This window comes from Pongo pygmaeus, chromosome 3 (genome assembly GCF_028885625.2).
Source record: "Pongo pygmaeus isolate AG05252 chromosome 3, NHGRI_mPonPyg2-v2.0_pri, whole genome shotgun sequence".
In the NCBI taxonomy this organism is placed as follows: Eukaryota; Metazoa; Chordata; class Mammalia; order Primates; family Hominidae; genus Pongo; species Pongo pygmaeus.
This window is the reverse complement of record NC_072376.2, coordinates 6,150,769-6,220,139: the sequence shown is the minus strand read 5'-3', so window position 1 is coordinate 6,220,139 and position 69,371 is coordinate 6,150,769. Positions and strand designations below refer to the sequence as shown.

Here is a 69,371-nt window from a genome sequence, read left to right as displayed (position 1 = left end):
AGTTTGCAGTGAATGACGGGACTCCAATGGGGTGAAAAGAGATTGGAGGATGACAGAGGTGAGAAGAGGGAGAGGGCAGTCAGATGACCAGGGAGTGCTCCCAAGGAGCACCATTTTGGACAAGAGGGAGGGGAAGTAGAGTGTGGACGTGGCCTGGGAGAACACTGCCCCCAAATTCTGATTGACACACGAGGGACATATAGAAATGAGTGGCTTTTCCCTCACAGGCCTGAGGATGAAATAGCACTATTCTCAGGGGTAAGGTGGGGGGAGGGTGGAGCTCCTCCAAGAAGTCAGGCACATGCTGGAGGCCCAGGAACAGGTTTGGGGGTGAAGAGGAGTGGAGAACATCACTGGAAACTTGTCCTAGGCTGAGTTCTCCTTGGTTCATCAATGGGAGAAACAGCAGTGACAGGCTAGTAAGTTTAGTCCTGAATTTAGTCTCTTTGAGGGAGGACAGGCATGGCCTTGGTGTGATCGCTATGGAGGCAAAGATGTGGCAGTTGGAGATTGTCACTCAACTGTGCTTCCTGCAGTAGCTTCTGTGAATGAGCTTGGAGAGGCACCACTGCTGGTCATTTGGGGCCTCACAGGCAAGGGGTTCTGCATCCCAAACCCAAAGAGCTATGGGAGATGGCTCCAAAAGAAGCCATCTTACAGGGAAATGAGACTGAGGCCCCAAACCTTTCTCAAGCATCTTCAGTAAAGGTCCTTCCTCAGAGAGTTAGTGCCAGTCACGTGGGCAAACACCAGATGATGACTGTCACCTTCCTGTCAAGGCCACTGGCTCCACAGGGACACCACTGGGAAAGTAGGGGAAGGACAGAGCGCAGTAAGGAAAATGCCGGCATCTTCACAAGATTTGGGCTGTGGCTACCTGCACATTGGGGCTGGCTGACAGCAAACAGGCAGGAAGCATCTGAGGGGGTCTTGTTTGTGGTGTTTTTTTTTTGTTTTGTTTTGTTTTGTTTTTTTGAGATGGAGTCTTGCTCTGTCGCCCAGGCTGGAGTGCAGTGGCATGATCTCGGCTCACTGCAAGCTCTGCCTCCCGGGTTCACGCCATTCTCCTGCCTCAGCCTCCCGAGTAGCTGGGACTACAGGCAGCCGCCACCACGCCCGGCTAATTTTTTGTATTTTTAGTAGAGAAGGGGTTTCACCATGTTAGCCAAGATGGTCTTGATCTCCTGACCTCATGATCCGTGTGCCTCGGCCTCCCAAAGTGCTGGGATTACAGGCATGAACCACCGCGCCCGGCCCCCTTGTTTGTGTTTTTATTTCTTGTTTTGCTCTTTTGTTTTTTTGGGACATGGGGTCTTGCTTTGCCCAGGCTGGGGTGCAGTGGTGTGATCACAGCTCACTGCAGCCTCAACCTCCCAGGCTCAAGCGATCCTCCTGCCTCAGCCTCTCCAGTAGCTGGGACCACAGGCATGTACCACCTCACCTGGCTAATTTTTTTTTTTTATTTTTTACAGAGATACGGTTTCCCTACGTTGCCCAGGCTGGTCTCAGACTCCTGGGCTCAAGCAATCCTCCTGCCTCAGTCTCCCAAAGTCATCCGAAGGTTTTGAAGAAAATATATGGCCAAAGAAATTCCAAGGTGAGTCTGCTAAAACTTGGGGTTGTTCAGCCCCTGAAGGAAGTGCTGAGCCCCAGCACCTGCACCAGCAGGAAGAAGGCTTCAGAAACCGCAAAGCCCCTGGAGGGGGCACCCTCTGAGGCACATTTCATACAAGGCCTGAGAAGATAATAGATAATAAAGAGTCTCCCTGAGGCAAAAGCCAGGGACCTAGAGGGAAGGAGGCAAAGTAGTTTCTTCTAGAGAGCAAGACCTTTGATGATCCCCAAAGGCCATAGGCACCATGTATTTCCCATTCCTCCCTTTTCCTCCCTATTCTGTGTGTTAGAAGCAAGCCAGCCCATACTCCAGGAGAGAAGAATTATGCTCCACCTACTGAAGAGATGAGTAGCAAGGAGATGGTGGACATATTTTTTTAATCTTTTCAAATTCCTTTTTATCATGTGGACATACTTTTAAAACCACCACAACTATTGTCGTTATGAGGTAGGGGGCGGGACTCGACTCTGGAGGCGGGGTTTAGACTCCAGACCAGACTAAGACTAGCTGAAACAAGGAAGAGTTGGAAGCACCTCTCCATGAGACTTGCCCACCAGTGCCATCAGTTTACCATTGCCATGGCAACCCCCAGAAGTTACAGCCCCTTTCCATGGCAATGACCCAATGACACAGAATTTACCACCCCTTTTCTAGAACTTTCTGCATAATCTACCCCTTAATTTTTTATTTTATTTAATTAATTTATTTATTTTTTCTTTTTATTGAGACAGTCTTGCACTGTCGCCCAGGCTAGAGTGCAGTGGCGCGATCTCAGCTCACTGCAACCTCCGCCAACCAGGTTCGAGCAATTCTCCTGCCTCAGCCTCCTGAGTAGCTAGGATTATAGGTGCCTGCCACCATGCCCAGCTAATTTTATTGTATTTTTAGTAGAAACGGGGTTTCACTACGTTGACCAGGCTGGTCTCGAACTCCTGACCTCATGATCTGCCCACCTCAGCCTCCCAAAGTGCTGGGATTTCAGGAGTGAGCTGCCACACCCAGCCTTTTTATTTATTTTTTAAGACAGAGTCTCCCTCTGTCACCCAAGCTGGAGTGCAGTGGCATGATCTCAGCTCACTGCAACCTCCACTTCCTGGGTTCAAGCAATTCTCCTGCCTCAGCCTCCCTAGTAGCTGGGATTATAGGCATGAGCCACCTCACACCCAGCTAATTTTTGTATTTCAGTAGAGACAGGGTTTCACCATGTTGGCCAGGATGGTCTCAAACTCCTGATCTCAAGCAATCCACCCACCTCAGCCTCCCAAAATGCAGAGATTACAGGCATGAGCCACTGCACCTGGCATCTACCCCTTAATTTGCATGTAATTAAAAGTGGGCATAAATATGACTGCAGAACTGCCCTCAGCAGCTCTTCTGGGCTCACTGCCTATGAGCACACCACCTGTGCTGCTACTGTGCACTGCTGCATCAATAACTCTTGCTGTCTACCACCACTGTCTCACCCTTGAATTCCTTCCTGGATAAAGCCAAGAACCCTCCCAGGCTAAGCCCCAATTTGTCCTGCATCAGTTGTATTCCAATGATATGATGTCTCTGAGATATCATAGATTCAAAAGAATCTAAATTGCCAACATTAATAATAGTTTCTAGAGTTTCAAGGTTTCTAGACACAAAAATCAATAAAAATCAGTAGTGTTTCTCTTTACCAGGAACAAAGAGGAAATATATTTTCTGAAAAGTACCACTGATAATAGAACCCAAAAACTTTTTTTTAATGGTGTGTTTCCTAGGGATACCATAACAAACTGCCACAAATTAAGTGGCTTAAAACAGAAATTTGTTTTTTCATAGTTCTGGAGTCTAAAATTAAGGTGTTGGCAGGGCCATGTGCTCTCTGAACCATCTGGGCAAGAATCTTTCCTCGCCTCTCCCTGGCTTCTGGTAATTGTCAGCAATTCTTGGCATTCCTTGGCTTGTGGCTGCGTCAGTTCAGTCTGCCTCCATTATCCCATGGCCTTCTTCCCTTTGTCTTCACGTAAGGACACCAGTCATTGCATTTAGAGCCCACTCTCATCCAGTCTAACCTCATCTTAACTAGGTCTGCAAAGAACCTATTTGCAATAAAGTCACATTCTAAGGTTCTGGGCAGAAAAATTTTGCAGGGACATTATTCAACCCAGTACAGATGGTAACTAGGAAAATATATATTAGTATATATTAAATTTTTAATATGTGAAAAACCATTATGCATAAAATTATGTTGAAATACATTAAATAATGACAAAATAGATTAAGAAAATTAGTATCATAATTATTCTCCAAACTGCTCCCATGGATCAAGGCAGTCCCAATAAAAATCTCTTCAGATGGGTCTGTTTTGATTGTTTGGGTTGAATTTACAAAAAAATTAATTTGAGGGCTGAGTACAGTGGCTCATGCCTGTAATCCCAGCATGTTGGGAGGCCAAGGCAGGAAGATCGCCTGAGGCCAAAAGTTCAAACCCAGCCTAGGCTACATAGTGAGACCCCATCTCTACCAAAAAAAAAAAAAAAAAAAAATAAGCTGGGTGTGGTGGTGCATGCCTGTAGTCCCAACTACTCAGGAGGCTGAGGCAGGAAGATTGCTTGAGCCTGGGAGTTCAAGGCTGGAGTGAGCTATGATTGCACTACTGCACTCCAGCCTGGGCAACAGAGCAAGGCCCTGTCTCTAAAACTAAAATAAAAATAAAAACCAGGAATTTGGCTGGGCATAATGGCTCACACTTGTAATCCCAGCACTTTGGGAGGCGGAGGCAGGCATATCACTTGAGCCCAGGAGTTCAAGATCAGCCTGGGCAACATGGCAAAACCTAGTCTCTACAAAAAATTTAAAAATTACCTGGATGTGGTGGCAAATACCTATAATTCCAGCTACTCTGGAGGCTGAGGCAGGAGATCTCTTGAGTCTGGTGGGTGTGGGGAGGAGCGCAGGGAACTCACAAATTTGAAATTTAGATGGACAAGCAGAAAGCCAGGACATTCCTGCAGTAGCACCAGATGGGAGGACGTGCTATACTTTACCAAATATTAATATTTATTATAAAGCTAACAGTAATTAAGTCAATGGAGTAATGGCCCAGAGATAGGTAAAGACCAGTGGAACAGAGTATACAGCCCAGATACAGATATGAGCAAATATGGACATATGATACCTGACACACGTTACACAGCAACCCAGAAAGAATAAAACAGTCAGCATGGGCCCACCACGGTAGCTCATGCCTGTAATCCCAGCACTTTGGGAGGCCGAGGCAGGCGGATCACGAGGTCAGGAGATCAAGACCATCCTGGCCAACGTTGTGAAACCCCGTCTCTACTAAAATACGAAAAATTAGCCGGGCATGGTGGCACACGCCTGTAGTCCCAGCTACTCAGGAGGCTGAGGCAGGGGAATCGCTTGAACCCGGGAGATGGAAATTGCAGTGAGCCAAGATCTCACCAGCCTGGTGACACAGCAAGACTCAAAAAAAAAAAAAAAAAAAAAAAAACCACCACCACCAACAAAAACAGTCAGCATGTAGGGCTAGGACAAATGGCTATACATGTGGGGGAAACTGCAATTAGATCCCTGCCACAAACATCACAAAAAAATTATTTTCAGATGGAGTAACCCACAGATATAAAAAACTAATTATCTAACTAAATATTTTAGAGAACATAAAGGAAAATTTGTATGGCTTCAGAGCATGAAAGGCCTTCTTAACAAGACAAAAAGCAAAAAGCAGAAAAGACTGATATTTTGTCTTCACCAAAACTAAAATCTTAACTTATACATGAATGCTGATGGCAGCACATACTAGTCAAAAGGCAGAAACAACCCAAATGGCCACCAACGGAATCAACTGATGAATGAATAAACATTCATTCATAAACTGCGGAATAGCCATACAAAGAAATATTATTCAGCCATAAAAATAAAGTGTAGCCAGGCACAGTGGCTCACGCCTGTAATCCCAGCACTTTGGGAGGCTGAGGCAGCAGATCATCTGAGGTCAGGAGTTCGAGACCATCCTGGCCAACATGGTGAAACCCCGTCTCTACTTAAAATACAAAAATCAGCTGGTGTGGTGGAGCATGCCTGTAGTCCCAGATACTCAGGAGGCTGAGACACGAGAATCGCTTGAACCTGGGAGGCGGAGGTTGCAGTGAGCCAAGATCATACCACTGCACTCCAACCTGGGTGACAGAGTGAGACTTTGTCTAAAAAAAAAAAAAAGAAAGAAAAAGAAAAGGCCATCTTCAAGCCAGGGAGAGAGGCCTCAGGAGAAGCCAACCCTGCTGGCACCATGATGTTGAACTTTCAGGCTCCAGAATCATGAGAAAGTAGATTTTTGTTGTTTTAAACACCCAGTCTGTGGTATTCTGTTACGGCAGCCCTAGCAGACTAACACATATGGTATGTACAGACAGGTAAATCCAGAGACAGAAAGGAGATGAGTGTTGGCCATTGGGTAAGGGGAGGCAGGATGTGGAGTGATTATTATATGAGTACTGGGTTTGGTTTGGTTTTGTTTTTTTGAGACGGAGTCTTACTCTGTCGCCCAGGCTGGAGTGCAATGGTGCAATCTTGGCTCCCTGCAACCTCCGCCTCCCAGGTTCAAGCGATTCTCCTGCCTCAGCCTCCCAAGTAGCTGGGATTATAGGTGCCCGCCACCACGCCTGGCTGATTTTTGTATTTTAAGTAGAGACAGGGTTTCACCTTGTTGGCCAGGCTGGTCCTGAACTGCTGACCTTGTGATCGGCCCACCTCGGCCTCCAAAAGTGCTGGGATTACAGGCGTGAGCCACCGCACCTGGCCTTGAGTACTGGGTATTTTTATAGAACGATGAGAAAGTTTTGAAACTAGAGAGAGCTAGTGGTTACACAACATTGTGAATACACTAAATACCACTTAATTGTACACTTTAAAGTGGGTAATTGTATGTTACATTAATTTCACCTCAATTTTTAAAGAAGCCAGAACAGTCCAATTCATGGGACAGAAAGTAGAATGGTGGATGCCAGGGGCTGGGGGAGGGAGGATTGGGGAATTAATGTTTAATGGGGACAAAGTTTCAGTTTGGGAGGATGAAAAAGTTCTTGAGGCAGATGGTGATGGTTGCACAATTTGAATGGACTTACTGCCACTGAACTGTACCCTTAAATGGTTAAATGGTAAATCTACTATGCATATTTTACTACAATAAATTTATTTTACTTTTTTGCAATTTTTAAGCTAAAATATGGTGCTAATCAAAGGAACCATCATCAAAGTGAAAAGTTGAGCTGCATTCTGTGCTATCTTCTCGATTTTTCTATAAACCTAAAACTGTTCTAAAAAATAAAGTCCATTTAAAAGAAAATAGTCAAGCTTCAATTGGGAGAAGATATTTGCAACACACACTCTGGAGGAAATATTAAGGAGAATCCAAAATGTATAAAAAGATAGGGTTAGAAAAGAGAGCCTGCATTGCCAAGTCAATCCTAAGCCAAAAGAACAAAGCTGGAGGCATTGTGCCACCTGACTTCAAACTATACTACAAAGCTACAGTAACCAAAACAGCATGGTACTGGTACCAAAACAGAGATACAGACCAATGGAACAGAACAGAGGCCTCAGAAATAACACCACACATCTACAACCATCTGATCTCTGACAAACCTGACAAAAACAAGAAATGGGGAAAGGATTCCCTATTTAATAAATGGTGCTGGGAAAACTGGCTAGCCATATGTAGAAAGCTGAAACTGGATCCCTCCCTTACACCTTATCCAAAATTAATTCAAGGTGGATTAAAGACTTAAATGTTAGACCTAAAACCATAAAAACCCTAGAAGAAAACCTAGGCAATACCATTCAGGACATACGCATGGGCAAGGACTTCATGTCTAAAACACCAAAAGAAATGGCAACAAAAGCCAAAATTGACAAATGGGATCTAATTAAACTAAAGAGCTTCTGCACAGCAAAAGAAACTACCATCAGAGTGAACAGGCAACCTACAGAATGGGAAAAAATTTTTGCAATCTACTCATCTGACAAAGAGCTAATATCCAGAATCTACAAAGAACTCAAACAAATTTACAAGAAAAAAACAAACAACCCCATCAAAAAATGGGAGAAGGATATGAACAGATACTTCTCAAAAGAAGACATTTATGCGGCCAAAAGACACATGAAAAAATGCTCATCAGCACTGGCCATCAGAGAAATGCAAATCAAAACCACAATGAGGTACCATCTCACATCAGTTAGAATGGCAATCATTAAAAAGTCAGGAAACAACAGGTGCTGGAGAGGATGTGGAGAAATAGGAACACTTTTACACAGTTGGTGGGACTGTAAACTAGTTCAACCATTGTGGAAGACAGTGTGGCGATTCCTCAGGGATCTAGAACTAGAAATGCCATTTGACCCAGCAATCCCATTACTGGGTATATACCCAAAGGATTATAAATCATGCTGCTATAAAGACACATGCACACGTATGTTTATTGCGGCACTATTCACAATAGCAGACTTGGAACCAACCCAAATGTCCATCAATGATAGACTAGATTAAGAAAATGTGGCACATATACACCATGGAATACTATGCAGCCATAAAAAATGATGAGTTCATGTCCTTTGCAGGGACATGGATGAAACTGGAAACCATCATTCTCAACAAACTATCACAAGAACAAAAAACCAAACACCACATGTTCTCACCCATAGGTGGGAATTGAACAATGAGAACACTTGGACACAGGAAGGGGAACATCACACACTGGGGCCTGTTGTGGGGTTGGCGGGGAGAGGGGAGGGATAGCATTAGGAGATATACCTAATGTTAAATGACGAGTTAATGGGTGCAGCACACCAACATCGCACATGTATACACATGTAACAAACCTGCAAGTTGTGAACACCTACCCTAGAACTTAAAGTATGAAAAAAAAAAAAATAGGGTTAGAATTAGGGTTAGGAGAACCCAGAGGAGAATAATAAGGTGGGGGCAAGGCTTTGAGGGTCTTCATTCATTTTTACCCATCCTTAGACTTTCTGCAGACTAAGCTTCAAGTTTTCAACTGCTGCTACAACAAATCATCACAAATTAACAGCTCAAAATTACACACATTTGTCATCATAGTCCTGAAGGTCAGAAGTCACGAATGGCTTAGAAGGTTTCTCTGCTCTAGGTCTCACAAGGCCAAAATCAAGGTGTCGGCTGGCTGGGCTCCTATGAGGAGGCTCCAGGGAGAAACCGCTTCTAAGTGCATTCAGGTTGCTGGCAGAATCCAGTTCCTTGTGGTTGCAGGCTGGGCTTCAGCTGGGGGCCACCTTTAGCTCCTAGAGGCCTCTCTCCTATCCTTTCATGTGGCAACCTGTGTCTCAAAACCAGCAGTGGTTTGTCAAATCCTCCTCATTGTCCAACCCCCCGCCCCGCCCCAGCCACAAAGCTGTGAAGCTAGGGTCCAAACCCCCTACATCTCAGAGTCAGCACAGGCAGGACCAGTCATCTCCTGCTTGGAATAGCATGGATTTCTTCTGCCAAATCTCTCTTCTGCCTTTGTTTTCTATCTCTGACTCCAGCCCAGGAGTGTTTTTCACTTTAAGGACTCAGGATTAGGCTGGGCCTACCTGGATAATCCAGGCTATTCATTCTCTTTAAGACCCTTAACTTTAACTACATGAGCAAAATCCATTTTGACATGTAAGATGATATATTCATAATTACAAAATACATCATATAATTTATAACACAATCACAGGTTCCAGGGATTAGGATGTGGACTTCTATGGGGGCCACTGTGCCTACCACACCTCCCTAGAGGTGATGGTACCCAACTCCACTAAGTTCAGGTGGTGGCACAGGCCAAGAGAGCTACCTTAGGCTGATTGGCCCTCAGTCCCCCAGCCAGCAGTTTGTGAAGCCAGGGTCCAAATATTGGATGTAGTTCCCACACTACTCTCAATGCACTGTGTAGTCAATGACTGTCATAGTAGCGATACCACCTGCCTCTGCCTGGTGCTTTGGCAACTGTACAATGCACTGTCATGCCTTTTTTTTCTCACTTCTCTAACAGTCACAGGGGCCTACCAGCTCCATTTCACCTTTAGAGAACTGAGTTTCCAATCTGGGGCACTTGTGCAAGCAGGGTCTCCCCAATCTTTACCATTAGCCCGTTTGTGGGCCACAGACCAGGAATATGAACGTATCTTTTTTTTTTTTTTTTTTTTTTAGACAAAGTCTCAGGCTAGTCACCCAGGCTGGAGTGCAATGGCTCGATCTCGGCTCACTGCAACCTCCGCCTCCCGGGTACAAGCGATTCTCTTGCCTCAGCCTCCCGAGTAGCTGGGACTACAGGCATGCGCCACCACGCCCGGCTAATTTTTGTATGTTTAGTAGAGACGGGGTTTCACCATGTTGGCCAGGCTAGTCTCGAACTCCTGACTTCAGGTGATCCGCCCACCTTGGCGTCCGAAAGTGCTGGGATTACAGGCCTGAGCCACCGCGCATGGCCTTAACATACCTTCTAACCCCCTCCAGACAGCATTCGTTAGGGTAAACAAAATGTACCGAGCCCCTGCTGGGCAGCCAACCCTGGCGGAGACGTGCGGACAGATTTTACCCTCAAAGAGCTATCCTGGGAAATGCCACTGTTTGGTAACAATTTTGTTTCCAAAAACCTCGCCTGGCCTGTGTCGGGCCGGCGGAGCCAACCCCGGCGGTTCCCTGGCGAGGCGGGGACGGTTTGAGGTGCAGCCGTGGGTTTCGTGGCCCTGGGTCACGGTATTCGGTGCAACCTTCCGTTTCTGGTGCAAAAATCACTCGCAACTGAGTGTTAAAACCCCAACCCTGGAATCCCTCTCAAACTCCACCCCAGAGCCCGGGCAGGCGAGGGCGCGTGGGGGAAGGGAGACGGGAGCACGCAATGGCGCCTGCACTATACAGGACCCCGCCCGAGACCCCCCTGGGGCTGCTGTGAAAGGAGCTTCGAGGAGGCCCCGCGGCGGCTGGCAGCGGGAAGGCCATTTGGGTGTGGCCTTCTCTGTTTTAGGGCTGAACGTTTTAGAGTAAAACTTTATTAAAACTAAAAAGGAGCTTCAAGACCTCTTGTCGCAGGTGACAGCGAGGCGTCCGCGCACGGCTGGTGGGTGCCTGGCTGGCCCGGGGCGGGAAGGGGTTGCGGCGCTGGGGCCCTGTGTTACTGGGAGGAGGGCCTTGAGTGGGTTGTCCAGGTCCTTGGCCTTTTGAACAAAGCATTGAACAAAACGCACAAGCAAAGTAACAAAGGAATGAAACGCAGGAACAGAAGCAGCGAAAGCAGGAATTTCTTAAAGCGAGAAAGCACCCACAGGGTGGGAGTGGGCCCGAGCAAGCAACTCAAGGGCCAGCTAGAAAGTTTTCTGGGCTTTAAGTACTTTATTTGAGGTTCTTATCAGCCACCTCTTATCTGGATGAAGGTTTTGGTTTGTGGCTAAAGGCTGGGGTGAACTGGCGCCCTATGCGCATGAAGGGACGGTCCCTGCATGGCTCTTGGCCATTCCAAGGCACTCTCCCTTTCCATCTGGAAAGAGGCTTGTAGGGAGAGTAGCCTTTGATGCTTTACTACTCGCAATGGGGAGATGGTGCTTTTCCTTTTGGTTTGGGAAGTTTGCGTTAATCCATCTCAGATTCTCTGCCCCAGACCTTGGTGTTTTCCCTTGATTCAGCTTTAGGAAGTTCCCTACCTCCAGACCCTATTCTCCTGCCTCACGTGGTCGCGGACCAGGCGGGAGCCCCGCAAAGACCCAGGTGGCCCCGCGCCCCGCGTGGGCGGCGAGGATCTGGCCTCCCGGGAGTGCGAGCACGCCCGGGCGCACTGGCGGACCCGCAGGGAGCTGCTGGAGATCCAGAGCCTGCTCGACGCCATCAAGAGCGAGATGGAGGCGGAGGAGGTGCCTGGGCCCCAGCACCCAGCCCCGCGCGCGGAGGCAGAGGATCTGGTGGCCAGGTTGTGCGCCGAGGCGGAGAGGAAGGCCGCGGAGGCGGCGCGGATGGGCAGGCGGATCGCGGAGCTGCACCAGCGGATCGCCGGCTGCGAGTGCTGCTGAGCCGGCGGGGCAGCGCGGGGTGGAGCCGAGACCGGCGGGGAGTGCCCCGCGTGGAAGGCGCTGGGCAGGCAGGGAGGGGAGCGCAGAGCCGTGCCACGCTCGCCGCCGAGATTTACTCTTTTTAAGTAGGTAAAAGAAAATAATTTCATTTCTTAAAAAGAAAAAAAAAAGGAGAAACAGAAACCCAAAGACCTTTAGTAGTAAGTAGAACAATAAAGGACATAGAGCTGCCATGTCGCTAAGGGGGTTAAACCATTTCTTCTATGCTGTAAAGCTAAATATCAGGCGGAGAACAAAATTTAAAAGTGTGTGAGTCGGGTGCTGTGTCTCATGTCTGTAATCCCAGCACTTTGGGAGGCTGAGGCAGGAGGATCACTTGAGCTCAGGAGTTCGACATCAGCCTTGACAACATAGTGAGACCTCTCTCTACAAAAAATAAAACACAATTAACCAGATGTGGTGGCATACGGTCCCAGCTCCTTGGGAGGCTGAGGCAGGAGAACTGCTTGAACCCGGGAAGTCAAGGCTTCGGTGAGCTGTGTTCAGGTCACTGCACTCCAGCCTGGGCAGATTGAGTCACCGTCTGTAATTTAAAAAAAAACAAAATACAGGCCGGGCGGGGTGGCTCATGCCTGTAATCCCAACACTTTGGAAGGCTGAGGCTGGTGGATCATCTGAGGCGAGGAGTTCGAGACCAGCTTGGCCAACATGGCGAAACCCCATCTCTACTAAAAATATAAAAATTAGCTGGGTGCAGTGGCAAGCGCCTGTAATCCCAACTACTTAGGAGGCTGAGGCAGGAGAATCGCTTGAACCCGGGAGACGGAGGTTGCAGTGAGCTCAGATCGTACCTGTGCACTCCGGCCTGGGTGACAGAGTGAGACTCTATCTCAAAAAAAAAAAAAAAGATGTGTGAAACGTAAGGCCATTACTGAACATTTCTAAATTTTGCTAGGAATTTGGAGTGTTTTGCTTGCCCTTTTCTGCCAGAGGTGGCATTCTGCTGGCAGAATTGCAGTTTTCACCCCAGGACAGTGAATTCTGACTCACAGTGTCAAAGATAAGGAAAGCCAGGAGACTAGTCAAAATGGTAAGGACAGATTTTATTCAGTAATGACTCGCAACAGGGAAGAGAGTCCAGTGTGAACTAAACTGAGCTTTGCCAAAGCAAAAGGCAGGAGGCTTTTTCAAGGTTGGAGTGTGCTAGGGGAAAAGCACTGAAGGGTGAAAAAACAGGTTTGATCCACCTGTCTAGGCCATCTGGGTTTGCTAGTTAGTGCTTATCCAGAGGAGAAACAAAGTTCTCCTTTCTTTACGACGGGAGAAGTGGTGAGTTGGAGCAAAGCTTCCACTGAAGATAGGTCCTCATCCTCCCACTGGGACCGGGAGGAAGAAGGAGGTTATCTCCTTACATGTTTGAGTTTCAAGGAGCCAAGGGAGAAAAGAAGAAGGAGGAGGCGGAGGAGGAGGAGGAGGAGAAAGAAGAAGGAGGAGGAGGCGGAGGAGGAGGAGGAGGAGAAAGAAGAAGGAGGAGGAGGAGGAGAAGGAGGAGGCAGAGGAGGAGAAGGAGGAGGAGGGAGGAGGAGGAGAAGGAAGAGAAGGAGGAGGAGGAGAAGGAGGAGGAGGAAGAAGGAGGAAGAGGAGGAGGAGGAGAAGGAGGACGAGGACGAGACAGAAGAAGAAGGAGGAGGAGAAAGATTTTTTTTTTTTTTTTTTTTTTTTTTTTTTTGAGACGGAGTCTCGCTCTGTCGCTAGGCTGGAGTGCAGTGGCACAATCTCTGCTCATTGCAACCTCCTCCTCCCGGGTTCAAGCAATTCTCCTGCCTCAGTCTCCCGAGTAGCTGGGACCACAGGTGTGCACCATCACGCCCAGCTGATTTTTGCCTTTTTAGTAGAGAGAAAATGTTAGCCATGTTAGCCAGCATGGTCTTGATCTCTTGACCTCATGATCCACCCACCTGGGCCTCCCAAAGTGCTGGGACTACAGGTGTGAGCCACCACACCCAGCCGAAGAAGAAATTTTCATCACGATTGTCTATTGATGAGACGGTTGGTCATATTTTTTGTTTTTGGAATTTCTCAATAGTTTTAACTTTTCCTGCTTCTGTGCATTTTGCTATGTCACATGGGACCTAATCACTGCTGGACACTTTGGGACAAGCAGGAAACTTGTGTCAGTCCTCAAACCACAGAGTTGTTGAAGGAGCTCCACCTGTTCCATTGGAAGATGCCCCGAGGAAATGAGGTGGAAGACAGTTTTGTATGCAGTTTAGAACTTTCTCTGTGAGAACAAATGAGATTTTTCCTCTTAAGTTAAATCATGTGATTTGGTGCACATTGTGTGACTTCGCAGGTCAGTTTGGACAACTAGCTACGTCTAATTTGACTTGAAACCTACACGTGATGGAGTGCCTTATTGTGTTTTGTCTGTGGTTTGATTTAGGGGTCAGCTTCATTGACAGATCTCCCTAGTGCATGTCAGGCCCTGTGGGGCATAGAAGAAGAGAAGTCTGAAAAGGGCCTTGAAGATCTCTGGGAAGGAATCGTGGTGCTGGCGCTTTGGCCTTCCTTCACGGGGTCATAACCTACCTGGTTAGGCCCATTTGAATAGACCCCACGGGGATTTGAGGTTAAAATACCATATGTGGCTGGGTGTGGTGGCTCATGCCTGTAATCCCAGCACTTTGGGAGATTCATTGAGTCTAGGAGTTTGAGACCAGTTGGGGAAACATGGTGAGACCCCCCCCTCTACAAAAAAAAAAAAAAAAAAAATTAGCCAGGCATGGTGGCACTCACCTGTATCCTACTCAGCTACTCAGCTACTCAGGAGGCTCAGTACTACAGCTCAGTACTACAGCTACTCAGGAGGCTGAGGCAGGAGGATCGCTTGAGCCTCGGAGGTTGAGGCTGCAATGAGCTGAGATCATGTCACTGCACTCCAGCCTGTGGGTGACAGAGCAAGACCTTGTCTCAGAAAACAAAACAACAAAACAAAAACACCACACCCACATGTAATAATGGTTGTTGCTTGTAAAAATGTAAAACCTAAAAACCTATTTATTATACATATTTATCCAAATGAACCAAAGCCCTTAAACTTCACCAGGAGAAAGAAAATAAAACATGTTTCTGAAGATCACAGTGTCTGCCTCATTGTCCTCAAATGCAGTAAACTGCGGGTTATAACGCATTCAGTGAAGCTGCAGTTGGAAGGACAGGTAATCCCCAGGTATGGAAATGAGGTTGGAGTAAGAGAGAAACAGGCACACTTCAGGCCCTAGGTACCTGTGTTCAAAAGCACTGGCTACACGATGCGCCCCAGACCCTGGAGGAGGAATACAGACATGAGACCTGGTGGTAAAGACAACAAAATAATTCAAAGACAGTGTGCCAGGTGTCACACATGCAGGCAGTAACTCTATTGAGGGGCATCTTACATGCCAGCTATTGTTCTGAAATAGAACAGTGTTACCGCCCTGATGAAGCTTACATTTTAGAGCAGGGAACCTTCAGAAAACATATAAATATGTCCTGTGGTGACGTGTTTGGTGGGTAACAAAAGGCACTGTGCTGCTGGTAGACAAGTAAGATGTAGGATGAGGGTGGAGTAAGGATGAGGTGGCCCAGACTGCAGCTGAATCTCCGGTCCACTGCCAACTGACTCACTTTGTAATGTTTCCCAAGTCTCTTCACCTCACTTTACCCCATCTATAAAATGGGTATACTCAAGAGTAGCTACCTCATAGGGATATCATGAAAATTAAATGAGTTGATATTATGTCAGTGGGCCACAGTTGGCTGATCCCTGGGTAGATTTCTGTTGCAGCAAAGCATTCTCTGAAATGTTATTTAGTTAGGAAGGTTAGTGAGTGCTCTTGGGATCCACCCCTGTGGGAGGGAAGGAAAAGAACCAGGACGGGGCAAAGGAGAAATCGAGCTGTGGTGAAGGCTCAGCAGATGCCTCAGCCAACCTTCTACGGAGTTTTGAAGATAGTGTGACAGGCAGCCTCTAAGATGGGCCTCAGCAATCCCTGCCACCTGGCATTCAGGCCTTTGTAGAATCTCTGTTTTGAGCCTGGGCCAGAGTTATTGACTTGCTTCTAGTGGACAGAATTCTGCAGAAGTGGTGGGATGTCGTGGCTTCCACCGTGTACGCCCTCTCTCCCTCTCAGCATTGCTCAGCCCGGGGTTAGTGGACACCGTGCTGTGAAGCAACCCAGTGTAAAGGCTGTGCGGTTTGGGACCGAGGACTGGCAACAATCACAGGCTTGATTTTGGAAGAGATCGCCCCTCACCATCCCAGTTGAGCTTTCAAACTACAGTAGCTCAGCCAACATCTTGATTGCAACCTTGAGAGACCTTGAGCCAGAAGCACCCAGCTAAGCCCTGCGCACCTCCCTGACCCATGGAAACTGTAAAGTAATAAATGTTTTTTGTTTTAAGCTTTTAAGTTTTGCGAAAATGTGTTATGCAGCAATGGGTAACTAGGACGGTCTGATGGCTCTTCAGAGCCCTCCCCAGATTGGGGTGAGAGGACTGGGCTTTCTATCTCTGCAGGGATCAATCATAAAATGCAGCTGCCCCAGGAAGGACAGGGTGACAATCTCTGAAGACGGCTGCTGGCTTGGGGCTGTCTCAGCAGCTGGAATAAGACCTTCACTCCTGAAGGGCAATCTGAGCCATGTGTGCTCCACAGCTGCCAACGTTCTGAGACTCTAGACTGTCCCCTTCTCAAGTTCACCAAGGTTTGTAGACGCCGTTAAGAGCCAAGGCTGTCTGGAACGCTCCTGTGCTTGGATTACCTGCTTATTCTTTTTCATGTTTGGCCTCTAAGGAGTCCATATTTTTTTCTTCCAGCTCAAGCCCCGGAAAGCAGCAGCGCGTGGGACGGTCGCCCTGGCCGCTGGCCACCGGGCCCCACGGCGCCGTCCGTCCCCGTCCCCGCGCCTCCCTGAGGCTGCGGCCCAGGTTCCCTCCTGGCGGACCCTGGACCTGGAGCTAGGGGGCGCGTACATGCGGGAGGGGAGGCGGGTGCGCCCGGGACCCTGGGTTCCGGGTCCTGCCTACCGTGCTCGCCCAGAGCCGGGAATGCTGGCCTCTGGGTGGGGCCCTGAAGCCATAGCGGGGGTCGCCCCCCTGTCGCCTCCTGAGGGCGCGCGCCTCGTGACAGGGGCCCTGACCTGGTAAAGCCAGAGCTCAAGGAGCTCCGCCGTCTCCTGGCACCCAGGTCTCCTCGCCAAGCCTCCACGGGCCTCCTCCCTGCCCTTCTCCCGGGCCGATCCTACTTTCTTTAAAATTCTTGCCGGGCGCGATGGCTCACGCCTGTAATCTCAGCACTTTGGGAGGCCGAGGCGGGCAGATCACGAGGTCAGGAAATCGAGACCATCCTGGCTAACACGATGAAACCCCGTCTCTACTAAAAATACAAAAAATTAGCCGGGCGTGGTGGCGGGCGCCTGTAGTCCCAGCTACTGGGGAGGCTGAGGCAGGAGAACGGCGTGAACCCGGGAGGCGGAGCTTGCAGTGAGCCGAGATCGCGCCACTGCACTCCAGCCTGGGTGACAGAGCAAAACTCCGTCTCAAAAAAAAAAAAAAATATATATATATATATATATATATATATTTGGGGGTGATGCAGGTTCAGGAACCGCCGCGCACGGAGCCCTTCCCGCGCCGCCTAGAGGTGATGGGAACAGCTCCTGAGGAAGGTGTCTCGACCTTGGCCTGTAGCGCCTCCCAGGCCTCCCAGGCCTCCCGCTGCCTGCCCGCAGCGGCTCTGGCCCCGCCGCGCATGCTCACACGAGCATTCACGCGCACACTCATCATGCCCCCTCTCACACACTCATGCTCACACGCACACATTTACACACTCATGCTCACACACATACGCACGTTCACACGTGCTCACATACATTCGCTCACATTCATGCTCACATGTACACTCATGCGCTAACACTCACACGCTTACACATACACATTCATGCTCACTCTCATACACATACACACACCCGCTCACTCATGCTCACACACATACACCCGCTCACACTCATGCTCACACACGCACTCACATGTGTGCTCACATGTTCACACTCATACACGCTCACACAAACTTACATATTCACACTCACACTCATGCTCACGCATGTATGCACTCACACATGCGCACATGCTCACACTCGTCCACACCCACATACATGCTCACACCTGTTCTTACTCATGTTCACACACCCACTTACATTTATGCTCACACCCATACACACTCACTTGTGCACTCATGCTTACACACTCATGCTCACTCCCACACATACATATGCTCACACACATGCTCACACACGTGCTCACATGCGCACATTCATGCTCAGACACCTGCTCACACCACTCACACATGCTCACACTGACACGTGCACTCATGCTCACTCATATACATGCATACGCATACACACACTCGCTCACACACCACTCATGCTCACACACACGCACACTCACACTTACTGGCTGATAGCACAGTCTCCTCCCAAGCCTCCTTCCCGCTCTCCGCGGTGCTTTTATCACAGTTCAGAAGCCTCCGCCGCTTGACTGCAGCTCAACCCCACAATCCCAGGCTGTTCCCCCTGCCGGGAGCCGCTGCTGGCGCCCCTGAGGGTTCAGCACGGGTAGGTAGGTGCAGCCCACCCCTAGGGTGTGCCCTGAGGGTTCACCGTGGGTGGGTAGGAGCAGCCCATTCCCAGAGTGCAGCCTCACTCTGTGCGACCTTCACACGCCAGGGATGCTGCAAATCTGGTCTTCTGAGTCCACCCCAGAGGGCATTCTGAGTCCCCCTCTCCGTTGCCCACCCCGGTTTATCGCCATGTTGGCTCCTTGCCTCTTCTGCACCTCGGCTCTTCCTTTAGGTCCCGGCCCCTCTCGTCACCTCAGACCCGAAACCTTTGGAAGCCTTAGTTTCCCCACAACGTCTTAACAAACTCATCCTCCTCCACCAATGGGGAAAACGGGATGGATGAGGGGACAAGAAAACCCTGACTCATAGCAAGAAGTTTTAAATATACTGAATGTGAAGCGGAAGCAGCCAGCCTGGGTGAAGACAGGGATTTGTGGTCATGCCTTTGGTTTGTTTTTTTTTTTTGAGACGGAGTCTCGCTCTTTCGCCCAGGCTGGAGTGCAGTGGCACAATCTCGGCTCACTGCAAGCTCCGCCTCCCGGGTTCACGCCATTCTCCTGCCTCAGCCTCCCGAGTAGCTGGGACTACAAGCGCCCACCACCGCGCCCTGCCAATTTTTTGTATTTTGAGTAGAGACGGGGTTTCACCGTGTTAGCCAGGATGGTCTCGATCTCCTGACCTCGTGATCCGCCCGCCTCGGCCTCCCAAAGTGCTGGGATTACAGGCGTGAGCCATGTTTTCCTGATAGCACCAGCCTAGGCTTATCTCTGTCCAGAAACCATTTCTTAACGTTAGCATTCCTTGCCATCCTGAGAGACTGGGAGGGAGAAACAGTGGTGATTACAAACCCACAAGCCCCAGATCCTTCAGAGTTAAGAGTTCCGCTTGCATTTTACTCTAAGCAACCAGAGGTCAGGCAACTCTTCAGCAGTGCCTGGAATCCGGTTCATAGGTACATGCTGTCTCTTCCACATTTCTGCAGAGTTTAGGTATTGCTAAACTCTGCTTCTGTGTAACAGGGACCCCTTTCCTCCTGTTACTGACTGTGTCCCCTCAAAATCCATGTTGAAATCCTACCCGCAATGTGATGGGGTTAGGAGGAAGCTTTTGGGGGTGGTAAGGTCATGAGGGTGGAGCCCTCATGCATGGGATTAGTACCCTTATCAAAGGGACCCCGGAGAGCTCCCTCGCCCCTCCTGCCATGTGAAAACACAGCAAAAGGGCTCTCCCTCCCCAAACACTGAATCTGCCAGCGCCTTCATCTTGGACTTTCAGCCTCCAGCGCTGTGGGGAACCTTTGTTTCTAAGCCCCCCAGGCTATGACATTCTGTTACAGCAGCCTGGTGGGCTGCAGCACCTCCAGATGCCTCGCTCTTCTTTAGGTCTCCACTGAGAGCCTTCTCAAGGCCAACAGGCTTCCTTTGTCTCTTGAGCATCCTTCAGCAGCACTCCATCTCCAGATAGGGATATCTCTTTCAGTTATCTTTTTGTTGTTGTTTTTGAGACGGAGTTTGGCTCTTGTTACCCAGGCTGGAGTGCAATGGCACGATCTCAGCTCACTGCAACCTCTGCCTCCCAGGTTCAAGCGATTCTCCTGCCTCAGCCTCCAGAGTAGCTGGGATTACAGGCGCCCCACACCACGCCTGGCTAATTTTTGTATTTTTAGTAGAGACGGGGTTTCTCCACGTTGGCCAGGCTGGTCTTGAACTCCTGACCTCAAGTGATCCACCTGCCTCAGCCCCCCAAAGTGCTGGGGCGCCCGACCAGGGATCTTTTTACATAGTCTCCGCAGCATGGCAATTTCAGGGGAGCCAGACTTTGTATATGGTGGCTTTGGCGTCCAAATGTACAAAACCCAGGAGAGTAAGCATCAGAAGTCCCATAGCATCTCTTTGCCATATTACCTTCACAAAGTCCCGCCAGGTTCAAAGGGAGGAGACACAGACTCCACCTCTTGATGGGGATGGCAACATTCTGGAAGAGCAGGTGCAACTGTTAGTAATTGCATTGTGGCCGTTTCTTGAAAATACAACGTGCAAGACACCACGTTTTACTGCCCCACCAGGCTAGCAGTGGACATGGAGCCAGCTTTGTTGCTGTGGCTATGATGCGTCCCACACTCCAGTGGCTCGCTCTTCCTGTACCAGACACTCCATTATGGCAGCTGCCTTTGGTGGAAGAATTTAGCATGACTCAGAATTGTGTCGAGCCCAGAATCTTACCAAACCCAGAATCAACATTTTTTCAGATAAATAAATAGTAAATTATTTTATTATTCCTAGACTATGCATGTAATGTGGGTTAAGTAATACACAATGTGGTCTGACCAGTTATTATGTGTAATGAGTGTTAAATGGAGTGTGGAACTTACCCAGATTTTCTGAATTAACTCAGATAGAAATAAATTCCGCTTTCTATGTCTTTGCACAGTCGTTTGTGTAAAACAGACCATCCTGTGCGATAATTAAGCACTTGAGGGAAGACTTCTCCCAAATGGGCTGAAAGTTCACAGATGTGAATTACAGATGATCGGCATGAACTAAATGGCATCAGAAAAGGTGAAATTAAGGACTTTTTCCTTTTGTCCTGGTTACCTCTGTCCACATCCCATCTTCTCAGAGCCTGATGTGGCCTACAGCTGGCAATAGTCTTGTAATCTTGATTGTAAAATGTACAAGCTGGCCAGGCGCAGTGGCTCACACCTGTAATCCCAGCACTTTGGGAGGCCGAGGCAGGCAGATTGCTTGAGCTCAGTTCAAGACCAACCTGGGCAACATGGTGAAACCACACCTCTACAAAAAAATACAAAAAAATTAGCCAGGTATTGTGGTATGTGCCTGTAGTCCCAGCTACTCGGGAGGCTGAGTTGCAAGGATCACCTGAGCCAGGGAGGTCGAGGCTGCAGTGAGCCGTGATCACACCACTGCATTCCAGCCTGGGCAGCAAAGCAAGACTCTGTCTCAAAAGAAGAAAAATAGGACACAGAAGAAACTTGGGTTTGGGTTGCAAAAGGGGTGTGAAGGGGTTTTGGAGATATAAAAGGAGTAAATATTGTTTCCGGAAGAGGATTCTTCCAGCCACAGTTTCTAAAGAGAAAATCCAGAACGTCTGGGCCTCTGAGCAAGATCCCTTCACCTGAGACTGAGCAAATGAAGACATGGGGAAAAGAAGAGATTGGCATTTTAATGTATCTGGGATTATAATCCCACCTACGGGCATCACCTGGCTTTTGCTGCATGAGCCACCCTAAATCTCCGTGACAACAATAAACATTCCTCATGGTCTGCAGTTTGGCTGGGAGTTGGATGATCCAGGCTGGGCTCAGTAATGGTCTGCAGGCCACCTGGTCTAGGCTAGGCCTGTCCAGAGCAGCTTGGTTCTGTGTTTCTCTCACCATCTTCCCAAGACCGGTGCCTGTTCTTCTCATAGTGAAGGCAGAGACGCAGAGGAAAGACAGTCCAACTGCAAAAGCCTGTTTCAAACCTGTGCTTGTGTCCTCTCTGTAAACCTCTCATTGGCCAAAGCAAGACATGAGGCAAAGAACATGGATGCAGGAAGGGGTGGGGAATTGGGGTCATTTATACTACCTATCACGATCTGTGCCCACTGCCCCCATTATTCATGTAAAATTTGCCCACCCCCATCTAAGGACCCCCTTCCTTGTTTCTTCCAATCATGGCCTCAAGCAAGAAGTCTAGCATCTTGTGAGCCACATCAGGTCCTAATATGGCTTTTATTGGTCTAGAAGCTTATGAACTTTTTGAAAAGACAAGTTATTGTCCACTTAGACCCAACATACACCGATGAGACAGGGACAGGATAAGGCCCATTGGTAAGGGAAGAATGAAGGGGTGAAATAGCAGTCACATAGCTATTTTGAAACTCGGTGGAGTAAACATTGCCAGGTCCTCTACTTTAAAGCTAGGGAATGTAAGGCTTTGGTTCTGCAACCTGGAAGTGGCTCAGCAGCACAGGAGTTGGCAAACATTTTCTGTAAAGATCTAAACAGTAAATATTTTAGGCTTTGTGGGCCACATACAGTCTCTATCACATATTCCTATTTCTCCTTTTCTTTTTTAAAGATATGAAAGTCTCTCTTAGTTCAGGAGTTGCAGTTTGCCATTGGTCCCCACACACTGGCCTGCACTGACACATCCTTCTTTCTCCATCACACTTCTGAAAAGGGCATTTAAAAATGCACCAGTTTGGGCCACCGAGCCTGCTTTCTGCCGGTGGAAAGACTGGGAGTCTAGAAGTCCTTTGACACTTTGAACAGTCGCTTGGATAAGCTAGAGCATTTTTGCTAATACGTTCACATCGAAACTTTTGTGGGTTTCCATGTATTTTATTCCATTCCACTCATACCAAGAGACAATTCTTTTTGAGGTGTGTTTAGCTCTCTAGACTTAATTATTGCTGTGTTTGTCACATTGGCTGCAATGAGATCATGACATTAGGATTCCTGGGAGCCTGCGCTGGGCGGAATTTCAGATGGCTCCTCCATGATCTTCATGCTCTGGGTGAAAACCGTCGGTCAGCCCATGCCCAGAATTGTTGATCAGTGCTGAAGGTCCTGAGGCTGTTTTTAGCATAGTCTAAAACTTAAGCAAAGCAGTAATTATAATTGAGCAAGCAAAATTGTTCTTTAACATGGAATCAATGCTGTCACACAACCACATGAGCACTATTTTAGTCCGTTCAGGCTGCTCTAACAAAATACCAGAAACTGGGTGTCTTCTAAACAACAGAAATGTATTTTCTGAGTTCTGAAGGCTGAGCAGTACAAGAACACGGTGCCAGCAGGTTTGGTGCCTGGTGAGGGCCCACTTCTGGTTCATAGAAGCCCATCTTTTTGCTGTAACCTCCCATGGCAGAAGGGGTAAAGTGGCCCTGTGGAGTCGTTTTACGAGGGTGCTAATCCCATTCATGAAAGCTAAGCCTTCATGACAACACCTCCCAAAGACCCCACCTCCTAATATCATTACATTGGGGATTGCTTTGCAACTTATGAATTTTGGGGGGACTCACATATTTGGACCATGGCAAGCCCCTTAAAAGCAGAGTTTTCTCCAGCTGGGAGCAGAAGGGGATGACAGAGAGGCTGGAAGGATAAGAAGGATCCGACATGCTCTTACTGGCTTTGAAGATGGAGAGGGCCACATTTAAGGACCAGAGAGTGACCTGTAGGAGCTGAGAGTGACCCCTGGCCATCAAGCGGGAGGGTCCCCTTAACTTTCTGCTAGAGGTACACAATGAATAAGCCTAGACACAATGACATGTAGTGGGTGCTTAATAAAGATCTCTTGGGAAATGAGCATTAAAGCAACATTTATTGGGCTCCTGCTGTATGCCAAGTCCATTTCAAGCTGTGAGGAAACAGATGACTAAACTGACTAAGTACCTGCCCTTAGGGCCTGTTTTCTCGCAGAGGCGCTTATATAGTCCAGTGAAGAAAGAAATCTTCCAGAATGATTCCTAAAGGTATATTCAGAGCCTGGCAGGGCTGAGGAAACAGTGGTGAATCAGACCCACCTTGGCCTTGGGTGCCCACGGTGAGTAAAGCCAGACTCCGACTTACAGCCAAAGCCCCAGGCAGAGTGAAGCTTTATACCCTTAGGAAAAAAGTAGGGGGAGGCTGGGTCACAGCAGTCAGCATCAGCACCGAGGCAGCAGCTCCGTGTTCCAGGAGGATCTGCCCGAGGCAAGAGGGAGCGGAGGCCCTGGCTGGGGGCAAATCCTGACGCTGTGAGCACCTGACTTCTCAGAGCCTGGAATATTCTACCAGGACCACTGAATTTGGTTATTATTTTTATTTATTTATTTTGAGACAGGGTCTCGCTCTGTCACTGGGCTTGGGTGCAGTGGCACAATCAGTCGTTCAGAGCTCACCGCAGTCTTGACCTACTGGGCTCAAGCAATCTTCCCGGCTCAGCCTCTCAAGTAGCTGGGACTACGGGCGCGCCACCACGCCCAGCTGATTTCTTGTGGTTTTTTGTAGGGCTTTTTCCCTTGTTGCCCAGGCTGGTGTGGAACTCCTGAGCTCAAGCGAGCCTCTCACCTCAGCCTCCCAAAGTGCTGGGATTATAGGCGTGAGCCACGCGCCCGGCCTGGGTGTTTATGATTTAGAATGTTGGTGAGAGGTGACAGCATGCTGGCAGTCCTCACAGCCCTCGCTCGCTCTCGGCGCCTCCTCTGCCTGGGCTCCCACTTTGGCAGCACTTGAGGAGCCCTTCAGCCCACCGCTGCACTGTGGGAGCCCCCTTCTGGGCTGGCCAAGGCCAGAGCCGGCTCTCTCAGCTTGCAAGGAGGTGTGGAGGGAGAGGCGCGAGCAGGCACAGGGGCTGCGTGCGGCGCTTGCGGGCCAGCTGGAGTTCAGGGTGGGCGTGGGCTTGGCGGGCCCCGCACTCGGAGCAGCCGGCCAGCCCTTCCAGCCCCGGGCAATGAGGGGCTTAGCACCCGGGCCAGCGGCTGCAGAGGATGTACTGGGTCCCCCAGCAGTGCCAGCCCACCGGCGCTGCGCTCGATTTCTCACCAGGCCTTAGCTGCCTTCCCCCGGGGCAGGGCTCGGGACCTGCAGCCTGCCATGCCTGAGCCTCCCATCCCCTCCATGGGCTCCTGTGCGGCCCGAGCCTCCCCGATGAGCGCCGCCCCCTGCTCCATGGCACCCAGTCCCATTGACCACCCAAGGGCTGAGGAGTGCAGGCACAGGGTGCCAGACTGGCAGGCAGCTCCACCTGCAGCCCCCGTGTGGTATCCACTGGGTGAAGCCAGCTGGGCTCCTGAGTCTGGTGGGGACGTGGAGAACCTTTATGTCTAGCTCAGGGATTATAAATACACCAATTGGCACTCTGTATCTAGCTCAAGGTTTGTAAACACACCAATCAGCACCCTGTGTCTAGCTCAGGGTTTGTGAATGCACCAATCGACACTCTGTATCTAGCTACTCTTCTGGCAGGGCCTTGGAGAACCTTTGTGTCCACACTCTGTATCAAGCTAATCTGGTGGGGACGTGGAGAACCTTTGTGTCCACACACTGTATCTAGCTAATCTGGTGGGGACGTGGAGAACCTTTGTGTCCAGCTCAGGGGCTGTAAAGGTACCAATCAGCGCCCTGTCAAAAGAGACCACTCGGCTCTACCCATCAGCAGGATGTGGGTGGGGCCAGATAAGAGAATAAAAGCAGGCTGCCCAAGCCAGCAGTGGCAACCCACTCAGGTCCCCTTCCACACTGTGAAAGCTTTGTTCTTTCGCTCTTTGCAATAAATCCTGCTGCTGCTCACTCTTTGGGTCCACACTGCCTTTATGAGCTGTAACAGGTCTGCAGTTTCACTCCTGAGCCGGCGAGACCACGAACCCACCAGAAGGAAGAAATTCCGAACACATCCGAACATCAGAAGGAACAAACTCCAGACGCGCCACCTTAAGAGCTGTAACACTCACCGCGAGCGTCCGCGGCTTCATTCTTGAAGTCAGTGAGACCAAGAACCCACCAATTCCGGACACATTGGGAACTTAGAGCAGTGCTTGGGACATCGTTATCAGCGTCAGATATTTCCTTAAACTAGCTTGAAGTCGTCTTTAACCTTCCAGCAGTGTGAGAGCTCTGGCCCTTCAATCAACGCCCAGGGGGAGCTGCGGCTCCAGAGTTGGTGGGGACGTGGGGTGCGCATGCGTGCGGGGGTACGCGTGCGTGCGAGTGCGCATGCGCGCGCAGGGCCGCTGAGGCGGGAGCCCCGAATGCGGTTCTGGCTCGCTGAGTGGCGGTAAAGTACCGCGGGTGTCGTAAAAGGGCCGCAGTGGCAGCGCCCTGGCCCACGGCTGGTAACCCATTTTGGACGCCGTCCTCGTTAGGAAAAGTTGGGGCAACCTGTTGCTAGTCCGGTCGTTGGTCACAGCGAGGCTTCCGCGCTCGCTGCTGGTGGGCAGCCCCGGCGCGCCCCGCGGGCTGGAAGAGGCGGAGGCGTGATGCGGCCCGTGGACGCGGATGAGGCGCGAGAGCCCCGCGAGGACCCGGGGAGCCCATTGAGCCCCGCGACCCGCGCCGGCCGTGAGAACCTGGCTTCCCTGGAGCGCGAGCGCGCCCGGGCGCACTGGCGGGCCCGCAGGAAGCTGCTGGAGATACAGAGCCTGCTCGACGCCATCAAGAGCGAGGTGGAGGCGGAGGAGCGGGGCGCCCGGGCCCCAGCACCCAGTCCGCGCGCGGAGGCGGAGGAGCGGGTGGCTCGGCTGTGCGCCGAGGCGGAGAGGAAGGCCGCGGAGGCCGCGCGGATGGGCAGGCGGATCGTGGAGCTGCACCAGCGGATCGCCGGCTGCGAGTGCTGCTGAGCCGGCGGGGCCGCGCGGGTCTGGAGCGGAGCGCGGCGGGGAGTGTCCCGCGTGGAAGGCGCTGGGTAGGCAGGGAGGGGAGCGCAGAGCTGTGCCACGCTCTCCGCCGTGTTGGTTTCATTCTTTTTTCATAGGTAATTAGAGAAAATAATTGGTTATGTTGTTGTAAAGAGTCATGACCACTTAAAAGTATTTGCAGGACATAGGCCTGCTCGGTCAGTAGGTGGGGGGAGGGAGGTGTGAAGCGGAGGTATATGCTAGAAACGTGTGAATGTTGTTACGAGATTGGAGCGTGTGCGATGACCTTCCTGCAGATGGAAGCATTGTGCACAGGCGGTTGGGTTTGTTTGACCCCCGGATATGAGAATATCAAGCTCAAAATTTATGTTGTGATGATGAATTTCTCCCACTTGTACTTTAGGTGGCCACCTGACGAACTGTGTTCATCTGATAAGGACTCCTGGCTGCTTGGACAGGCTCAAACCAAGAGAGCCTTTCGTTTTGTCTCCCCTGTTTTTCTGCCTGCGTTTTCTCCGCATTAGCCACTCAATTTCCAGTACCATCCTGGTGGATGACTTCAGCATTAGATGGTCAGGTGTATCTTTTTATTAATAGGCGCATTCAGTTTGGAAAAGACAGCTTTTCATTAATGTCCCGCGTAAAGGAATATGGCCTATACAGTACGTACGCTGCGCGTGATCATATTTGTTCCTGTGATCTCGTTGTATTTTCAGTTTGGAAGTATACCCGTGTGCTTTGCTATTTTTTTATGCTTCCTGGAATTTGGGGACTTAATGAGACACTTGAGATTAGAGTTCTGCAAGTGAGAAGACACCACATGGTTGCAGCTGCCACATCAAGAAGCCAAGCTCCTGTCAAAGTTGTGAATGCGACTTTGGATGAGATTGAGAAGGCCCGGTGGACAGTTGGTCTTGAAGAGTGGCAGTGTGTGGATTTGAGAACCTCTGCAGACCATCAGATCAAAGGAGGGAGAGCTGTTTTGGGTGTTGTGTTTTTTTTGTTTTTATAGCATTTTGCTTTTTCCTGGAATGTAATTTTCCTATGGCATGTTAACTGGTGCACATCGTGTAACCTGTCTGGTGAGCAACCTACAATTGGGATGAGTTCTAGGTACATGTGTTTGCTGACTTTGGGATAAACAACTTTGTTATAATACAGTCTCTGCCACAGATGCATGTGACCTCTTCAGGGGCCCAGAGTGGCTGAGGAAGGAAAGCTTCAAGCTAGCCATGGGGGTCCCAAACCGTCATTCCAGGCTTAGATGATGTCTAGCCTAGGTCATCAGAGCCCAGACTCCACAGAGACTAAAATCAGAGCTCTGTCTTGTTATGATAAAGTTCATTTGCTTGGAAAAACAAATGCTGAAAGGCAGTTTTTAGAATCTTTGTGCAGATGACCAAAGCAATTGACTTGGCCAAGAAAAGGTAAGATAAATAAACATTTTTCAAAATGAGTTTCTCCTTGATAGTGCTCGCTGTCAAATGGAGGTGAATTGCTTCTGACTTAGGAGTTGTTCAAAGCCTGTAGCCCAGGGTGGGGTTTGAGCTGCAGAAGAGAAAGAAGGCAGACCTAGAGTAGGAAAGAGGTGCCTCATGAAGCCATGTGGTCTGGCCCCAGCCTTTGGAGAGGTGAAGTCCATTCAGGCAGCTAGTATTCACTGTGACCACAGAGCTCCACACTATGCCAGGCACTAGGAATTTCTTGGAGGGACGATCTAGTGGGTTGAAACAGGTCTGAAAACATAATTACAGTACAGTGTCCGCAGTGCTGGTCTTTGATTCAACACATAAATTGAGCACCTACAGATGCTGACACTACCTGAGTGAACAAACTGCTTGTAAAATTGGATCTGAGGGCCAGGCATGGTAGCTCATGCCTGTAATCCCATGTCTTTGGGAGGCCTGAGCAGGAGGGTTGCTTGAGGCCAGGAGTTTGAGATCAGCCTGGGCAACATGGTGAGACTCTGTCTCTAATAGAAAAAAAAAGTTGGATTTGTTATTCATAAGACGCTTAGAATTCTGTCTGGCTATAGTAAGTGCTTCCTAAGTATTTGTTAGATAACACCTAAATGAGGGAAGCAGGAAAAAAATGATATGTACCCATATTAGATAGTGTAAGTTCTGTGGGGGAAAAAAATGGCATTGGGGGATAGGGTGTGGGGTTTCTAGTTGATTTGCATGGTCAGGTAATATGTCTGATATGACATTTGAGTGAAGGCTGATGTGTGGAATATGCATGGGTGTCTAGGGAAAGAGTCTTTCAGGCACGGGGATCAAGCAGGGTAAAAAGGTGAGGAACAGCATGAAACCCCAGTGGGAAGGGAGGAAGTGGTGGGCACCGACGTCAGAGGGAGAAGTGGCTGGATGCGAAGCTGGTGGGGGGTTGCCAGCAGAGGAGTGACGGGAGCTGACCATCTGTGAGGTGGTGGCTGCTGTGCTCAGGCCTGACAGTGGGGGACAAGGACAAGAGTGGGAGGCAGCGTGGAGAGTGGAACATGCGCTGTGTGGGTGGTGACGGGTGTGGACTGCGTTGGGAAGGTGCTGAGGGCCTGCCTGTGGACATGAGAGGATTCAGCAATGGCTCTGAGGCTCGGGACCTGAGCACCTATTTAGTACCATTTGTCAAACAAACGGGGCCATTTTGAAAGTGAAGGGTGGCTCTATTATTAGAAATTCATCTGGGACTGCAGATGTAAACAAGGACTTTCACAGGCAAAGAGGTGCTTACGCTGTGTCTGGTGGGAGGACTTAGGGAGGAGGAGTCCCCTCAGACCCACTGACTTGCTCTGAGTGGAAGCATGGGCACAGCTACACAAACAGCACCTCAAGCATGGGGAACACGAAACAGGCCAGGGGCCCAGCATGGGCTGCAGAGGCCGCCAGTGGATGGAAATGGGATGGGGGGAATGGGGGATCCTTCGGGAGACCTGTCTTTGAGTCTTGTGTCTCGGGTAAGGCAAGCGCGCTTACAGTTAAATACATTTCCTTTTTTAAAAAAATTTTCCCTGGGATTGTTAAATTTGCTTTAGCAAACTCCTCAAGAGGAACATCATTCTATAGGATGTCAGGAGTAGGTAGAAGTCTAAAACCACACAAAGGGGCCAAAAGGGAAACATTTTGCACTGGCCTGTCTCCTCTGTTACCTCCCAGCCCAATTCCCTAAGCTCCTGCTAGTGTCAGGACACTGAGGATGTGAAAATGAGAAAACAAAAGCCTGTATTACAAGAATCCACTTGGGATTAGGCACTTAACATACCTTATCTAATTTTCGCAAATATCAGAGGTCATTTTATTATCCCCATTGTTCAGGTGAGGAAACTTCAGCCAAAAACAAAACAGAAAACAACCCTAGAACCTTGCCGGGAAGAATTCAACTGATGCCAAAGCTCTTTCACAACATCAGTAGCTCCTGGTGTGCCATCTGCTTCCTCTAACTGTCATGATGGTTTTTGAAACAATGGTTCAGAATGCTGACCACTCTGGAGAGGGCTGCAGCAGCAAGCCTGGGACTGAGTTTCTGGCCTCATAGAATGTTCCATGACAGACCCTCTCTGACTGACGAGAGGTATAAGTTGTCTCAGGCTAAGTGAGATTTGGAGGCCTGAATGCAGGCATCCCCACTCTGCTCATGTCCCATGTTCCAGATGTCTTCTGGACACCAGCCAGTGGATGTCATAGGATGGATTCACTTCTTTGTTGATGTATTCATCCAGTGTGTTATGCTGGCAATGTACTAGGTCCTTGGGACACTAAGGAGCAGTTGGCTCCTTGGCGATGGAGTCATTGATTCATTTGTTCAAGTATTCTTTGAATAGATACCAAAGACTTAACACGTGCCAGGCCCGGAGTAGACATGACAGCCATCCTCTTGCACAGCTGCTGCCTTCAGAGGGTTTGCACCCTAGTGGGTGAGATGGCCACTTAGCAGCCCCTGCCTGTGGGTGAGAAGTGCTGAGCATGAGCAGAGCCCAGGGTGGGTGGTATCTGCCCAGCCAGGGAATAGGCAAGGCTCCTTCCCTGAGGGATCACAGATATGTGTTACATGATTGAAGCCGTGTGGGGATGTGGGCAGGGAAAAGGAGGGTGTGTAGAAGGTTCCAATATGGCTGGGTGCGGTGGCTCACACCTGTAATCCCAGCACTTTGGGAGGCCGAGGCAGGCGGATCACGAGGTCAGGTTATTGAGACCATCCTGGCTAACACAGTGAAACCCCATCTATACTAAAAATACAAAAAATGAGCCGGGCGTGGTGGCAGGCACCTGTAGTCCCAGCTACTCGGGAGGCTGAGGCAGGAGAATGGCATGAACCCGGGAGGCGGAGCTTGCAGTGAGCCGAGATTGTGCCACTGCACTCCAGCCTGGGTGATAGAGCCAGACTCTGTCTCAAAAAACAAAAATAAAAAAAAGAAGGTTCCAATCTGACTGACCCTATCCTGTCAGCAGAGAACAGCTGAGGCACAGCCCTCTACATCTGCATGTTTCCTCATCCTGCCTGACTCCTTTGATGAAGGCAGTTTGGATCTTGGGTGCCATGATGGTAAAAGCGAAGTTTGTGAACTTTGCATCTTGGGAGCCAAGGGCAATATCCTGTGTATGAGCCTAGAGGAAGAGAACGCACTTGGGGAGGAAGAGCCCCGACCCCGCTGTACACCAGACAGCGGCCAGCACACAAGGCGTGGGCCGGGGTCAGGAGGGCGGTTCCATTCCTGGCTGTGCTGATTACTCACCCTGTGGCCATCTCTTTGGGGGCCACCATAAAACGATAGATTTGCATTGTGTTGTCTTTGAGTTTCCTTGGAACCTTGACATTTCATTTGACTCAGATTCATATAAAGTAACCAGCCACCTCGTGGACAATTTTAGCCTTGCTCCTTGAGGTAGCACCTTGAAGACAGGTGTCTGAGGCCCTCTCAGAGACTTTTGGAATTTCATTGTATGGTCTAGCCACACTAGCACTTCCAAGTAGGTCCTATATTGAAACTAAGAGTCTCATTGGCAGAAGATTCCTGGGTTCCGAGATGTCCTGAGACTTCTCTCCAACTGGAAAAAGGTTGCTGAACAAATGAAATTGATCTTTGATCTTTCTCCCCCTTGATTATGTCATATTACAACATAATTCTTGGGTATTCAAAGGCATCCTGAACATGGGTCAGGATGTACCCATCAGTCTTATTATTTGTTCAGTGTCCTGTAAGTCAGACACATTTTTCTGTGTTTCTTCATTCCCACAGTCCTGGTTGCACATAAACTCTGAGACACAGAAGAATGAAGAGTTCCTTAATGTGGTCCCTTGAGTCATTGCTCTCTGACAAACCAGTCCTATTATCTTCCTCAATTTTGTTTCCTCTCTTTCTTGAAAGATAATTTTGCTGGGTATATAATTTTAGATTGGCGAGTATTTTCTCTTGGTGTCATTAACATATTATTTCACTAACTTTGGCTTCTATGGTTGAGAATTCAGCTGTCACTCCAGTGTTTGGCCCTTAGAGTGGAATTGAAGTCTGGGCCACAGACCACAAAGTGCAGAGTGGGCAGGCTTCTGTGGTCCCCCAGTCCAGTTTCTCAGTGCTCCTTCACTCCTTCTGGCCACACTGGCTGCTTTGCTGTTTCCTGGCCATGGCAAGCATGTGGTGTGGCCCCAGGGCCTTTGCCCATGTTGAATCACCTGACTGGGACACTACTGCAGCTGAACCATGGTAAAAGTGGACAGAGAAAACATGCAGCATTCTTTGGAGAAGTTCTGCTGTAACGTGGCAGAGAAATGGGGTGACTGCAGAGGTAGCTGAAGGGAGGGTGTCTTTCTGTGTGTGATCATGTATGATGTGGACAGCTGTACCGACTGACGGGACTGACCTGGTGCAGCAGGACAGACGGGATGCAGGTGGCACAGCTGCAGGCAGCAGGTGGGGTGGCCCCTGCAGCTCCCCCTGCAGGTCCCTGCCTTCCCCTGCATCTTGCAGAGTCCCTCCTCTGGCGGTCAGCCAGTTCGCATAACCCCATCCCCAACCTAATTCGATGAAGCCAGCAGCCAGAAGTGCACCCGCACTGACACTTCATTTCTAGAACATTTCCTTTGGGAACATTCCAACCACGACCCAAATGCTGCCCCCCCAAGCCCCCAGCCCTCTCCTGCTTTCCCCCAGAGTCCTGAACTTCAAGTTCTAGGGCACCCCAGCCAGCTTAGGCTCCCCTCACACAGCTTGTCCCACACTTCAGCCCACCAGGCGTTCTGTGGCCTCTCGGGGCCCTCTCCCTCCTGAAGCAGTCCAATTTGTTCTAAAGTTATATGTTGGATGATTATGGTTTATGAGCCCTGACCCATGAGCCCTTTCCCCCAGGGTCTCCGGGGGAGGTGGCCTGAAAAGCTTCCACAAAAAGCAGGAGGCCAAGTTCTGTCCTCCCTAAGTGGCGTCAGTGCCCTGGGTGCAAGGGCTCCCCCGCCGGCTGCCCCCAGCTCCTGGGCAGCCCTCTGCTGATGGTGAGAGGCCTCGCCACCATTCAGCAGGCTGCCCCCAGTGCATTCAGCAGGTGCGCCTGCAGCGTGGAGGTGTGCAGGCAGGTGCAGTTCATGACCAAAGGACGGTCATGCTATTTCTTAGTCAAGCTCACAGAAGCCCAGGCTCACTGTGGATCCATTCTCACCCCACTCGGATCGCAGGCAGCAGTCCTCTCAAGGCTCTGCCTGAGCACAGATGACAGATAGGGACTTCAGAACCCTTATCTGTGTGCAGTCTGGGGAATACCTGGTGGACAGCCTTTTGGGAGGATGTTTGATGTGCTACTTAGACTCCACGAAGGTCCCTTTGGAGGACTCATCCTGCAGGTCCACTTTACTGGAGAAGGTACCAGTCTCGTCAATGGCCAATCCACGGAGCATCATTTCCCAGCTTTTTCATTATTCTCAGGATGCTACCAGCCCAGTCCTCCTGAGAGGTCCAACGACTGTGGCTGGAAGAGGGGAGCCCTCGTTAAAAGAAGACATTCCCAGCTGCCATCCGGAGCTCATTACACCAAGTCTTTGGGGGCTGTGGGGCAGCTGGGCAGCGTTCTTTGCATTTCTTTGCTCTGGCCCTGGTGCAGGTGGAGGGAGGTGAGCAGAAGATACGTTCCCATTGTGCCTTCTGCATCTGTGAGCTGTGCAGCCCTGGGGAAGGCACCAGGCCTTTCTGAATATCTCTCCCTACCCATAAGATGGTCATGATACTCCCTGCCTGTATCCCTGTCAGAACTGCTGGGAGGACTGATTGGAGAAAACTTTGCCCTAGATTAGGGATTAAATTTTTCGCTAAGGAGCCAGATAGTAAATGCCATAAGAAGGCCAGGTGCGGTGGCTCACACCTGTAATCCCAGCAATTTGGGAGGCCAGGGCGGGTGGATCACCTGAGGCCAGGAGTTCAAGGCCAGGCTGGCCAACATGGTGAAACCCCTACTAAAAAATACAAAAATTAGTTGGGCATGGTGGCATGCACCTGTAACCCCAGCTACTCGGGAGGCTGAGGTAGGAGAATCGCTTGAACCCGGGAGGCGGAGGTTGCAGTGAGCCAAGATGGCGCCAGTGCTCTCCAGCCTGGGTAACAGAGTGAGACTCTGTCAAAAAAAAAGAAAAGAAAAGAAAAAAAAGGAAATGCCATAAGGTCTTTGTCAAGGCTGCTGAGCTTGAATAAGTCCAGTAAGGTAATGCACCCCAGTGGCAGATTAGTGGAGAAAGAAAAACACACTAAGGTCTCAGACACAGAAAAGGCATTTCACGCAATCCAGTACATGAACGTTCATTTCAAAACTTCTCACACACTAGTACTAGGTGGATGAAGTTGTCCCCTTACAACCTGCGAGAAACATTCACCTTAAGACAGCGGACAATGGGGCCATGCCGTGTAACATGATGGCAGCAGGGTGCTTGCAGCTGGAGCAGGAGGGCTGGGGCGGGGGCAGTGGGGCAGAGATTTGGTTGGTTGCTTGGTTGGTTTTAAATAAACCTTTACCACCCATGCACCTGGGAAACACTTAATCGTGGCTCACACCAGCCAGCTCTCCTCACCTAGTTGCAGAGAGCACCCCAGGTCTGTTGTGGGCAGCAGAGTTTGGCAGGATGCTGACCCTCACCTTGACCCTGACCCCTCCAGTCCTCCACCCTCTGTCTCTCCTCTCCCAGCCCTGCCCCTATACCACCCACAGCTCCAGGAAAGGGGCCCCTGTCCTGAGCTGGGCTCCCGGCATTCAGAGGTGGGTTGGACCCACCCTTGGCCTTTGCAGAGCTCCCAGGCCACTGGCAGGGCCAGTGCTAGTAGAGAGGGAGGCCCTAACCAAAGGGACCCGAGCAAGAGGGACGAGACCGCCTTGCTGGACTGAAGTGGAAAGCGTGCTGGGAGGGCTCGGGTGGAAAGGTAAGCTGTGCCAGAGCAGGACAGTGGCCATGGTGCCTGTGAGCCTGGGAAGGAAGATGCGCGCCTTCTCACTGCCGCACACACCAGCACTGACTCCTACAAGCTGGGGTGTGTGGCAACGTTCTGGAAGAAACCACAGCAACTGTTAGTAGTTGCCCCAGACTGAGGGCTGGGGCTGGGTCAAGTGAGGGTTTTCTGTTTCATCAGGTGCCCTTCTAATCTCGCTTACATTTTCTAAACCTGCTTGAGACCCTCTTTATTTAGTTGCTAATATCAACAAAATGTATCTGAGTAGTAAGATTAAGCTCCGTTTTCTTGTTTAGTTATTTATACTTCATAGTGTTTAAAAAACTAATAAAAGTAATATTAAGCCAGGTGTGGTGGTTCATGCCTGTAATCCCAGTGATTTGGGAGGCTTGCTTGAGCCCAGGAGTTGAAGACCAGCCTGGGTAACATAGCAAGGCCCTGTCTCTACAAAAAGAGTTTTTAAAAAATTAGTCCCCACTACTCAGGAGGCTGAAGCAGGAGGATGCTTGAGCCCAGGAATTCAAGGCTGTAGTGAGTTATCATGCCACTGCACTCCAGCCTGGGCAGCAGAGTGAGACTCTGTCTCTAAAAAATTTAAAAAGTAATATTATACAATTTTTTTTTTTGAGACAGAGTCTCGCTCTGTCACCCAGGCTGGAGTGCAGTGGCTCAGTCTCTGCTCACTGCAACCTCCGACTCCCGGGCTCAAGCGATTCTCCTGCCTCAGCCTCCCGAGTAGCTGGGATTACAGGTGCCCACCACCACGCCTGGCTAATTTTTGTATTTTTAGTAGAGACGGGGTTTCACCATGTTCGAGGAGGTCACCTCGAACTCCTGACCTCAGGTGATCTGCCCACTTCGACCTCCCAAAATGCTAGGATTACAGGCGTGAGCCACTGTGCCTGGCCACAAATTTTTTAAAATAAAGGTTAAAGGTAAAACATGTAAGCATTCAGGTGCTTCAACTTTAGTCTCATTTCCAGGAGTCCATCTAAAGAAAGAGGGCCCAGGCCGGGGTGCTCAGCAGCAGTCCCCATCCGCACACCTCCAGGACAAGCGCCACGGTGTCGCGATCACAGTCGCTGGCTGAGGGAAAATGTCTCGTGCACTTTATTCAGGGTCTTCACGGCTCCCCATGAGGCAGATGCCGGCGTCGCTCTCTGCGGGCTCCCCTTCAGGCCCCCGGTTCCAGAACAAACCGCTGCTCTCCTCATAAGGACGAGAGACTCCCCTGCTCTCCCGCCACTTCAGGAGACAGTGGGCACCTGAGGGGGCTGAGATTTGGGGAAACGGCCCCCCTTTCCTGAGCTGGCAGGGCTGGGAGTGGCTGCACCTCATAGACCAATTCCAGGAGTAGGACCCATGAGTCCTCTTCTGGTCCCAGACCCAAGCTAGCTTCTCCAACCCAGCTTTCCCGTGAACAGGATGGCCAGGCTGTGGCTCTGCGGTCTTCCCAAGGGAAGGAGGAGGCAGGGGGCTCGCACACCCCCAGGCTTCGCCCTACTCCTCCCTGCCTGACCTCTTGCCTGCAACGTGGGCTGGTGGGTTGGTCCCCACCAGGATGCCACAGCACCTCCTCCAGAGCAGGGACCACACTCTCCCCGGTATCCCCAGCACCTAGCAAGAGTGTTTCCAACCAAGTGTTTGCCAAACTGAACCCAGAGCCAGAAGGGAGCTTGGAAAAACTCACATGCCTGGGGCAGCCCAACCTCAGGTGAGGGGAGCAGGGGGCTTGGCTGTCCCGCTCTGGCAGGAACGGATGCCCAATGTGGTCACATCATCTGATTTCCATGTTAGGAATCCTCTTTTGTGTGTGTGTGTGAAACCTTATTTTTGAACATTGGTAACTTATTTTAACACTGATTGATTGATTGATTTTTAAGCAATTGGCTCATGTGATTGTGGGGACTGGTAAGTCCAAACTCTTAGGGCAGGCTGGCAGGCCTGAGACTCAGGGAATAGCTGATATCTTAGGCTTGAGTCCACACGGTGCAGGCTGGAAACTGAGTCAGGCTTTCTGTATTGTGCTCTGGAGGCAGAATTCCTTCTGGAAACCTCAGTTTCAACGGATTGGATGAGACCTACCCACACGATGGAAGGTCATCTGTTCTATTCAAAGTCCACTAATTAAATACTAATGACACCCAAAAATATCTTCACAGCGGCATCTAGATGAGAGTTTGAACAAACAACAGGGCCAATAGCCTAGCCAAGTGGACAGGTAATATTCACCATCCAGCTGCCAATGGGCAACTGCCAGATGGGCACTGCCCAGCCACACAACAAGCCTTGGGGTGGGAGCATGTGCACCCCATCCATTTTACAGATGAGAAGACTGCGCTCAGAGAGGTCCCCAGCCAGCACATGGCGGGGCCAGACTCAGACCCCATCCTCTGCTCCAGGCCTCAGCCTGCACCCCCACCCCAGGGTGTTGGCCTTGGCAGCACTGGGAGACTCACTGCGAGGGCAGAAGCGGCGAATGTGGGGCGTGCTGACTGCAGACTTCACAGGACTTCCACAGGCCGCAGGGCCCAGCCTCTCTCCGTCCTCCTCTCAACTCCTCCTCCTCCAGGTTCTCCAACAGGCCTTCCCTTTGTGGGCACCCAAGACCCAGCCAGGGGAGCTGACTATGGAGACTGCCTCGCCCGGGTCAGGACCCCCAGTGTGCATGGCCACTCGGGGGTGGGAAGAACTGTCTCTCCAGGAACCTGCTGGATGGGTCTGGGAGATGGAGACCCCGTGTTTTCACAGGGCTCCTGTTTTCTCCCCATGTGAGTTTCTTAGTCTAAATAGAAATGTTTTAAAACCCCTGGTGTTCTAATGTACCCAGCATGCACTGTGCACGCCTAGGAATCTGGGCACCTTGGTGCGAGAATGTGGGCTCTGTGGGTTCAGAGTCCTGGAGGTGATCTCATCTGAATCCCTCATTTTACAAATGAAGAAAGTGGCCCTAGAGGAAGGAACGGGCCCCAGAGTCACTCAGCAAGTCAGTGACCCAGGGGCTGGGCAGGCTGCTCACCTGAGGCCAGTACCCTGTGCCAGCCAGCCCTGTGCTCACAGGCAGGGGGCCCTGTTCCTGCCACCACCGGGACACTTGAGATGTCCCTGTGCTTCTACTTAAAATGAAGCTCACAGGGAGGAATGCATGTCCATGCCAGAGGGATCTGATGAGGAAAGACATTTGAAGCATTTTTGTTTTTAATTTTTTTGTAGAGATGGGGTCTTGCTATGTTGCCCAGGCTGGTCTTGATCTCCCAGGCTCAAGCCATCCTCCTGCCTCAGCCTCCCAGAGTGTTGGGATTACAGGCACGAGCCACTGCGTTGGCCTGAAGGACATTAGCATGTTAGATGGGCGTCTGCCAGGTCTGGGTCAGCACATGCGGGAAGGTGCTCTGAGTCCCCTATGCTTCAAAGCAGAGTGCTCTCCACCACGGGCAGTCCTGGACTTGGACCCAGTCTCCCCAGATTGTCATGGGTTTTCTGGTACTCTGTCACCTGGAAGTCTTGACTCACAAAAGAAATCAACTCAACAGAGATGATGCTGTGGCCTTGAGGAGGGCCTTGGGTGAGGAGAAGGCCGGAGTAGTGGGGACCCCCAGATCTGGGGGGCTGTGGAACATGGAACCCTGGCCCAAAAAGGTGGTTGGAAGACACTATGCAACCAGCTGCATCTCCTTTGAGAAGGTGGGCTTTTTCTTTCTGTTGAGGCACTTTGCCAACGTTTAATGTTTCATGTCCATCACCAAAGCCACTATGCAGCAGCTCACAGGGGCGCAGAATCACAGACTTCCAGCTTTAGGAAATATGTAAATTCCTCATCCCACTCTCTGTCCCCCACCAGCCACATCCCCCTGACTCCCGCCACATGGAGCTGCTTCCCTATCCCACAGCTTCTGCCCCTGCTGCAGTCTCTCCAGATGTGCCACACTCTGTCCCAGCTCCAGTCCCTGTCGCCCCTGTGAGAATGTCCTGAGACTGGAGCGCACATCAGAATCCCCTGACAGGTTTCTCTGGCCCCTCTCCCAGCCTTCCCTGCAGTGGATGCCCTGCCCCAGGGTTGTTCTAGCTCAGGGGATGCCGGCCCTGCTGTTCTGGTGTAGCAGGACGAGCCGCAGACAAAACTCCTCAGACACTGGATTAGAGAAGGAAGAGGTTTATTCGGCCGGGAGCGTCAGCAGACTTGTGTCTTAAGAGCCGAGCTCCCTGAAAAAGAAATTCTTGGCCCTTTTAAGGGCTTACACCTCTAAGGGGTCCACGTGAAAGGGTCGTGATAAATCGAGCACGCATGGGGAACGTGACTGGGGGCTACATACATCAGCTAACAGAACAGAAAGTTTTGCAATGCTTTTTCCTACAATGTCTGGAATTTACAGATAACGCAAGTAGTTTAAGTCAGGGGTTGATATTATTATTATTACTTTTTTTAACTACCAGGGCCGGGTGGTGGCGCCAAGGTCTTCTGGCTATTTATCTTACTTGTTTTTTTTGTTTCTAACTTTTTGCTTTCTCTCTTTCCTCCTGTCTTGTAAACTAGGCACGGTCGGGGGAGGAGGGCAGCAGGAGTAGTAGTGGTCTCCTTCCTTACTAGGACCACGCTCTGAAGACCATTCGTCCAAGCAAGCCCCTTTGTCTAGCAAACACCTTCTGCTCCTTCAAGTCTCATCTGAAGCACCACCTCCTCCAGGAAGCCTCCCTGACCTTCCTGCCTGGGTAGCTACTCCATGGGGCTCCCACAGCACACCACTGTCACACTGCACTGTCACGATCTGCTGCTTCTCAACGTCCTTGACTGAACTGGTAGCTCCTCGAGGGACAGGATGAACCAGTCACAGCTCCTCTCCAAAGAACACCCAGCAGAGAAGGCAGCTGGGAGCGAGGAAGGAGGGAGCAGCAGGTGCTTCGAGCGCCTCTGGGTGGCCAACACCTGCCAGGCGCCTCACATGCTCCGCTGCAGTTCATCCTGCACTTTACTTACCCTTGAGTCCCCCTATCTCTGATCATTGTCACTAGTTCCTAGGAAACTGACACTCGGGTCACAAAACTTGTCCAAGGTGTCACAGAACAAATAAAGGACAAAGCCAGGGACCAAACTAAAGTCAGCCTCTGCCTTTCTACAATGCCAGGCTGCTCACCATCAAGCAACTCGGCGGTGTCACCGAGCTCTGCACCGGTGTACTGAGGTGTACAGCATCCCCCAAAATTCATGTCCTTCCCAGGACCTCAGAATCCAGCCTTCTTTGCAAATCAGATCATTGTGAACGTACTAAGTTAAAACAGGGTCACGCTGGGGTAGGGAGAGTCCTTAATTCAATATGATTTGTGTCCTTCTGAGACACAGAGACACATGGGGGGCCAAGTGACAACAGAAGCAGAGACTGGAGTGCAGGGCCACAGGCCAAGGAACGCCGCCAGCCACCAGAGCTGGGGACGGGCAGGGGACAGAGTCCTGCTCTGAGGCCCAGAAGGAACCAACCCTGACGACGCCTTGATTTCTGCCTTCTCGGCTCCAGAACCGAGAGGGAGCCCGTTGCCGGTGTTTTCGGCCCTCCAGTTTGTGGTGATTTGTTCCACAGCCCCTAAAAAACAAATACGACCAGTTGGGAATACTCAGTCATGAGCAACAAGAATCCCCACAGCGTCTCCACGTGGCTGCACGTAGCTGAGGGAGATCACGCCCAGGATTGGTGGAGGAAGAAAGCAGAGGGCTGAGAGCCTCCTCTTTGTATTCGGCAAGGCCAGGTTCGTAGCCCTCAGGGAAACATTTGACCAGAACTGTGGTGTGTGGGCCCCACTGTTTGCTAGAGAGCCTGAGAGATGAGTCATTGGTTTCTAGCCTGGAGAAAGACGCCTGCGAGATGAGACTGTCAGGGTCTCTGCTGCCCTCCCCAGGAGCTGTGTCCCTCGGGTGAGACGCCGCCCCTGCCCTCACAGCTACCCGGTGCATGACCCCTGTGTCCAGCCTGTCCCTGAGAAACTGATTTCCTCACCTCTCTCAGCCTCCTCCCTCATCAAATATTTGTCGGAGGCATTATCAAGGATCAAACCAGTTTGATCCAGTGCAGCGCAGGAAACGCGGGCAGGGTGGAGGGGCCTGGGCTTGCTGACCAACTTCCTCGCTCTCAGCCTCGGTTTCCCCTTCTGCAAAGTGTGGAGATCGCATCAAGTGATGAGTGAGGCCCCTCCTCCTCCTTCAGTTTCCTCCTCCTGCCCAGGCCTCCACCAGCTCCCAGTGTCCTCGGGCGGGTGCTGCAGGGACCCTGAACCGCACATGGCTGGGGGCTCCTCACCCTGCAGCCCCTCACTGCCTCACCGTGCACATCTGCCTCTCACACCAGCGGCCATGTGGGCCTCAAAAGGGCAAACCTGACGGTGCCTCTTGTGGCTGATAACTCTCCAGACCATTGACCTGGCACAACAGGATCACCTGGGAGGTGCTGGGCCAGCCCAGCCACTGAACGGGCAGCTCTGCCTGGATGCGGCCCAGCAAGAGCTAGTTCTTAAAATCACCTAGGAGCTCGGACGTGTGGCTGGCGCTGGGAGGCCCAGAAATACAGGATCAAGCCCCTGGGGGGCCTTCCCTGGTTGGTGCCCTCCTCCCCCTCCAGCCCATCTCCACCCTGGATCCCCGCTGCCCATCCCAACTTCTTGATTCCCCCCAGAGCACTGGTTCTTTGTGCCTTGTTCCTCGCTGTCCCACATCCCAAGGCACCGACTCCTCCAAGCCCGCCTCCCACTCCACTGCCACTTCACTCTCCCCATGCCGTTCCAGGGCATGAGTTCCTCCACCCCCCAGCGCAGGCCCCGCCCTCCTCCTGACCTCTCTGCTTCTCCCCTTCCCAGTCACCTCTTCCTTGCCACCTCCTCCACGCACATGGTACCCTCTGTGGCTGGTGACTCCCTGACACCAGGATCCCAGTCTCGCTCACCATGCATCCCCCAGCCCAGCGCAGGGACTGGAGAGCTCGGATCAATTTACAGCTCCCACCTGCTTGGGCCGGTACTGGATCTGGGGCTCGCATCTGCTGAGCACAGACGTCTGGAGAGGGCCCCATCTGGTCCAGATTCCAGAGGACAGAGGAGTCACTTCCAGAGCTGTTCCCATGACACTCAGGACAGGCTGGGCAGGCCAAGCCTCACCTGCCCCACTGCATAACTTGTGTTTTCCTGAAACCTCCTGATCCCCACCTGGGCCCGACTGACTGGGGATGTCTCCTGCCTGCGCATCTCCGTGGCGATAGAGCGGCCTTGCTGAAACAGGGCCATATCCTGGCCTTCCCGGGGGTTGACTGCTGGGCCCCTTCCTGTCAGCGGTTGCTCTTTACCCTGGTTAACATGTAGAAGCTTGTGGTCCAAGCTCTTCATCTGGCCTCTTTTTTTTTTGAGACAGAGTCTCGCTGTTGCCCAGGATGGAGTGCAGTGGTGCAATCTCAGCTCACTGCAACCTCCACCTCCCAGGCTCAAACAGTTCTCCTGCCTCAGCCTCCCGAGTAGCTGGGATTACAGGCGCGCGCCACCATGCCTGGCAAATTTTTGTACTTTTAGTAGAGACAGGGTTTCGCATGTTGGCCAGGCTGGTCTCGAACTCCTGACCTCAAGTGATCCACCTGCCTTGGCCTCCCAAAGTGCTGGGATTACAGGCGTGAGCCACTCCCAGCTGCCTCAAGGGCAACTCCCCCGCATGGCAATAATCATGACCCCTACAGCAACATTCCTGAATAAAGTCAGAATAATTTTCTCTTTAACTGGTCCTCTGACTCAGAGGTCTGAGTTGAACCCTTTCTTGGAAAATGCCACCTCCCTCCTGAGAAGAGTCTCCAAGGGGGCTTGTCCTCAGAGTTACCCAGGTGAGCTACTCCAGCAGGGGCAGCCCTGGTGTTTTGGTGACACTCCAGTGGCCTGAACGGGTGGGGGAGTGCAGTAGTTTCCACCCGATGGATGTCCTGATCCTTCCTCCCACAGCGGTGAAAGATTAAAGTGAACGGTCAGACGCGGTGGAGCACCCCTATAATCCCAGCTACTGGAGAGGCTGAGGTGGGAGGATCACTTAAGCCCAGGAGTTGGAGGCTACGGTGAGCCGTGATTGAGCCACTGCACTGCAGCCTGGGTGAGAAAGCAAGACACTGTCTCTAAAAATAAATAAACGCGGCCGGGCATAGTGGCTCATGCCTGTAATCCCAGCACTTTGGGAGGCTGAGGTGGGCAGATCACTTGAGGTTAGGAGTTCAAGACCAGCCTGGCAAACATGGTGAAACCCCATCTTTACTAAAAATACAAAAATTAGCTGGGCAAGGTGGTGCCTGCCTGTAATCCCAGCTACTCAGGAGGCTGAAGCAGGAGAATCACTTGAACCAGCAGCCAGGGGTTGCGGTGAGCCAAGATCGCGCCACTGCACTCCAGCCTGGGTGATAGAGCAAGACTCCGTCTCAAAAAATAAATAAAAATAAATAAATACATAAAAATTTTAAAACAAAGTGATGACCAGACTGGCCAACATGGTGAAACCCTGTCTCTACTAAAAATACAAAAAAATTAGCCTGGTGCGGTGGTACACGCCTATAGTCCCAGCTACTCGGGAGGCTGAGGCTGGAGAATCGCTTGAACCTGGGAAGTGGAAGTTGCATTGAGCCGAGATCACGCCACTGCACTCCAGCCTGGGCAACAGAGTGAGACTCCGTCTCAAAAAAAAAAAAAAATATATATATATATATATATATAATGCAGCGAATGCCCTTCCTGAGGAGCACTGCCTCTGGGGTAGGGAGCCTCCTTCTCTCTCCTACTCCTCTGGCTGAGGTGGTAGGATGGTGACCTGTGCTGTGCGACCTTATCCCAAGAGGGAACTGCCCAGCTCAGGAGTGAGCAGAATGGACCTCTCCCTGCTCCCCAAGGGGTCACCAATGGGGCCACTCTGAGCCTCCACTGCAGGACACCTGGGCAGAGGCAGTGTGTTCTGAGAAAGCCGGCTCTTGTGAGACCTGCTGCTCCTATCGTGCACCAAGGTTTTTCTGTGCTGAGCCACAGCCCCATGGGGACAGTCTCGGCCCATGTGCTGGTGGAGGCTGTGTTGGGAGAGGTTAGGGAACTTGCTGGAGGCTGACATTCTGGAAGATCTCTACCGAGAGAGAGGCCTTTGAGTGTGGGCCTACTTTGACTGGGGCAGGATGTGAACACAGGCCCCTACCTCCATGCTCCTTACCTCCATGCTCTCCAGGACTTGCTCAGCCTCCCACGCACAGACCCTCTGAGTACCTCCGCTATAGAGACAGGGAGGGGTGCGACTGTGCCTGAGACCAGAGTCCCTGGCTCTGACCAGAGTCCCAGGAGCCTTCGTGCTGTCTAAGCCCTGTGGGTGCTTTGGGTTTGGTAAGTGCTGGGGCTCAAAAAACAACACCCCAAACATGGAAGCCTCAAAAGCAAAAGTTTTCTGTCCTGCTCCCACCCTCCCGTCTCTAGCTCCTCCTTCTCCTCTGAGAGGCCTCCCCAAACCCAGCCATAAAACCCAGAAATATGACTCCAGTTCTCCACTCCCTCCCCTTTCTGTGTAGAAGCCAGCCTAAAGAAACCCTCTGGCCTGCTTTGTTTGACTGTAGGTCATAAGCGCTCCATTCCAGAGAGGGTCCTGCCCCACACCTAGAAGGAAGGAGAGCTGCTCAGAGAGGCCCCAGGGAATCTGACTCGACAGGCCCTACCAGGTTCTCCTCTTGGTCTATGAGCGTCCAGCCGGGTTCTCCTCTTGGTCTATGAGCATCCGGCCTTACTTTTGTATCCAATCATATTTCCATACTTTGCTGAACTGTGTTTATGTTTATAAACATGGACAGTTTCCCCCAGATCCTTGGGTCTTCATCTTGAAGGCTGCCGTGCCACATAAGCTATGATCAAATACATCTGTTAGGCTCTTCTCCTATTCATCTGCCTTTTGCCCGTTGATTTTCAGCAAACTCCCAGAGGATGAAGGGGAGTTTTCTGTTCGGCCCCACAGGGGAGGAGCGAGCAAGATTGAGGTGGAAGCTGGGCCTCTGAAGGACACAGGGTGTTCTAAGAAAGGGGCGACGGGGCAGATCTGTGTTCACACACACGCCCATGTGAATTCACTCTCAGACGTCTCCTCGTGTCAGCACGCAGCACGCTGCATGCCAGCACGCTCTGATATTGACACAAAGGGCCACGGAGTCACCACGCACTCCACACACACTCACCCTGTGCCCACTTACCCAGGGAGGGCCAGGAATGAGGACGCCACTGTGGCTCAGTGATGGTGCCAAGACACAGGTGAACACTGTAAAATGTGGATGCCTGGAGGCAGCCCACACCCTGGGCCTTGGCTGGGAGAAAGGTTCCAGAAAGGTCATCACAACGATGCATTTCATCAGAACTGAGCACATGAATAGGGAGGGGCAGGACTTCCTGAATGTCTCAACCCCACTGTCCCACCCTCTGTGTCAATATGAGGCTGCTTTATAAAGCACCAAGAGGCTGCCAGTGGGACATTTTCTCGGCCCTGCCAGCCCCCAGGAGGAAGGTGGGTCTGAATCCAGCACCATGACGGAACTGGAGACAGCCATGGGCATGATCATAGACGTCTTTTCCCGATATTCAGGCAGCGAGGGCAGCACGCAGACCCTGACCAAGGGAGAGCTCAAGGTGCTGATGGAGAAGGAGCTACCAGGCTTCCTGCAGGTGAGCCAGGCCGGCAGTGCTGGACTCAGCGGGGTCTGGGGAAGGAGGGGAAGGTGTGGCAGGCAGAGGGCCGAGAGCTGCGGTCAAGGGGCTCAGAGGCAAGAGGGACAGATCCTGAAATGCCCTAGAAGCCCAGCCAAGGAACGGACCCACCCTGGCATCAAAGCAGGGGACGCCGGAGCATCTGAGCAGGGAGAGGGTGTGGTCAGCTTGATCCTTGAAACATGGAGTTGACCCCAGTGTATTTGTGACAGGCCTGGTGGGAGAGTGGGACTCAAACCTGTGCAGTGGGGGCAGGGGCAGAATGCAACCCAGGGCCGCCGTCTGCAAGTCTGCCAAGCCCTCCAGCCCTCGGGGCTGTCCTCCAAGGCTGCTGGCCATAAACGCCCCAGCTCCACTTCCCACTTGCCGGCCTTCCCTGCTCCCATTCCCAGGCCCCTTGTTGCCTGGTATTAGTGGGTCCGGCAGGAAGGACAGGAGGAGGCTCCATCCTGGCACCTGTCTGCGCAGAGCTGCGGACCTCCCTTGGGCTCCCTGCCAGGGAGTAGCCACTGGCCTGAGCCTCACAGAAGGCCCCTTGGGGTGGCCAGGACCAGCTTCCTTCCGCCCCGGGCAGCCTCTGGCTGGGCTGGACAGAAGCCGTCCCCTCTCCGTTTCCCCTTCCCTTTGACCCCTGTCCTCTCCTTCTTTCTCACTCCTCCACTTTCTTTCTTCCTTCCCCTCCCCTTTGGGCCCCACCAGACTCTGCCTACCTGCCGTCTAAGGGGCTAACCTACATGGATGCTGATAATCGAAATGAAAGCCTGACATTTTCAGCCCTAGAATCACTTCAAAGACATGAAACACTTCAGAACATTGCTTCTATTTTCTTTTTTTCTTTTCTTTTCTTTCTTTTCTTTTTTTTTTTTTTTTTTTGGAGACAAGGTGTCACACTCTGTCACCCAGGCTGGAGTGCAGTGGCAGGATCACGGCTCACTGCAGCCTCAACCTCTCTGGGCTCAGGTGATCCTCCCACCTCAGCCTCCCGAGTAGCTGGGACTACAGGTGCATGTCACCACACCTGGTTAATTTTTGTATATTTTTTAGAAACAAAGTCTCACCGTGTTGCCCAGGCTGGTCTCAAACTCCTGTGCTCAGGCAATGCATCAGCCTCGACATCTCAAAGTGCTGTGATTACAGGCGTGAGCCCCGACACCTGGCCTAGTTCTATTTTCTAAATGTGAATTCTGTAAAGATATCTTTTAAAAATAAAGTTCTGTTTTTGGTAGAAAATGTAAAAATAGATAAATATGGAGGGAAGAAATCTCCCCTGGAATACAGACACTTCCCATCCCTTCCAGCCTTTTCCCCATATGAACATTGCTGTGAGTGAGATTTAAATGCAATGTAATTTCTTTTTGAGCTTAACATTACAGCATAAATTCTCAAACTCTGATGTTCATTAAACACCCCAGCCCCATCCTGGGAACTTGGCTTGGGGCTCGGGGTGTTCTGATAATGATCAAAGTATGAGAATTGAACCCATGAGGACTTTGATCCCAGACACTGGGGTGTGGGGAGGGGCAGGCACAGGTGTCCTGGGAGCACACTTTGAGAAGCAATGGCAAAGCTGGGGGTCCAGCTAATGCGTTACATTAGAATCACCTCGGGGAGGTCCCAGGTGCCCTTCTCAGCCCTCCCTCCGGATGCTGCTGAAGCCCAGCAAAGCCAGAGTCAGAGAACAATGTCCGCCTGAGGGCAGGGCTGGGCTGGCCTTGTGGACCTATTTGCTCCATGCCCAACCCAGCACCCCACACAGTCGGAGCTTTGTAAATACGAGGTGACTGTCTGGCTATAAACTTTGTAAACATCACTTGAAATGGCCGCAAGGTATTGTGACGTGGCCAAACCACTATTTGTTTGCTATTGAATTTGTACTTCCCTGCCTTACTTTTGCTATTCTAAACCATGCTGTCACTAAGGTCTTCATGCACACAGTTGTGTCTTGGTTAGACGATCTGTTTCTACCAATTTTAATTGTGTTTTTTTCCACCTGGACACACGGCTCTCTGGCCCAGGGCTGGGTCATCAGCACACCCTGCTGCTGCTGTTCAGATCTTCATCCTGGTCCCGCTTGGTCCCATAGTGAGAACGCTTTGCTATCACATGGGCAGGCTCTGAGAGCCCTGCCAGCCTGGCCTTCTCAAAGAAGACCTGAGAGCTTGGGACCCCAAGCCAGGGTACCCAAGCAGAGAGGAAGAACAGGGCTCAGGGCGCTCCGTGCTTGCTCCACACCTGGGGCTCAACCCTGGCTTTCCCCGGCTCCCTGTGTGACCTCAGGGCAGGTCCGTTGGGCCCTCTGGGCCTTATCATCTTCATCTGTAACAGGGCGATGCCTCTGCCATGTCTGGTGCTGTTGAGGAGTTCCTGTTTGTGTAAGCAGCTAGTTCAGTGCCAGCACAAGATGGGATGCCCATGAAGTTAGCAGTGCACAAAAAATAGAGCAAAGACTAGACGCATTTCCTGAGAACAACCATCACTGTAAAGCACTTTACAAATCCAAAGACAACCCCCTGCAAAAACTCAAAATGAAACTTGCTCTCGCAGAGCACAATTCCAATTCGCTCTAAAAACATTACAAGTGAGTTCGTGTCATGCCAGATAGCTGAAGGCAGCTCACAAGTTCTTAAGGCCCGGAATGCCATGTGTCTGCTATGCACAGCTGGCCCTGGCCCTGAGCCTGAATGACAGCAAAGGTGACGCAGATGTGGGTGCCTGCTCCTGCCCGGCAGTGGTGCTTGGTGGAGGCTGAGGCCCTGCACAGGCACCCTCACTGCTGACCTTGGGCCTCTCTCTCCTCTAGAGTGGAAAGGACAAGGATGCCGTGGATAAATTGCTCAAGGACCTGGACGCCAATGGAGATGCCCAGGTGGATTTCAGCGAGTTCATCGTGTTCGTGGCTGCAATCACGTCCGCCTGTCACAAGTACTTTGAGAAGGCAGGACTCAAATGATGCCCTGGAGATGTAGATTCCTGGCAGAGCCATGCTCCCAGGCTTCCCAAAAGCGTTTGTTGGCAATTATTCTCCTAGGCTGAGCCTGTTCATGTACCTCTGATTAATAAATGCTCATGAAATGATCCTGGTCTCAGAGAAACTGCTTATTTCCTTAAAACCTCAGTGTCCTCTCCCCACAAAACATAATTCACTAATTAAATTTGTCATTTCATTACTCATTGCCTGCCTGCAGTGGTGAGACAGATGAAGGAGACAGGGCAGTCGACAAGAATCCATTTGTTGGCCATCTTCTGAGTGCCCACTGAGACACAGTCCCACCTTTGGCCATGTGAATGCCACCATGTCCTGGACCCGAGGGAGGCTCGGGTACACACATCCATATATTCATCTACTTAGTAATTCATTTAGTCAGTCACGTAGCCACTCATTGAAGCTGGGCCCCTCCATCTCTCCAAACAGCATGTTTTTTTCAAGTAACATACTTTTATTATTTGTTTATTTATTTTTGAGACGGAGCCTCACTCTTGTCACCCAGGCTGGAATGCAATGGCGCCATCTCAGCTCACTGCAACCTCCGCCTCTTGGGTTCAAGCAATTCTTCTGCCCCAGCCTCCCGAGTACCTGGAATTGCAGGCGCCCGCAAAACCACACCTGGCTACTTTTTGTATTTTTAGTAGAGACGAGGTTTCACCATGTTGGCCAGGCTGGTCTCGAACTCCTGATTTCAGGTGATCTGCCCACCTCAACCTCTCAAAGTGCTGGGATTACAGGTGTGAGCCACTGTGCTTGGCAAAGTAACATACTTTTTTTTTTTTTTTTTTTTTTTTTGAGACGGAGTCTTGCTGTGTTGCCCAGGCTGGAGTGCAGTGGTGCAATCTCGGCTCACTGCAAGCTCCACCTCCCGGGTTCATGCCATTCTCCTGCCTCAGCCTCCTGAGTAGCGGGGACTACAGGCGCCCGCCACCAAGCCTGGCTAATTTTTTGTATTTTTTAGTAGAGATGGGGTTTCACCGTGTTAGCCAGGATGGTCTCGAGGCTCACTGCAATCTTAAACTCCTGGGCTGAAGCAATCTTCCTGCCTCAGCCTCCCAAGTAGCTGGGACCACAAGTACACACCACCATGGCTGGCTAATTTTTTGTAGAGATGGGGTTTTGCTATATTGCCCAGGTTGGTCTCGAACTCCTGGGTTCAAATGATCCTCCCACCTCAGCCTCCCAAAGTTTAGATGTTACAGGCGTGAGCCACACGCTCAGCCTGTTTTTTTCTTGATGTTTAACAAATTAGCTACCGTCCTGTAAATGACAAACCACCCAGCTTATCAGTTTTGGGAGGAGGCAGAGCCCTCACTCCCCAGCCTCTGTCATAGCTGGGATGCAGGCACCTGACCTGGGCTCTCCCAGACTCTATTCTCACCCCAGACTTGGAATCGGACAATTGACACAAACAGGCAGAGACCTGAAAAACCTCTTACGGGTTTTGCAGCAGTGCCATATGAGAGGTTTCTGGCTACGTAGCTACGAACCTCGTCCTCCAGGACTCTTAAAGGAGACAAGTCTTTTGTAAATCAATCACCTAGGCTGGATTTCTGTGCTTTGTGACTAAGAACCCAGACTACTGGAGCAGGAAAACAACAGCGTGCCACTTTCTCCGGGTGTCCTTCCTGGGTTATCTCTGATGGGTCTTGGTAATTCCTGACCTCTCCTTATGGAGACAACAGGGCCCATCCCTCCTCAATCTTTCTTTCATCTCTCCTCAATCTTTCTTTCATTTCATCCTAGCTTCTCGCCCTGCACCAAATGGAAGATTACATCTGGTTTGGAATTCAATTCCCTGCCCCAGGAGACCAGCCTCCCATGGTGCTCCATCATTGATTTCTCTTCAGGGTCTTCTGAGCAGGCTGCAGATGCCTCGTTCCCGGAGGTAAAGTATACAGTCACTTCTCTGCAGTTTATACCAGTTCTGCATGAAGCAAAAGCCAGGTCCAAACAGTAGGGTTTTGTTGTTGTTGTTGTTTTGTTGTTTTTGTTTTGTTTTTTGAGACAGGGTCTCACTCTGTTGCCCAGGCTCGAGTGCAGTGGTGCGATCACAGCTCACTACAGTCTTGATCTCCTGGGCTCAAGTGATCCTCCCACCTCAGCCTCCTGAGTAGCTGGGACTACAGGCATGCACCACCACACCTGGCTAATTGTTTTTATTTTTTTGCGGAGACAGGGATCTCACTATGTTGCCCAGGCTGATCTGGTACTCCTGAGCTCAAGCAATCTTCTCACCTCAGCTTCCCCAAATGCTGGCATTACAGGTGTGAATCAATGCACCCAGCCCCTAAACAATATTTTTTAATGGCTGCAAGGAATTTATTGGAATGAGGGTACCATCGTTTGCTCATTGTTAAAGATACTGTTCTTCCTATTTTTGTGAAATGTATGTTCCTATTTTTGTTTTTAGAAAGTATGCTACAATTAACATTTTCATGTATAAATCTTTGTCTTTTGGGGTTTTTTTTGTAAGATGGGGTCTTACTATGTTGCCCAGGCTGGTCTCAAACTCCTGGCCTCAATAAAATAAAATAAAAACACTCTTGCCTTTGCCTCAAAAGTGTTGGGATCACAGGCGTGAGCCACTGTGCCTGGCCAAAGCTTTGTCTTATGCTCAGATAATTTCTCAAAATCAAACTCCATTTTTTATCTAGGATTACTGGATCAAAGGATAATTTTTTATTGTGGCATCAACATAAAATGTACCATCGTAACCATTTCCAAGTGTACAGTTCAGCAGTGTTAGGTATACTCCCATTGTGGTGCAGTCAGTCTCCAGAACTCTTTCCATCTTGTAAAACCACAACTCTATCCCCACTAAACATTCACTCTCCATCTCCTCCTCTGGCCGCTGGCCCTGACGATTCCACTTTCTGTTTCTATGAATTTGACTCTAGGAACGTCATATGACTGCAATCACACAGGATTTGTCCTTTTGGGACAGGCTTATTTCACTCTGCATCATGTCCTTGACGTTCATCCGTGTTGTAACATGTGTCAGAATTTCTTCCTTTATAAGGCTGAATAGTCCACTATGTGTATACACCAAACTTGCTAATTGCTAATTCATCTTGCTAATTCATCTGCTGATGGACAGTTGGGTTGCTGCCAGAATTTTTATTTATTATTATTATTATTATTTTGGGAGAGAGTCTCGCTTCTTCACCCAGGCTGCAGTGCAATGGCGTGATCTCGGCTCACTGCAACCTCTGCCTCCCGGGTTCAAGTGATTCTCCTGCCTCAGCCTCCCGAGTAGCTGGGATTACAGGCTCCCGCCACCACACCCGGCTAATTTTAGTATTTTTAGTAGAGACGGGGTTTCACCATATTGGCCAGGCTTGTCTCAAAACTCCTGACCTCAGCTGATTCGCCAGCCTCGGCCTCCCAAAGTGCTGGGATTACCGGCGTGAGCCACCGCGCCCGACCTATAATTCTTTTTTAAACAAAATATTTAACCAAGTGTTTCTCCACTGCCCCGCTTCGAAACCAATGGGCAGCCGTCTCCTTTGTGATGCTTTCCTGCAGGAGCGGCAGCCACCTGAGCCTCTCCTGGCTCTTGGGCTTTCGCCAGCGCCCCCTGCGGCTGCTTTGCAGAATTGCTCCTCTGGCTAAGCTCCCTCGGTTACGTAGCCAGAGCATTTCCACCCCTCCAGAATGTCAGATGTTGGGGTGCTGGGATTGCCATGGTCCTACCTAACTGCTCAACAAGCACAATTCCTTTTTTTTTTTTTTTTTTTTTTGAGACCGAATCTCACTTTGTAGCCCAAGCTGGTGTGCAGTGACGCAATCTCGGCTCACTGCCACCTCCACCTCCAGGTTCAAACGATTCTCCTGCCTCAGCCTCCAAAGCAGCTGGGACTACAGGTGCCTGCCACCACACCCCGCTGATTTTTTGTATTTTAGTAGAGACGGGTTTCACCATATTGCCCAGGGTGGTCTAGAACTCAGCTCCTGAGCTCAGGCTATCCGCCGGCCTCAGCCTCCCAAACCACTGGGATTACAGGTGTGGGCCACCGTGCCTGGCCAACAATTCTGAATTAAAATTTGAAACGTAAAGAAATAACAAACTTATGGAAAAGTTAGAAGTACAGTACAAATAACTATTTTTCTGAATGATTTAAGAATAAGCTGATGCACCACCCCTCAATGCTACATGTACCTCCTACACAGAAGATTCTCCTAATAACCACAATGCCACCATCAAAGTGAGAAAATTAACACTGACACATCACTACCATTGAATCTTAAGCCCTCATTGAAGTTTGCCAATTGTTCTAATAGTGTCTTTTTTTTTTTTTTTTTTTGAGACGGAGTCTCACTTGTTGCCAAACTGGAGTGCATTGGTGTGATCTCAGCTCACTGCAACCTCCGCCTCCCAGGTTCAAGCGATTCTCCTGCCTCAGCCTCCTGAGTAGCTGGGACTACAGGTGCACGCCACCACGCCCAGATAATTTTTTGTATTTTTAGTAGAGATGGGGTTTTGCCATGTTGGCCAGGATGGTCTCGATCTCTTGACTTCATGATCCACCCACCTCAGCCTCCCAAAGTGCTGGGATTACAGGCGTGAGCCACCACACCTAGCCATAATGTCTTTTATAAAACAAAAAGGTCACTTTTATAAGAAAAAAGGATCATTTCTGCATTTAGTTGACAAATCTCCTTGGTCTCCTTTAATCAGGTACAGTTCCTCAGTTTTTCCCAGACTTTCATGACCTTCACAGTTTTGAAGATCACAGGCTTTCCCCATAAGAATTTCCTTCAGTTGAAATTTGTCTGATGTTTCCTCGTGATTCAGCCCAGCTTATGTATCTTTGGCAAGAATATCTTGGAAGTGATGCAGTGTTCTACCCATTGCATCATATCAGATGGCACAAAATTTCAAGTTGTCCCATTGCTGATCATGCTTACTTTGTTCACTTAAGATCGTGCTTGAAGAAATAGCCGTATTGTCCCAGAACTGGGACAAGGAAAGTACAAGATGTATCTAGAACATCTCTCTGGCTGTGACACAAAGCAAGGGTGTGTTCAAGGAATAACTGGGATATGTCAAAAAGAGACACCAGCCAGCTTGAATGGGCTCCCACTGGTCAAATCAAAGGCTTCTCCACTATAGAGTTATTTTTTTCACTTTTTAAGAATACTTTTTTTTTTTGGGAAACGTAGTCTGTCTCTCAGGCTGGAGTGCAATGGCATGATCTCAGCTCACTGCAACTTCCACCTCCCAAGTTCAAGCGATTCTCCTGCCTCAGCCTCCTGAGTAGCTAGGATTACAGGCATCCACCACGCCTGGCTAATTTTTGTATTTTTAGTAGAGACGGGCTTTCACTATGTTGGCCATGCTGGTCTCCAACTCCTGACCTCAAGTGATCTGTCTGCCTCAGCCTCCCAAAGTGCTAGGATTACAGGCATGAGCCACCATGCCTGGCCACTTTTTAATAAGTATTTTTAGAGAGGAATTTTGAAACTATGTATATATTCTGTTCCTCATCAAGCATTTAATTTATTCATGTATTCCTATTTGTGAACTCCTGGTTTCCAATATTATTCAGTGGCTTGTAACCTGTTACTAGCATTATTTGTTCTGATGCTCAAATTGTCTCTGATCTGATCAATGGGAGCCCATTTCAGCTGGCTTCTATTGCCCTCTGACATGTTCCTGACATTCTCTGAACACATCCTTGCCTTCTGTCATCACAAGATGTTCTGGACACATTTTGTACTTTGCTTGCCCTAGCTCTGGAACTGGCCATTTCTCCAAGCAGCCCTAGTTTCTTGTAGTGGAAAATGCTATTTAGAAGCCAAGATCTGGGAGCTAGGTGTGCTCATTGTTATTGAAGTGTCACTGCTCCCAGCCTCTCTTAATGGAAATAAGTAGGGAATATTTGTAAGTATAATACATAACTTTAGATGGCTACACATACCTATAGTTCTATATCTTATAGATATCTAAAGTGTGTATGTGTGTCTGTGTGTTTGTAACCACAAGTTCACACAGAGACTTCCATTTTCAACACAATACCACAGGGTCTATTATAGGTTTCTTTTTACATTTCTCTCCCTCTGCTGGTACCTGGTCTCCTGCAGAAACCTTTTCCCTGCTCAGGTTCTGAACCCCATACCAGTCTGTCCCCTGCACAGACACCCTCCTTGCCTCTCAGGCTGAGTCAGGTGAAGGACTGGACTCTGTGGATGCCCATCTCTCCCTGCTCAAACTGCACCAGCTGTCCCCATGCGTGCATGCTCTCTTCATCCCACTGGGCTCACGCCCCACAACACCCCCTCGGGAACTCCCTCCTCACCCTGCCTGGGCTCTGACTTCCCAGGCTAGATTTCCCTTTCCCCAAACCCACCCCCACATGGATGTCCTGCTCACACTGCTCAAATCTGGTCTGTCCACACTGGAGACCATCCACTGCCAAAAAAAAAAAAAAAAAAAGCAAAACCATACACACACAGATACCCTCTTCACCCTGCTCAGAGGAGTCTGACCCCCACACCAGGTTCTGAGCCCCTCTCCTTCCCACCACAGGGATGACTTCTCTACTGTTCCTGAGTTCTGAGCCCTGATCTGGGCACCATGGCTTCCCACTCCCCAACCAGGACACCTATATCATTATGTGTGTCTGTATCCTGTCAATCTTCATTATTCATTATTTTGTATTTGCAAATTCATTCACTTTCTAAAATCTATATGTAACCCCAAAATCAATACTCTTGGCACTTTGCTAGTCATTTGTAGACACATGCAGGGCAGCAAAAAATTTGAGTCATCTGACATGCACATTCCCAGTTGGTGACTCTGCCTTCTTGTTTCAGCTCTCATTCTGTAAACAAGTGTCCTTTTCACAGTCTACTCAGTGCCACATTTTTCTCATTCTGGTGCTTTTTGTTGGTTATTTTGCTGTTTAAAATGACCCTCAAGTCTCATGCTGAAGCACTGTCTAGTGTGCCTAAGCATAAGGCAGCTGTGATGTGCCTTACAGAGAAAATGTATTAGACAAGCTTTAGTGAGGCATGAGTTACAGTGCTGCAGGCTTTTAGTTCAAAATTAATGAATCAATAATATATGTTAATTACGATGTCATTAAACAGAAACACAAGGTTAAACATGGTTATGTATGGATCAGTTGATGAAAAATGCAGCCAGGGGCTAGTGGGAACCTAATCCTCTATTTTCCTTAGGGGCAGTGAAGTATTACAGTATTTGCTAATTCAGTGTTTTTGGTGACTTTATATAACTACTGCAAATAATGAGAACTGACTGTATACAAACATAGACACAGCACATTTTAAAGAAATTCCAATTGCCTAACAAATTGCAGCCCTGAACGCATCTCGGTATCCACATGCTCTGTGGCTTCACCCAGAAAGCTGAAACCCAGAAAGTGTTTTGGGGAGTTGCACATGGAGGCTGTGGAGCCTTGTTCAGAGACAGCCAGACCTTGGCTGAGGTAGGTATTAGAGGAAGTTTGCAAAGAGGTGGAAGACAACTCATGAGGCAGGAAAGCTGGAACATTCTTAAGATTAAAATTTGGGAGAGGACCAGGGAGGGTGTTTAAATTTAGGGTGACTGAGGAAAACTAGGATGAGACAGCTCTGGAGATGGCAGAAATTCTTGAATATATTCTACTATATATGTTGAATACATGAATAGTTTTAGCACTTATTTACTTTGCTTATTGTGTTTCTCCACCACTAGAATGAATCCCCAGAGGGCAGAACTTTTGGACTATCTGTTCAGTGCTGTATCTCTCAGTAGTTAGAACAGTGCCTGGTATATAGTAGGAGCTAAGTTAATGCGGATGAATAAATAAAAACATCTGTGTTTTTATTTAAAAAAAACATTTTTTAAAGAGTTTCAAGCAGGGAATTGACATAACCTAATTCACTCTAGCTAATTTGTGAAGGAGGAGGATTGGAATAAAACTGAAAGCTGGGAGGCCAGTTAGGAGACTGTCACACTAGTAGCTTGGAGTAGGAAGGAAGGTAGATGAATCCAAGGTGTATTCTAGGCAGAACCAACATACTAGTGCTAGAAGGGATGGAGAGGGGATTGCTGAGGAGGGGCGTCAAGAATGACACTGAAGTTTCCAGCTCAGAAAATTCACCTATTTGCATTGGTAGCAGACACAATTAAGTTAATTTACATACTTAATTGGCACTTATTCATTCAATGAGTATTAGATACCAACCAGGTGCCAGGCACTGGTCTAAGTGCTAGGAATTCAGCAGTGAATAAAGTCTCTGCCCTCAAGGGGCTGACGTTCTACAGAGAGAAGTCAGAAAATGCACAAATAATCACACATCAAGTAGTGGAAAGAAAAATAAAAGAAGACAGAGGGTAATAGGGGATGGCAGTGCTATTTTAAAAAGAGTGGCATGGGAAGACCTCTCTGGTATTGTAACATCTGAGCAGAGACTAGAAAAATGGCATAGTGAGCCATATGGATATTGCACATTAAAAATATTTTCAGAAAAAACAAAACTCTGGGATGAAGCAGTCAAACAAAACATTATTGAAGACTCAGCCATCACTAGCCAGCTAATGAAGTAAAGAATTTGCCCAGTCTTTCGGAAGAAAGCACAGAATTTCAGATTTTAGAGCAAGGGGAGTTTGGGCATGAATGACTCACACATGACAGACCAATGACTTTCAGAGCTACTAACAGAAGCCAATCCGAATTTTCTAGATGACTTTGAAGTTGTTAAAATTCCACTGATACATCATTCAATGAAAGGAAAATGTGTAAGTTAAATAGGAAATAGAGACAAAACTCTCAATGTCTCTAAATTATTTTTTCGTCACAGCATGGGTTAAGACAATTAGCCTGTCATTACAATGCTCTGCCTAAGAGCCAAGGCTCAAAAATGATTCAGAACACTCTTTAGGCTGTAAATTTGAAGGAGGCTTAGAAAAAAAAAAAAAAACCCTAGGATACTGAAGAGATGAAATGCAATCCTATGGATGAATATAATCTATGGTCAGTTAATCGAGGGGAAAAACATACATATACATAGTATATATGCACACATGTGTATGTATATAGCACATATATAGTATGTGTGTGTGTCTATGAGTGTGTATGTATAGGACTCAGATTTTTCACCTCCAAAGCATGTTTTTAAATCCGTCAGGTAACTTGTAAATAACAGCTTTTGCAATCAAGATCCACAATATCCCAAAGAGCAGCTGCTCCTTCAGCCAGCTCCTGGAATTAAGAGAATATGGAACAACTCACCTACAATGTATTAATACATCAATATGAATAAAAAAAAAATCCTCGGGTGTTGCAAGCCACTAAGGCTTTGGGGTGAACTGTTAACAGCAGTTTAGTCTACTTGACTGATACAGAAAGACCCCAAGTCTTGGCTCCAGAAAAGCCTAGCTGGTCCTTCCCACTCATTCTGCCCCAGTTCAGGCCCTCACTTCCCCATCTTTACTTCTGCACCTGCCCCTGTCTTCTAGCCCACATTCAAACTCACATTAATCCATACCCAGTCTTGGGTAATCTTTCTAAACTACAAATGTGACGGTCATTCCACTGATTATCAGAAATTATGGCTCCCCAGCCGTACTACTCGTTTTTACTGAAGAACACAGATAGGCAGGCACATGAGCAAGGATCTTAGATATCATGACAAAGCCGGAAACAGGTTCCGTGATTTTTCTGTGCTCAGGTACTTGATTTTTAAAATGCCTATTTTACACATTAATCCAAAACGTGTATCTGAGCTTATTATGATCATGTATCTATTTTTATGAAATTAATTTAGTAATTCTGGAAATTGTAACATGCCTATGCTATGGCTCTGAGCATCCATTAGCACTCTGTGAGAAAACATTCCATGGTGAAGAAACCTCACTGAAGTACAGGCTTATGAAGATGAATTAACTCCATAACGAAGACCTCTTGGCTCCGCCTTCCAATTTCACTGTCTCCCACAACCCCCTCCACACTCCTTAACATCCAGCTCAATGGCCATCTCCCCAGTGCTGGAACTCGAAAGGCTTTTGCTCACTTTGATCCCTGTCCCTTATATGCCTTCATTCATTTCTACTTTTCAGGCCCAGGTGAGTCACCTGCTCTGAATTCACACACTTCCCTACGAAGAGTTGACTCCCTCCTCAGGGCTCCCACAAGATATCCACGCACTCTATATCGCAATTCCTTGTTTCCATTTCTGTCCCACACATTCGCCCCATCCATCCCGATGTCTTCACCTTTACGTTCCTAGTGCCTTGGATAGGATATGAAGCAAGTTACATTCCCACTGGTTAACTAAACACACTTCCGCTGCTGAAAAGCAGGGGCGTGCCCCAGAGGATGGCCGAAAGTTTTTCTCTTCAGAACTGAGTGTTCTGTCAGCTCATCTCCATAGCACCTTCCAGAAATAATTCTCCCTCAGTTAAAGGCTTACCAAGAGCATTTAACTACAAGCAGTTCAACCCCATTTGATGACACTCAATGAAGAACATCCATTTCAAAAAAATTTGTTTATGATTCTTTTATTAACACACACAGGAGGGGCTTTGGTCATGTGAACAAAAAAATTTATTTCTTAAAAAAGGCTTTTTAGGTCTCTGTTTTTCAAGGCAAATTAACACTTATTATACTTTTGACTTTGACCTCCAATCTGACAGGTCTACTACCCTGATGAACTGGAAGAGAGTTTCCAGGCCCTGATAATGTCTTTTCCTTTCTCTGGCCTCTTAAAGCTCTCTGTAGACTGTCTCTTCAATGCCATTCTCTGATGCTCCTATAATGTGTGAAGGTATTACAATAGTCCCTATTCAAACTGCCTTGTCATAAAAGGTCAGCTATGTTGTCTAAATCAACTCACCTGACAGGTTACACAATATATATCAGACAATGTGCCACAAAACTCTCCTCTTTCGTCTCACAGAGGAACTAAAGTTCCAAAATATATACAAAACCATCTTCCATCTCCAACTGTCTTCTCGTTCTTCCCGGCTTTATGCAAAGCAGTCTCATTAATACATTCTTCACCAGGCTCAACCAAGTAGCGTAGTGTCTTCCATTGCACCTCTGAAGTTGGAAGATTCTGATCCCAAGTCTTGAAGTGTTCCAAAAAACAATCAGGTCACAAAGGTAACAGCAAAATACAAGGCCATGCCCAACATTTCAAAAACACAGCGAAGTAACAAGAATAAACGTGACCACGAAAACAACTTAATTAAGCCCCATTTCTCTTCTGAGAGTATTTCTTCGACAAAAGTTATATTTCCAGAACCAAACACATTTGATGATCTAAATCCATATCGAGGTAATCAATCACTGACCATAAGGGAGACTGTTACATGGGGGTAAAAAACATACAAAAACAAAACAGAGAAAATGACAAGCTGTTTGTTTCCTCAAGGTGTCAGTTCATCCTTACCAGTTGACTACAGTCCTCAGCTGTGAACCTAAAGCACAATTGGGACAAATTTACCATGAAGACATTGACTCTCAAAGTTCCATATCCTGATGTTAAAAATAAATGTGAACCACCCAGAAAAATGCCACTTCTTTGAGACACGGTTCTCTGACATACCTGTCTCATAGAACGATCTGGAAATTTCAGGTAATGGCCTCTGGCTTTACTCTTTATTTCTCTTTCCCTGCGTTCTCAGCCTGTGTTCCACTGTGCTCTACAGCCTAGGTCTTCTTTGGCTTTCCCCAAACTCCCTTAGTGCCTAGACAGGTCTACTTCTGGCGACTGCCCTATTAGAATTGACTTTTATGTTTCACAAAAACAAACCCTAAGTTACTTTTATTTTTCTCTAATTACCAGTGTGGGAGGGAGAGGCCACAAAAAAACGGCATACTAACACCTAACAAAACCAGCACGCATTCTTTCCTCTTGACCCCAACTTTGTTCCCAATGCTTAATTTTTGATGCAATAAAATGGGGGATGCAGGCCTAGAACATAACTTTTTACAGGGCGCGGTTTAACCATGTTTAGGGCGACTACTGAGTTCCATCCAAGCTCCAGCTAGTTTCCGACCTTACCACCGATCTCGTCCTTCAAGAAGACTCGCTTCTCTCTATTCGCCAGACAAGCTCGACCAGCATCTCTGCCATCTTCGCAATCTCCTTGGCTTTCTCCTCAGCCTTCTCGCACAACTCCGACACTCTCTCGTCGGCTTCGCCACTCGGGTGCTGCACGTGATTGAGGGCGCTCTCCTCCGAGGCCTCCACCTGCGTTTTGATCTGGATAAGCATATTGTCCATCTCCCACAGCTTGCTCCTGGTCCGCAGGTACGCCCGCCCGTGCTCGCGTATAAGAGACGCGATGTCCTCGCGCATCTCGTTGATGACCGGGAGCAGGAACTGCTCGAAATCCTCCTCGGGCTCCAGCACCTCCACTTCCTCAGGCGCTTCCACCTCGTCTATGTCCAGGGGCCGCATCTCCTCCTGCCGCTTCTTCAGTACCGCAGTAGGGGCGTTCTTCTCACCGGAACCCCCCAAGAACTGGAGATCAGCAGTTACTGCTGGAGGCTGAGCGACCCACACGCTTTGTCAATTGTACCCCCGAATTATCTTTATTTTTTTTCTTCCTTTTAATTGTAAGCCTTTCGCTTCACAACTCTGTGGGAAGAATCGCCGTGGACGCACACAACGAAGCGGCCTACAAAATGGAGTCGCAGCCGTCAACTCGCCCTCGGCCTTTTTGCGGCCCTTTCACGACAGAGCCGGGCCCCTTTACGGTCACGCCTTCGGCACGACCAGGTAGCGGGCGCGCGCACGCAAAGGGACCTCGGGCGCGCGCACGTCTATCACCAACTGCTTCCCGGTGCCCCTCCTCGCCCTGTAATTTAGATCGGTGGCAGCAGATTTGTTCGCGTCTTCATCTAAAGCTTCCCTTCAGGAGGCTTTCACTTTTATTATTTTTTAAAAGTAAAAGTGACCCTCCCTTCCCTATATTTGAATAAGACTGGCTGGCGTTCACAGCGCTATCTAAGCATGCACAAGCTTGAATTAATTTATATGAATTCATTTAGCCCGCACAACGAACCTATAAGAGAGGTAAAAACCGGGCTAAAAGTCGTGATTTGAGCCCAGAGCAATGTGGGTCCACAGTCCCTGCTCACTGTTCTAGAATGGAACCCGTCCTTCTGTCCTCCCCACCCCTGGCTCATACTTTTGTCCTGGCGGGGAATTTCTCTCGCTGCCTTGGGTGGTTCTGGCCCGTGGTTTTTGGTCTCTCTTCGCCAGTCTGTAAGGTCCTCAAGGTAAAGGGCCACTTCTGTTTCAGTTCTGTCCTCCGCCCCTCCTGTCAGTCTGGCGTCAAGAAGGGCCTTAGGGGATGCTTTAGAGAGAGGAATTCTTCTCTAGTACATAAGTGCTTCTACCAGACTGGAGGCTGTTTGAGGACAGGTTCTGGTCTTGATCACCTTTATGTCCCTCCACACGCAGGACCTGAAAATCAGCAGGGACCTAGTAAGTGTGGCTTTGATGGTCAGTACATTTTGATCACCAACCTAATGCCATTGTGGAATGGAGGAAGTCTGTTGCTAGGCTTAGTCACCCAGTGCCAAACTAGTAGTAATATGAGTGTGCGTAGAGGGGGGATCCTTCTTAACACAAGTGCCACAGATCAGAGCTTCAGTTTTCCAGTCTGATAAAGACCAATGGCCCCAGCCTGAATATCTGTCAGTGGGAAGAGGGATTTGTAAGATGACGTGTGTGAAACAGTTTTGCAAACACCAACATCAGATGTTCATCAAAAAAACATTAAGAGGGAAAGAGCAAGACACCGTGAAAAAATATATTTTCAATAGTTATACTGACAAAGGACTCATATGCAGAATATATTGAGAACTCCTACAGATCAAGAAGGAAAAGACAAAATTTTAAAATGGGCAAAAGACATAGGCTGGTAGTTAACGAAAGAGAATATTCAAGTGGCTAATAAGTATATGAAAAGGTGTTCAACGTCATGATTCAACAGGGAAATGCAGATTAAAACCACAATGAGGAAGCACTGTACATCCACTAGAATGACTAAAATTTAAAATACAATACCAAGTGTTGGGGAACATGTGGAACAACTGGAACTCATACATTCTTGATGGATGTCTTAGTCTACTCTGGACACCATAACAAAATACTATAGACTGGGTGGCTTAAAAACAGACATTTATCTTCTCACAGTTCTGGAGGCCAGAAGTCCATGATTAAGGTGCCAGCAAATTTGGTTTCTGGAGGTGAGGGCTCTCTTCCTCAAGTGCAGATGACCACCTTCCTGCTGCAGTCCTTACGTGATCTCTTCTTTGTGCATGCAGTGTTGGGGGGTACGGGAAAGAGTGCTCTCTTGTGTCTCTTCTTATAAGAACATGAAGCTATAGGATCACGCCCCCACTTTTATGACCTTATTTAACCTTACTTACCGCTTTACTCCAAGTACAGCCACACTGGGGGTTAGGGCTTCAACATAAAAAAATATTGGGGGACACATATATTCAGCACATAATAATGGGAATGTAAGTTGTTAGATAATTTTGGAAAACTATTTGGCAGTACCTACCAAGATTAAACATATACCAATCCTATGTTCTAGCAAATTGACACCCTGTTATACACTCAAGAGAGTTTGAGTGCAATTGTTTATAAAAATACATATACAAGACTATTCACAGCAGCTTTATTATAATAGCCCCAAAGTTAACCCAAATGTTCATCAGCAGGAGAATAAATAAATAAAATGAATAAATAGTAGCATATTCCTTCAATGGTTTATTACTGCATAACCAGTTACCCCAAAATTTGGCAGCTTTAAAACATTTATTATCTGTCATAGTGCATTTAGGCTGCTCTAACAAAATGCCATAAGGTGGGCAGCTTGTAAAAGAAATTTATTTCTCACAGTTCTGGGGAATGGGAAGTCCAAGATCAAAGTGCTAGTAGATTCTGTCTGGTGAGGGCTAGTATTTTGGTTCATAAACGGTTCCTTCTTGTTCTGTCCTCACAGGATGGAAGGAGCAAGGGGTCTCTCTTATGCATCCTTTTTTTTTTTTGCTTTTGGAGATTGAGTTTCACTCTTGTCGCCCAGGCTGGAGTGCAATGACACAATCTCTGCTCACTGAAACCTCTGCCTCCCGGGTTCAAGCGATTCTCCTGCCTCAACCTCCTGAGTAGCTGGGATTACAGGTGCCCGCCACCACGCCTGGCTAATTTTTGTATTATTAGTAGAGATGGGGTTTCACTATGTTGGCCAAGCTGGTCTTGAACTCCTGACCTCAGGTGATCCACCCGCCACAGCCTCCCAAAGTGCTGGGATTACAGGCGTGAGCCACCGTGCCCGGCCCTCTTATACATCTTTTGTGTATTTACTTGTAGACAAAGTCTTGCTCTTTTGCACAGGCTAAAGTGCAGTGGAATGAGCATAGCTCACTGCTTCAAACTCCTGAGCTCAAGTGATCCTCCAGCCTCCACCTCCTGAGCAGCTGGAGCTACAGGCACATGGCACCACACCCAACTTTTAAAAAAATTTTTTTAGAGATGGGGGTCTTGCTATGTTGCCCAGGCTGGTCTCAAACTCTTAGCCTCAAACAGTTCTCCTGCCTCTTCCTCCCAAAGTGTTGGGATTACAGGCATGAGCCACTGCAGCTGGCCTTATATCCTTTATAAGGGTACTAGTCACATTCATGAGGGCTTTGACCCCAGATCACTTCCCAAAGGCCCCATCTTCTGATATCATCACTGTGTTAGGCTGTTCTCACATTGCTATAAAGGAATATCTGAGACTGGGTAATTTATGAAGACAAAAGGCTTAATTGGCTAAGGGTTCTGCAGGCTGTACAGGAAGCAGGGTGCTGCATCTGCTTGGTTTCTGGAGAGGCCTCAGGAAACTTATAGTCATGGCAGAAGGCAAAAAGGGAGCAGACATGTCACATGACCAAAGCAGGAGCAAGAGGTGAGAGGAGGTGCCACATACTTTAAATGACTAGATCTCACGAGAACTCACTCATCACAGGAACAGCACAAAGGGGATGGTGCTAAACCATTCATGAGAAATCTGTCCCCATGATCCAGTCACCTCCTACCAGGCTCCAGGTCCAACACTGGAGATTACATTTCAACATGAGATTTGGGCAGGACATCTAAACCCTATCAATCACCTTCTGGGGTAGAATTTAAACATATGAATTTGGATGTGAGGGCACAAACATTCAGACCATAGCATTATCTTACGTCGTTTCAGTGTAGTATCTTACATGAGGTTGCAGTCAATCTATCAGCTGGGGCTGCAGTCATATGTGAGTTTGAATGAGGATGGAGCATCCACTTCCAAGATTACTTACTCATGTGGTTGTTGGAAAGAGGCTGTTTTTCCCTAGCTGTTGGTCTCAGTTCTTTGCTATATGGGCTTCTCCATGGAGCTGCTCACAACAAGGCAGCTGGTTTCCCCAGAGCAAGTGCTTTGTGAACCCCCAATATCTGAGACATGTCTCAGTTAATTTAGAAAGTTTATTTTGCCAAGGTTGAGGATGTGCGCCCGTGACACAGCCTCAGGAGGTCCTGATGACATGTGTCCAAGGTGGTCAGAGCACAGCTTGGTTTTATACATTTTAGGGAGACATGAGACATCAATCAACATATGTAAGATGAACGATGGATTGGTCTGGAAAGGTGAGACAACTCAAAGCAAAGGCAGGACAACTCGAAGTGGGGAGGGGGCTTCCAGGTCTTGGATAGATGAGAGAAAAATGGTTGCATTCTATTTTCTTTTTTTCTTTCTTTTTTTTAAAATTTTATTTATTTATTTATTTATTTATTTATTTTGAGATGGAGTCTCACCCTGTCGCCCAGGCTGGAGAGCAGTGGCGTGATCTTGGCTCACTGCAACTTCCACCTCCCAGGTCCAAGCAATTCTCCTGCTTCTGCCTCCCGAGTAGCTGGGATTACAGGTGTGTACGACCACAACCGGCTAATTTTTGTATTTTTAAAAGAGACAGGGTTTCACCATATTGGCCAGGCTGGTCTTGAACTCCTGATCTCAAATGATCCACCCACCTCAGCCTCCCAAAGTGCTGGGATTACAGGCATAAGCCACCGCGCCCTGCCATTTTGAGTTTTTGATTAGCCTCTCCAAAGGAGGCAATCAGATATGCATTTATCTCAGTGAGCGGAGAAGTGAATAGAATGTGAGGCAGGTTTGCCCTAAGCAGTTTCCAACTTGACTTTTCTTTTAGCTTAGTGATTGTAGGACCCCAAGATTTATCTTCCTTTCGCAGGTTGGAAGGAAAGAGATGCCACCTTTCATGAACTAATGTCCAAATCATACATCATCACTTCTGTCTTTTTCAGTTTATTATGAGCAAATAAAGTCACTAAGTCCAGTACATACTTGACAAGAGGGAATGCACAAGAGTGAGAATACCAGGAGGAAGAAATCACTGGGAGTCATCTTGAAGGCTGGCTAGCAATCACAGTTTGCCCTCTGACTACCAATTCTTCATGCCATTTTAACGTGCTAACCACACTCCCCTCTATCCAAGGTCCCCAAAAGTTATATTTTTTAAAATCTCATGTAGTTTTAGGTATTACTATGCTATTGTCACATCAGCTTTAAGTCCAGAATTTTGTCTTCTAAATTAGATCAGATGTAGATGAGGCTTTCTGAGCTTAGGTCCTTAAATTCAGCTCCTAGAGTACAATTCTTCTTGATCTGTACACTTTTGAAAGTAAGGAGACAAGTTCTCTGCCCCCACGCCTCGAATATACAATTGTGGGGCTGGCACAGGATAATCACTACAGACCTGTTCTGCTCCACTACCACTAGATAGCCACTGCCACTCCTATTCAAAAAGGGGGAAATTGGAAGTACAAACAAGTTGCCAGCCCACAGTAACTCTGCCATCCAGTCTCAAGGTCTAGGACTCCATCATAACTCCCAGTTCCACCATCTGGGCTCCTGGTTTCATGCTCTGAGTTATACTTCCTTTTTCATGAAATGTAGCATGTGTTTGCCAATGAATCTTTTTCTCAGTCTGATTCCTGCTTGTAGAAGTGTGGGGAGAGGGGATCCAAAGGCCTGTTCTTTCAGTCCAGTCTGCAATGTTTATGTCAATATAATTATCTTTAAAAAACTTTATAGGTCTCCTGTGAATCTCATCGGGGTTCACTCCGTTAGACAAAAGTGCTACCTGCAAATCCCTTTGAGATAAGTCCATCTCTATCTTGGGCTTCTGCTAATACTGACGAACAAGCCTTAAGCCTTCTGGAGGCCTTGTGGTTTGATTGATGGACTCTGTGAGCCACACCATTAATCTCTTTCAGGAGCTGTTAGTCTAACTGAATGGTATCCTGAGGCACCGTCTTTGCTTTTTCTGAGATTTTAAAGGATTTAACCGTCACATCTCAACTTCATCTTTGTTTTTTTCTGGCAGTACCCTGGATTTGATATTTGCTTGGAAACCATTACTATTTCTTAGTTTTACACCATTTGCAATCAGACGAAGCTGAAGACTTTAAAAATCATCCAAAGTCGTCAAGGTCCATCCCTTTTGTGTTTCGTCTTGCTTATCTCATTTATTTTACTATAAACAGCAAAAAGAAATGAAGGACAGGAGGGAGACTTTCATGGGTGCTGGACATGTCCTACCTGTTGATCCGGATAGAAGATGCATGGTTGTATGGATGTGTACAAAGTCATCAACGTGCACACTTAAAATATACGCACTGTATTGTATTCCTGCTATACCTTCGCTTAAAAAAAAAAAAAAAAGGTTGAATGTGAGTTCGGGCGCGAGAAAACCGCAGCGCGCATGCGTGAGCGTGAACGCGCATGCGTGAGTGTGAACGCGCTGGGAGGCCGGAAACAAAGGTGGATGCGCGTGCACAGACGCTCTCGCAGGCCGCCGGAAGCAAAGGCGTGAGCGCGCGTGCGTGCGTGTGCGTGAGCGCGCGGAGGCCGGAAGCGAGCGCTGCGCAGTCGGGTGGTCCCGGGCCATGGAGGGTAGCTTTTCGGATGGCGGAGCGCCGCCAGAGGGGCTGGCGGAAGAGGCCGAGCCGCAGGGCGCCGCCTGGAGCGGGGACAGTGGCACTGTGTCCCAGAGCCATAGCAGCGCCTCGGGGCCGTGGGAGGACGAGGGCGCGGAGGATGGCGTGCCGGGCCGCGACCTGCCGCTGCTTCGCCGCGCCGCTGCGGGCTACGCCGCCTGCCTGCTGCCCGGGGCTGGGGCGCGGCCCGAGGTCGAGGCCCTGGACGCGAGCCTGGAGGACCTGCTCACCAGAGTGGACGAGTTCGTGGGCATGCTGGACATGCTTCGCGGCGACTCGTCCCACGTCGTCAGCGAGGGCGTGCCGCGCATCCACGCGAAGGCCGCCGAGATGCGGCGCATCTACAGCAGGATCGACCGGCTGGAGGCCTTCGTGAGGATGGTGGGGGGCCGCGTGGCCAGGATGGAGGAGCAGGTCACCAAGGCCGAGGCCGAGCTGGGCACCTTCCCCAGGGCGTTCAAGAAGCTCCTGCACACTATGAACGTGCCCTCGCTCTTTAGCAAGTCTGCTCCCTCGAGGCCACAGCAAGCCGGCTACGAAGCCCCCGTCCTGTTTCGGACCGAAGACTACTTCCCTTGTTGCAGTGAAAGGCCTCAGCTCTGACGGCCTGACCACTGCGGCAAGAGGACCCCAGCTGGGGTGCTTACCTCCAGTATGAAGTGAATTGCAAATCCTGCTCATGGACATATATGATGTTGGAGTGTGGGATTTTAAAGTTTACTTTCTACAAACTCTCCGTAGTATGTATATTCATGATTCAGTGTAGAATGTATAGACTTTATGTCTTCCAATTTTAAAAAAAGAGACACGGTCTTGGTATGTTGCCCAGACTGTTCGGAAACTCCTGGGCTCAAGTGATCCTTCCACCTCAGCCTCCCCAGTAGCTGGGACTACGGGGTCGCCACTGCACCCAGCCTGTGTCTTCCAGCTCTAATCAGAAAGCTGCTTGGCGAGGGCATGGGGAATCAAACTGAATGAATTTTCTCTGCACTGTGGCAAAACTGTTATTTTTATGGATTTTACTAAACGGCGTTACCTTTTCAAGATTTCTATGTTTGTATAATCATAAGAAAATTGAGCTATTAAAGCCTTGTTATTATTCAATCCTAATAGTTTTCTAGAACCTACTTTTAGGGTAAATGGTACATTATTTAATATTATATTAAACCTCCTGTAGCGTGGATTGTAAACCAAAGGAAATGGTACAATTTCTGAGAATATATGTTGATTTTTTGTGACTAATTCCAAAGTTGTATTTGAAAGTATGACCTCACAGTCTTCATTTGTCCATAGCAAACATATATATATATATATATATATATATATATATATGTGGGTTGCCAGTGTTTGGTTTATAATTTAGATATTAATAGAAATTTTGAGTTTTATTGGAAATGATTTCCTTCTGAAAAGAGCTTTACATATTTCCTTGTGTTTGTTTGAAATGGACGTACTGCTCATGTGCTTTTGGTAGTGGGATAAAGAAAAGAGGCTAGAGTATACTTCCTTTAGAGAGCTAATGTGAAAAGCTGTAGCTTCTATTTCAGAGCATGGTATATTT

General features: G+C 49.2%; 5 protein-coding genes and 2 long non-coding RNA genes across 9 annotated transcripts; 4 read left to right on the top strand and 3 right to left on the bottom strand.

The window, feature by feature from the left end:
* The first annotated feature begins 10,151 nt into the window (after positions 1-10,151).
* Positions 10,152-11,674, top strand: LOC129035352 (MORF4 family associated protein 1 like 2-like). The gene is made up of 2 exons (XM_054485670.1): positions 10,152-10,244; positions 11,318-11,674. Exons 1-2 carry the CDS (start codon positions 10,152-10,154, stop codon positions 11,672-11,674), a joined length of 450 nt encoding a protein of 149 aa, XP_054341645.1.
* Positions 11,675-11,849: 175 nt separating this feature from the next.
* LOC134739245 (uncharacterized) lies at positions 11,850-14,612 on the bottom strand. The gene is made up of 2 exons (XR_010125856.1): positions 14,471-14,612; positions 11,850-12,257 (listed from the first exon to the last, which is right to left on the bottom strand). It is a non-coding gene; the product is annotated as an uncharacterized LOC134739245 (long non-coding RNA).
* An 8,044-nt stretch (positions 14,613-22,656) lies between these two features.
* Positions 22,657-26,014, bottom strand: LOC129034911 (uncharacterized). Its single transcript, XR_008502048.2, has 2 exons — positions 25,773-26,014; positions 22,657-22,933 (listed from the first exon to the last, which is right to left on the bottom strand). It is a non-coding gene; the product is annotated as an uncharacterized LOC129034911 (long non-coding RNA).
* MRFAP1L2 (Morf4 family associated protein 1 like 2) lies at positions 25,996-28,128 on the top strand. Of its 2 annotated transcripts, none has more exons than XM_054484745.2 (2): positions 25,996-26,722; positions 27,079-28,128. In XM_054484745.2, the coding sequence occupies exon 1, from the start codon at positions 26,298-26,300 to the stop codon at positions 26,655-26,657; it is 360 nt and encodes a 119-aa protein (XP_054340720.1). In that variant the 5' UTR covers positions 25,996-26,297; the 3' UTR covers positions 26,658-26,722; positions 27,079-28,128. The 2 variants fall into 2 exon arrangements, with proteins under 2 accessions (XP_054340720.1, XP_054340721.1); XM_054484746.2 differs by having other exon boundaries at positions 25,996-26,791.
* A 16,942-nt stretch (positions 28,129-45,070) lies between these two features.
* S100P (S100 calcium binding protein P) lies at positions 45,071-48,885 on the top strand. The gene is made up of 2 exons (XM_054484744.2): positions 45,071-45,768; positions 48,611-48,885. Exons 1-2 carry the CDS (start codon positions 45,631-45,633, stop codon positions 48,758-48,760), a joined length of 288 nt encoding a protein of 95 aa, XP_054340719.1. The 5' UTR covers positions 45,071-45,630; the 3' UTR covers positions 48,761-48,885.
* Positions 48,886-59,290: 10,405 nt separating this feature from the next.
* Positions 59,291-61,509, bottom strand: MRFAP1L1 (Morf4 family associated protein 1 like 1). 2 transcript variants are annotated; one of them, XM_054484741.2, is made up of 2 exons: positions 60,815-61,509; positions 59,291-60,227 (listed from the first exon to the last, which is right to left on the bottom strand). In XM_054484741.2, exon 1 carries the CDS (start codon positions 61,211-61,213, stop codon positions 60,830-60,832), a length of 384 nt encoding a protein of 127 aa, XP_054340716.1. In that variant the 5' UTR covers positions 61,214-61,509; the 3' UTR covers positions 59,291-60,227; positions 60,815-60,829. The 2 variants fall into 2 exon arrangements, with proteins under 2 accessions (XP_054340716.1, XP_054340717.1); XM_054484742.2 differs by having other exon boundaries at positions 60,810-61,493.
* Positions 61,510-67,203: 5,694 nt separating this feature from the next.
* On the top strand, positions 67,204-68,920 carry BLOC1S4 (biogenesis of lysosomal organelles complex 1 subunit 4). The gene has a single exon (XM_054484740.2). It carries the CDS (start codon positions 67,760-67,762, stop codon positions 68,411-68,413), a length of 654 nt encoding a protein of 217 aa, XP_054340715.1. The 5' UTR covers positions 67,204-67,759; the 3' UTR covers positions 68,414-68,920.
* Positions 68,921-69,371: the final 451 nt, after the last annotated feature.

Coding starts and splice junctions, on each gene's coding strand:
- MRFAP1L1 (XM_054484741.2), bottom strand. CDS start 61,213: ATGCGGCCCCTGGACATAGACGAGGTGGAAGCGCCTGAGGAAGTGGAG.
- MRFAP1L2 (XM_054484745.2), top strand. CDS start 26,298: ATGCGGCCCGTGGACGCGGATGAGGCGCGAGAGCCCCGCGAGGACCCG.
- BLOC1S4 (XM_054484740.2), top strand. CDS start 67,760: ATGGAGGGTAGCTTTTCGGATGGCGGAGCGCCGCCAGAGGGGCTGGCG.
- LOC129035352 (XM_054485670.1), top strand. CDS start 10,152: ATGTACCGAGCCCCTGCTGGGCAGCCAACCCTGGCGGAGACGTGCGGA. Junction 10,245..11,317: donor CTGGGAAATGCCACTGTTTG/GTAACAATTTTG, acceptor CCCTACCTCCAG/ACCCTATTCTCCTGCCTCAC.
- S100P (XM_054484744.2), top strand. CDS start 45,631: ATGACGGAACTGGAGACAGCCATGGGCATGATCATAGACGTCTTTTCC. Junction 45,769..48,610: donor AGCTACCAGGCTTCCTGCAG/GTGAGCCAGGCC, acceptor TCTCTCCTCTAG/AGTGGAAAGGACAAGGATGC.